Raw genomic sequence first — 72,089 nt, 5'->3', positions numbered from 1 at the left:
GAAAAGCACATTGTGTCGGATTGGAACTAAGATCCGATCGACAAGGACGATGGGTCGGGTAATTTTGTATTTGACTCTTAATCTTAGTTGCAAGTTGAGGAGGACTGTCGTTTGAACAGTCTGATCTGTCTTTAACATTCGACCGACTCTGAAGACTCGCTTAACCATGCCTGATCCGTAGTTCATGATGATCCACCCGATTCTATAAATTTGATCTCCACATCAATTGATGTTCACTACTTTAACCTTTTTATAGAGCTCACGTTTATCACCGTATCAAAATATAAGAATAATAATAAAATGTTTTAAAAGTTAAGAGACTAGTAAGTAAGAATAAAACTGAAAAAGAAAGAAAATATAAAAGTGAATGTTCGGAATTGATTAGGATGAGCAATAGAGTAAAAGAGTACTTATAGGGAATACATGTTTTTTTTTTAAATTTTAAAGATGTTTATAAATTTTTTATAATTAAATAATTATTAAACTATCATAACTTTATTCTTTTAAATTGTTTATAAGAGTCATATTGTTTTTTAAAAATATAATCTAGAGTGTTCGAATGATTTTTGGACCCAATGAAAATTGGGTTGAGTTTTGTAATATTAGTATTGTGACACGGGCTAAGTTTTAGGTTGTGCTTGGCACAACTTAGACGAGTAATGATATACTCAAGGAAAAAAATTTAAGGAAAAGTTTAAGGATAGACACATAAAGTCATGATCCACCATTTCATTTTTTGTGGATTCCATCATTTTATGTGTCTATCCTTAAATTTTTCCTTGAATTTTTTTTTTTTTTTTAGCATATCATTTTTTTCAACTTAGACCATGGGCCTTGGGTAATTAGACTTGTTCACGTAGTCAATTATGTTATCCCAGTTTTAACAATGACTACCTCACATTCAAAAGCTAAAACTTGATTTATGAGAACTTTAAAAAACTCTTTTATCCCATTTTTTTATTTTAAATCTTACTAAATACTGACCGAGAAAGTGATACGTTGGACGGCTCTGATATATATATATATATATATATATATATATATATATATATATATATATATATATATATATATATATATATATATATATATATATATATATATATATATATAGAGTTTTGATCTCCTGCGCGCTCGCACAGTGTGCGACTGTGCGCGCTCAGGAGATCGCTCAGTTTTTTTTTTTTATTTTTTTGATTTTTTTAATATTTTAAATTTAAAAAAACAATTAAAAAATTTAACATTTCCTTATATAAATTTTTAATACCTTAATATATCCCATTAACATATTACAATACTCAATAAAAGCTTAAATAAAAGCTATTTTAATTTTTTTTTAAAACCAAACACTATAACCTAATTGAAAAGCCTAAACCCCAAAGGTAAAATCTAAAAAAAAAATAACTTTAACACTATACCCAAAGCCTGAACCCTAAAAATAAAATTTTTAAAAAATTTTTTAATTATTTTTTTTAATTCAAAAATTAAAAAAAAAAATAAAAAACAAATTAAAATCACTGATATCCTGCGCGCGCGCACAGTCGCGCACTGTGCGGCGCGCAGGATATCAAAACCGTATATATATATATATATATATATATATATATATATATATATATATATATATATATATATATATATATAAAAGAGCATCTCTAATGGGATGATAAATTAATGGATATTATAATGTCCATTTAATATCCCCTCAAATGTCCACTCATAAGAGAGAGGAGAGAAAGTGTTTAAATGTCTGAACACTTTTGAACATCCTCTTTCTCAATTTTTTTTAAAATTTTTTGTAAATTGTAAAATTTTTAATATTATTTTAAAAAAATAGTAAAATTATTTTTTTTTACAAGTAAGATTAATAATAATAATAATTTAAATATTTTAAAATATATTTATTTAATATGATATAATTTTAAGATGAATGAGTGGACGGTGGGACCCATAAATAATGAGTGTTAATGTTAAAAGGAATGTGAGTGAAAGAGATATGTTGTTATAATGAGTATGCGGTAGTGGACCCATACTTTTTGATGAGGTGGTAAGTGTTATAATGACAATGCATTATGGATGCTCTAATAAGATTTTACCTTTAGAATTTAATAGTATTAAACACAAAATAAATTTTAAATTGAAAAAATTTTTAGATGCTATATATATATATTCTAGTGAGGGTCAAAGGTAGAGATAGAAGTCAGCGTGGAAGTCAAAATCAAGACGATCAATGCCAGAGAACCAATTGGCTCACCAAAGGTGGGTCGAGTAGAGGTTTATTGTAGTTGTCGATCGGGCATTAAATATCCGATCGGGGAATGGCTGGTGCAAGCAGAACGCCTATACAACCAAGAGTACTACGGTAAGGACATCAGGTGCTTATCACATAGCGGAGGAACGTTAAAGGCAACCTGAGCACTTGCCCGGTGGGTCGAAAATAATCTACCGAACCAAGTCATTACAGGGAAGCAGTAGAGGTCTACCGAGCGGGGATCCTCGGCTGAACGTCTCTCTCAGTCGGCCAAGCAGTGGGACCCCTCTCATATCCATTGATATATCTTTGGGAGATAATGTAGCTGACAACAATACATGGTCAACAGACGGATCGTACGACGGAATCTTCTATTGTCTTGTTAGGGATTTACGTGCCCTGTTAAAGTACGGTGTTAGAGCCACTTTTCTGACATGCCCTTTCATAGGACAATTTGGAGAGCATGCCCATACCTTGAGGAGTGTGCACGTCACCCATTGGGGTGCTATATAAAGGGGGATCCATGCACCGGCGGAGGTACGCATTATTTACTATTCACACCTGTGCTTACTGTTGCTCCGCTTCCTTCCATTTTTCCGGTGATTGACTTGAGTGTCAGAGGGCCAACGTCGATGACCCCTTCCCTTGCTCGACAGTGACGTTTCTTGTGTTACAGAGTGGAGCGAGGTCTACATGCGGTCAACCCAGAAGCCATATCCCTAGCCATTCTTTTTCACGATTTGTGGATAGGATCATATATGTTACGCTAGGTACTAGCAACTATCCACACCCAGCGTAACATCAGTTATTTTATTTTTTGTAAAAAGTTTTAAGCTCTCGATTATGCCAATCAGATTTTACTTTTAAAGTTTAGGGGTTGGGTTGTAGTATTAAGTAAAAAAAATTAAATAAAATTTTTTTGAGGTGCTCATGGGATGTGCGGTGTAAGGGGTGCGACATATGAAAACTCTCTATCTCTTTCTCTATATAGGAATGATACCCTACTTACCTTACGTCATACATCCCGTGCACACCTAAATTTTTTTTGGATTGAAAATTTGTTCGTGCTTAATATCATAACCTAATCTTTAAATTCTAAAGGCAAAATCCTAAATGACATATTCGCAAGCCTAAAAAAAAAAGGATAAAAAAACACTATCACGATGAAGTTCGCATATATATATATTGTCATTTGTTACCCTGTGTATCGAATGATGTGGGACCGTTAGTGATTGTGCAATGACAGATTTTTTTTTAACTTGCGATTAAGCCATACTCTAGAGTTTAAAGATTGTGTTATAGTATTAAATAAAAAAAATCAAACTAAAAAAAAAATTTAGCTATGCAAGGGGTGTGCAACGCGCGCGCGTGTGTATATATAAGTATTTAAGGAAGAGAATGGAACCGTCTTGTGGTTTAAGCTTGTAAAACCCGTGTTAACTAAGTTGGACAACAAAAGATACTTCAAAAAACTTATTATAAGCCTTAAAAAGTCAGGGTAAAGCTTGATCCATAAAACTTATGATTCTTGTTACTTCCTAATAAGTGAGACTTATTGATGAAAAGTAAATCAGACAAGAACACTCTTCCAAGAATGCCTAGATTTATCCTTAACAAAAAATAATTTACTAGTTACTGTTCACAAGTAAAAATATAGAAAAACTCTAAATATTAACTCCAAACCCAATTTCTACTTCAAAAACACAAAAACAATCCAACTTTTGCAGACTTCTATATGAAGCCAAAAAAATTTGGTATTAGAGCCCTAAGATCTTTTGGACGGCGATATAATGCATGACTTCTAATTTTAAAGACTTTTAGGACTTTCAAAAACTAGACTTCTTAGATTTAGCCTGCCAATCCCTATCTAGAAAAATTATTACTTCAGATCAACATAAACGTAGTTATTATTTTAGAATCATAACGTATACTTGTTGGGACATTTCAGAGCTAGAGGGGAGGGGGTGAATGACTTCTCGTGTTTCATCGATGATGATATTGTAGCGAATAAAGCTCGACGCAAAAGCTCCCCAATGTTAACAAGAGGATTTACTTGGTATCCACCTTAAGAAAAGGTGACTAATCTAAGGATCCAACCCTCATTCACACATCCACTAAGAATACACTCCTTCTTGAAAACACTCCGGAGGTGGAGAAACCTCGTACAAGACTCTCAATACAACAAGAGGAAGAAAGAAGCAAATACAAAGAAAATCTTACAAGATTTACACAAACGAAACCCTTACTATCTTCTTCTTCTTGTTTGGGAACACCTCTTGACCTTGGAAGTGCAGTAACACTTTGCTCGAAGAAGCTTCAAGAACTAGTGAGCTTGATGATGAGAGTGGAGAAGAGAACCATGTGAGCGCCGCTAAGAACCGAGCTTAAAAAACTCTTTCACAGGATTACCGTTGGCGCCTTAATCGATTAAGAATACCCTTAATCGATTATCACATCAGCAACCTGCATAAACGATTATATTTTCAATCTTAATCGACTACCCTAATTGATTAAGCATTGCTAAATCGATTAGCCAGATCGATTCAACAACAGTCTGTTTAATCGCGAGAAATAGCTTAAGTGATCAGCCTTATCGCTTAAGATTCGAACAGAACCATTCTGTTCAAAGCAAAAGTCACTGTAAGCGATTACCCTAATCTATTATGGCGTCCTAATCGATTACACCAATCGATTAAAGGACCTTTCTTGCGATTCCAAGCTTAAACGATTACCTTAGTCGCTTAAGTTATGGTAATCGACTACCTTAGTCGATTACCAAACCTTGACTTCCCAAATTGAAGTTTAGATTTCTTTACTCAACATCTAGTCAACCTTGACCTGTTGAAACTCCTCATTGCCTAGCTTCTGGTCAACATTGACCCACTAGGACTTCTTTATCAAGTGTCCAGTCAACCCTTTGACCCACTTGCACTTTTTTCCTTGTGTCAAATGTCCAGTCAACCTTGAAATACTTGCACTTACCATCTTATGCCAAGTGTCCGATCAACCTTTACCACTTGGACTTCCCAATGTCAGATGCCCGATCAACCTTGACCCACCTGGACCTCCACATGTCTGGCTTCACTAACTAGGACTTTTCTTCTACCTAGCTTCACTTACTAGGACTTTCCTTCTACGTAGTTTCACTCACTAGGGGTTTTCACCTGGCTTCACTCACCAGGATTTTTCATCTGTCTAGCTTCACTCACTAGGACTTTTCATCTGTCTGGCTTCACTTATCAGGACTTTCCTTTTGCCTAGTTTTACTCACTAGGACTTTCCTTCTGCCTAGCCTCAGTCACTAGAGCTTTCACCTGACTTCACTCGCTAGGATTTTTCATCTGCCTAACTTCACTCACTAGGACTTTTCATCTACCTGGCTTCACTCACCAGGACTTTCAACACCAAGTGTCCGATCAACACTGATCCATCTAGATTTTCATCTTTTTGCCAACCTTTTCGTTGGACTTGTCATTGTCTAATCTCTAGTTAAGACTTTTCAATCAAGTATCCAGTCAACCTTGAACTACTTGACCAATCTCTACACATGAACAATTGCAACTGCAATCTCTATATATTGTTAAACATGAAAACCTAAATATCAAGACTTAAACTTGAGTCAACTCAATTTTAGTCAATTTGGTCAACCTTGACCCAGGAGATATTTCACCAATAATACTCACTGTCTACATACTAATAATCCACACTTAAACATCATCACATATCTATTCCTTAGCATTAGAACTACCTTAAATTCTCAGCAAAAATAAACTACACACATATTAGAACAAGTATCTGCCACTTTAATTCAACAATCACAAATAATAAGGGAAAAGTTAGATGTACTATTGATCTAACCTTGTTACTGAGTGCGTAGGGTTGACTAACTTGATGGGTCAAGAGGACCAAACACCAGACAAGAAGTCCAGCTGGGATGTACGATTCCTGATTGGCAAAGTTCAGATATGGGATTATGGCAAGAGGTTGGAATATTCAATTTATGATGGGTTGAAGTCCAAATGTGTGATTCCGATAGGAGGGGAGTGTAAGTATCCCGTGATAGTTTTAATATGATCAACCAAGTCAGAGTTATGTCTTGTTGTCTTTTAATGTCTTGTGTCTAAGTGTGCAGGAACTTAGGAGCACAAGAAGTCGAGCAAAAGATGCAGTTAGCGAGAAGGATGACACGAGAGAGAGTTCGCGGGCTCGGTACGTCCGAGGGACAAGGCGTTGCGGAAGAGTATTCTGGCAGACGAGAAGGAAGGGCGCATCATTTTCAAGGGACGAGTAGCTAGAGCGGAAGATTGCTCGAGAAGGTCGGAAAATGGATTTGGGTGGGTCATATTCTGATGGTCGAAATCACCCAGGCGAGCATAGCCGGAGCAGAAGACCCAGACTAAAAGTCAATTGGAAGTTGATTGTGGGCGCCCAGACCCCGTGGGGCAGTTAGGGCACCCCGTGCTCGAGCCCTAGTTGAGGCTGGTTCAGCTCGGTCTGAGCGCCCGGACTTGGTCCAGACGCTTAGACCAGAAACTTTATCGAGTCGTCAACTGTTACGATCCATTGTGATGTGGATAAAGTTTTATGCACGCCCAGGCGCTTGGAACCCTTCCAAGCGTCCGGATCAGGGTTATAAATATAGCTCTGATCCTAGTTGTTAGTATTAGCCCTGATATCAATTATGAGATGATTGTAAAGGGTTCATTTTGTATCATATATCATTATTAATAAAAGACAAAGTTGGTTATTATATTTATTTCAGTTCAGTGCCGATTGAATAAGTATATAATGTTCTTGGGTAGTAGGTTCTTATCTACAGCATATCAATTGGTTAAATTGATAGTGAGATATTGTAAATATATATAGAACACTACTCTTAACTATTCCTAGTCGAGCATTAATATACAAGGATAATATTAATGTGTTGAGACTAGCATGTAGGTCAACGGATGACTTAATCTCACAAGTCATGGATGTAAAATATCAGGTTGACACATGAGTATATATTGAGAATATATACTGAATGACCCGCCATGAGAATGTTTCATGGATCGTTATATGAGTGTCATAAATATTCTCATGTGACTATTGGTATGAATAGTCCTTAGACCTGAAGTCACTACGGTTTCCTACATAAGGAGTTGTGTACTTTGGTATCGGCAAACGTCACCTATAACAGAGTGAACAATAAAGTCGATCACTAAGTATGCAATGAATTATGCGGAGGGATGTGAGTGATGTAGATGGGATATATCCCTTCCATATGACGGAAGCGATATCTGTAGGCCCCTTGATTAGTAAGACACAAGAAAGCATGGTCATGCGCAAATGAGTCAATATGAGATATTGAACTTATTTGATTGAGTGTGTCTACTTAGAGATCAAGAAATACAAAGGTTGATAAGAGGATGACACGGTCTATACCTCATTGATCAATCTAGATATCAAGGATAGAGGGACAAAATCATACAAGATAATAGTCACGGACAGGTTAGGTCGGATCTTGACTTCTCGTCACTTGGGTAGCAATGATGCCTTACTAGATGTCACTCATTGCTTATGTATCTAAATGTTGATTTGGGTACATTGCCAACGTTACGAGAACTTATTGGGTCACACACAAAGAACAAGTAGATTTAGAGATTGGTTCATATGATGAATCATTGGATTAAGTCTAATATGAATTGGACTTATTGAGTTGGACTCAATTGTATCTAATTGTTCTATTAAGTCCAATTTAAATTAGACTCAAGGAGTCAATTTGAATTAATGAAAGAGTGATCCATTGAATTTGAATTACATGAGGATTAATTGAGTAAGACTCGATTGAATTATACTTGAGTTAGACTCAAGTGAGGATTAATGGTGTTAATCACTGAATTTTGAAATTCAATTATTCATTTCATTCAAATTTTGAAATTAAATTTGAAATGAGGAGTTACACTCATTTGAAATGAGGAGTTACAAGTGTGATCCTTAATGGAGTGTAAATACTCACTAAGGCCATTAATGCTAATTAAGTGTTTTCATTGGATGAAAATACTTAAGTAATTTTCTCTTCATTTTGGGTAGATCTTCATTCTCATTGCTCCTCTCCTCTCTTGGCTGAAATCCACTCCAAAGCTTGCTAGCACAACCTATCTCCATTTTGTGAGTTTGTGAGACAAACGAACGATTGTTCATGTGGATACCGTAGAGGCGCGAACGTGAGATCGTGCTATGATCCAAGCTGTCGGGAGTCCGTGAGCATGCACCAAAGGTATAATCTTTCATGCTATGTTAGAAAACTTAGTACATGCAGGAATTTCTTTTCCCTTCGCATGGATCTTCTGGAGGAACTAGTGTTTTTTTTCGCTGCGCGTTTGCGTGTTTAGCGCATCTAGTTCCTTACACTAGTAGCTAAACACAACACTTGTAAATAATCTTCATTCTGTTTAGCTTCGTGATCTAGTGTTTTAACTGCTGTAAGAGACTTCTTTGCTGGAAGGAGATTTAATAGTGAGCTTTCAACGTCTTGGATTAACAATCCCTTGATTGTAAACCAAGTAAATCTCCGTGCCTCTTTCTTTTTGTTAATTAGTCTCTTAACTTTTTGTTCAAGTGTTTATTTTAATCAAGTCCAAAGATCGAGAAAGGTATTTCTTATTTTTATCGTGCAAGCCAATTCACCCTCCTTTTGCCGGCTGTAAGGGACCAACAGTCGGGATGTTCGATTCTCGATTGGCGAAGTCCGGATGTGCGATTTCGACAGGAAGTGTAGGTGCAGCGGAGACCGGCAAGAGGGGGTGAATTGCTGAAAACAAGAATAAAAATACCCTCCTCGAATTTCAACTCAGAAATAAATGCAGCAATAAAATAATAACAACTGAATTCAAAGAAACAGAAAAAGAAATAGAAACAAAAGAGACTCAGGGATTTAACCTGGTTACAACCAAGGAGGTTGTTAATCCAGGACAGTAGAAAAAGCACAGTAAGAAAAATCTCCTTCTCTGAAGGCGGAGAAGCCTTTTACACTTTTGAAGCTCACTAGTTGCTTAGGAATTGCTTACAGATTGAATGCTTGAGTTGTTGTTGAATTCCTAGTTCCAGGGGCCTTTTTATAGCTCCTAGAAAGTCTATCCCGAGGGTCCAAGGCGTCTCCAACAAGGTTCAAGGCGCCTCCAGCTCGATCAGCGAATAAAACTTTATCCGCACGCAAACAGTCAAAACTGACCTGTTGAGGGCGCCTTTAACAGGGTTGAAGGCGCCTTCAAGGGCGCCTCCAAGCTGGTAGCCTAATTTCCAGCTTGGTTTCTTCAGCTTCCGACGCTCCGTTCTTTTGGGTGATTGCGGCCAACCAGAATAGGGCCCACCCGAACCCAATTCCCGGCCTTCTCCTCGAGCATCCTTCCGTCCCGGCTTAACGTCCCTCGAACGCCGCGCACGCTCTTCACGCCCACCAGAGTACTCTTCCGCAGCTCTCTCGTCCTTCGGACACACCGAGCCCATCGGCTCCCTTCCCGTGCCGTCCTTCTCGCTAGCTGCATCTTCCGCTCGACTTCCTGTGTTCCTAAGCTTCTGAACACTCAGACATAGGGATCAAACACAGTAGGACCTAACCAACTTGGTTGATCACATCAAAACTACCACAGGGTCCAACAGGAAGACCTAGTGGGTCAGATTGGATGTCAAGGAAGTAACTTGACATTTGGTAAGTGAAGGTAAGTCATCGGAGAAGAGTGACTCAGTGAGGATGCACCCCGTTTAAGGGGGCAGTAGGCGTTGGTCCAATTTAGATTCATTTCGGAAACAAAAATTGAGACATTGACTATATCTTGATCTCGAAAAGACAGGATCTAATTCATAAATCTATATAAAGTGTTCGTGCCTATATTTTTCTAACTCTATATTGTAGAGACAAATGTAGACTTTCGAATTCTGCACGCATGACAACTAACAAAGCTTGATTCCGATTCAGAGTCAAAAGATATAGCCTCCAAAAGATTGTTGTGTTAAACCAGCAGTTGGAAGCGCCTTGAGTTTGCTGGAAAGCGCCTTGAGTTTGCTGGAAAGCACCTTGAAGTACTTTAAAGGCACCTTCCAGAGGATAAAAATCGAAGATTATAGATTTTATCATCATCGAAGATAGGAGATAAAATTTACTTGTGGAAGCGCTTCGGAGGAAGTTGAAGGTGCCTTCCATAGCATATATAAACCCTGTTCAAGCAGCATTCAAGCCACAACTCTTCTACAAGCTTCTACGCGTCTGTTTGACATTCCAACTGCTCCAGCTTCCTGTTGTTACTTTGCTATAATGTTGTTGTGTTTGACTACTGTTGAGGATCCATCCAACACCGAGCACAAACCGATCATCCTCGAAAAGTGTTGGGTAATGAAATTTAATCTTGCACTTAATTTCTGCAGAAAAGGAAGTGTAGCGTATTACACTTGTCTTGATTGTTGTTTGTACTCGATCCCCTCTTCTGGCGGTTCTAGAAGAATTTATTAGTGGATTGTCCATCGATACGGTCTGCGAGAATGTGGATCTTGGAGTAGGAGTCGCCGAAGGCTCCGAACCAAGTAACTGCTAGTGTTCTTATGCTTTCCTGTTTCTTTCCTTTTTGCTGCACATATTTCGCTTTTAAAAAAGAATAAAAAGAAAAGTTCTAAAAATCACGTGACTCACCCTCTTCTCATGTGTGTCTCGATCCAACATATTCAACTAACTCAATCTACTTAGTATTCCAACCAAGAAAGAAATCCTAAACCTTTCAAGATTTATTGAAGAAAATAAGCCTAAGAACTTTGAATTTCAGACCAAACATTTTGAACTTAAATTTAAAATGATTTTACTACAAATTAAAAACCTAATTACCACACATAAAACATAGATAGAAGGAGAACTAAAACTTCTCCATACCACACTTGAAGATATCAAGTTTAAATGAACAAACTAAATTTTGAGAATCCATATTACGAGGAAGCCCTAGATACTACCGACTAACTATACTAGAAAATAAACTACTTCAAGTTAAAACACAAATTCAAAAAACAACTAAGGCCACTGAGTAGAGAAAAAGTATAGATAATCTAACAAAAGACAATTAAGCAAATTATCCATTGGAAATATCATCCTTAGACGACAACCCAACTTATTTCCTCTTAACTTATACCACCCAGTTGCAATGAGTCTAACAAGAAATCAAACTAAGCCCTTTACAAGTTCCTCATAAACATTAAGAGGACAAACAAAAACAAACACAACCTCTTGGTTAGATAATGTCATAACTAGAAGATGAAATAATACCTCAACTTTATCATTTAGAAGACATTATAGATGTAGATAAGAACTTAACGATCTTTTCTAATGAACAATTAAACTTACTAAATCCAAGAAGACTATATAACCAAGGGATACTATTTTTTTTACATTACTCTATCGCTATTCTAGGATACAACCTCTCCATCTTCCTGATGAAGGAGAAGAAAGATTGAACCTTATTGTTAGGACCTCTTTGAGAGCTAGGGAAGGGATGAATAGCTCGTCGCGTTTCGATGATATTGGTTTTGCAGCGGATTAAACTTGAACCACACTCACAATGCTAATACTATGGATTTACTCAATATCTACCTCAAGAAGAGGTGACTAATTCAAGGATCTGACCCTCACTCACTCATCCACTATCAAATATCTCCTTCTCAGAAACACTTCATAGGCGGAGAAATCTCGTACAAACCCACACACAAAGAAATACAAGAAGAGAAGGATACAAGATAATACAATGTCAACTCTTACAAGATTTGCAATGAAGAAACCCTAGCTTATTCTTCTTCTTGCCTTGGAACACCTCTTGACCTTCGTAGTGCAACGACACTTATCTCCAAGAAGCTTCAAGAACTGGTGGAAGGCTGTGAGCTCGATGGGAGAGGAGAAGTTGAGAGCGATGCTTGAAATAGTGCGCCGAAACCCTTTTATCGGGCGCACAATGGGTATATTTTCAAGCTTAATCGACTAGCCTAGTCAATTAAGACATGCTGAATCGATTAGCTAGATCGATTAAGCAACATTCTATTCGATCGCGAGAAATAGCTTAAGCGATCAATCTGATCGCTTAAGCTTCGAACAGAAACATTCTGTTCAAAGCAAAAACGCACTGTAAGCGATTAACATAATCACTTATAGTGTCTAATCGATTACACCAATCGATTAGGAAATCTTCCTCGTGATTTTAAGCTTAAGCGATTGGTCTAATCGCTTAAGCTATGGTAATTGACTAGGCTAATCGATTACCACATCCTAACTTCCAAAACCTAAGTCTAGGGTTTCTTGCCCAACATCCGGTCAACCATGACCTATTGGGACTTCACATTGCCTAATATCTGGTCAACCTTGACCTGTTGGAACTTCTTCACCATGTTTCCAGTCAATTCTTTGACTCAAATTTTTTCTCCTTGTATCAAGTATCTGGTCAATCTTTTGACCTACTTAGACTTCCAAACACCAAATGTCCGATCAACTTTGACACACCTGGATTTCTACATGTCTAGCTTCACTCACTAGGGCTTTTCATCACCTAGCTCCACTCATTAGGATTTTCAACTGCCTAGATTCACTCACTATGACTTCCAACTGTCTGACTTCACTTACCAGGACTTTTCAATACCAAGTGCCCCATTAACACTGACCCACTTGGATTTTCATCATCTGCCAACATCTTCGTTGGACTTGCCCTTGCCTAACCTCTAGTTAGGACTTTCCAGTCAGGTATTCGATCAACCTTGACCTACTTGACTTTTCTTCACATAAAACTGGTCAAGTATTTACTAGAGGGAATTGCTCCAACAATCTCCTCAAACAGACGATTGCACCTGCAATCTCCATACATTATCAAACATCAAAACTCAAATATCAAGACTCAAGCTTGAGCCAATTCAAATTTAGTCAACTTGATCAACCTTGACCTAAGAAAATTGCACCGACACTTATGACTGAAGAGTCAGTAAGAATACTTTTACAATGAAAACATAATTATATTCATCTAGGGCTAATTGTATTCAGTCTTGGAGAATTAACTAGGAGAAGCATAGGAGCAAAAGTGTTCCTTGTTCTATATAGCACCAGATTTTCAGACAATGAAAAGGTTATTGATGCGGTGATGATGAAGGGCCCCACCCCCGCTGCCACGGTGTAGGTCAAAGGAGGTCAAAGTCAGAACGGTCAACGCGCATATAGTATTGCCACGGGTCGGTATTTAATGACAGCATGGGAGTGTGCTCAGCCTTAATGTGCAGAGATTTGCACAATTTTCCAGAAATCTGGGTGACATTAACTTAGCTCGCGCTCGCTTAAGACAACCCAAGGAAAGATTTCATAAGTACAAACCTTCGTCGTGTCGATCAGATTAAGGGAGCATACCTACGCCCGAATGACAAGCTTCAACAGGCCAATCTATGAGGATCGGTCTTATCCCAATCAAAAACCACACAGTGTCGAAGGCCGATCGGGAGGAAACCTACTTAGACAATTATCCAGTCAATTAGACTTACAACCTCCTTCGACTAGACTTGAGGGGGAGACTTGTGATGCGGTGATGATGAAGGGCCCTACCTCGCTGCCATGGTGAAGGTCAAAGAAGGTCAAAGTCAGGACGGTTAACGCACAGATAGCATCGGCCGGTCGAGCGAAACATGCCCCGACCCTGGAGGCGGCTTTGACCCGTCGCCACCTTTGATATGGGGAGTAATCAAACAACCGATGCTCAAGGGAGAACGTGCAGAAGCAGAAGCCGAGCGGTTATCCCGCTTGGCCAGACAATAGAGATCGATGTGCAGAATTCAACTTCGACCGAGCGACTATTCCGCTCGGCCTAGCAATAGGCTTCTACCGAGCGACTACCCCGCTCAGCCTGGCATTAGGCTTCGGCAATAACAAAGTGAACCTTCGGTCGAGTAGACACACACTAAGGAACAACAAGGTTTTGGCAGACTAGACGGGGCACCAGGGTGACGGAATTCAGGCCGAGCGCCCAATCCGCTCTGCCTAGCAGTACACTCCTGATGATATCTAGTGATATACTTTGGGAGTTGGTGCCGCTGACACCGAGCATGGGCTGCCAGAAGATCGTACGACGAAAGTTTCCACTGTCATTTCAGATATATGCTCGAATCGTTAAGGTATTGTGTTAGAGACACTTTACTGACACGTCTTTTCATGAAAAGTTTTAAGAGGTGTGCTTGCTTTGGAAAGCGTGCACACACCCTATTGGAACCCTATATAAAGGGGGGTCCAAGCATCGACGGAGGTATGCGATATTCATTATTTGTACTACAGTCTTCTTGTTGCTCCGCTTTCCACTTCATCACCAGTGACTGACTTGAGCGTCGGAGAGCCAACGTTGGGGGACCCCTTCCCTGGCTCGGCACTGATGTAGTTTGTGTTGCAGGTCCGCGCGAAGTCCACAGGAGGTCATCGTGAATGCCACATCCCCAACTTTCCGTCTCCTCGATTTTTGGACAGGATCAGTTATCATCAGACTTATTGAGGTAGATATGAATAGTAAAATAGGCATTACATATTTTTGCCCAAACTTTAATATATTCTGAACTTTATCAAACACATTAAAATTTTGGTCTAAGCTAAAGGACAATGAAACTTTCAAAAACGTAATATCTAAATGGATATAATTTTTTTAAAGAAAAATCATGACACAAATAAATAATAGTTTTAGATACAGATCAACAATATCATTTTAAGCTCTAACATCAAAAGGTAGTTACTGTCTAAAGTCAAAAGAGTTTTCGTCAGAAAATGTAGTAGGACTAGATTGGAATATGAGTCTCGTAACACAAATCCAAACTCTTCAACCTGCAGAGTTAATCATGTATAAAGATAGACATGACAACCTGACTGTTAGGTTTAATGATTATAATTCTTCTACTTCACAAACAGAGGAAAATGAGAAGACATAAAACTTTAACTTAATGCATAATGAAATAGTTTCAGAAAAAGAAACCTTAAAATTGTAAATTAAACATTACAACAACTCGGTAACCAACATCTTCAATTAGTCGACCAACTTAGATATCAACAAATTAATATAAACTATATGTATCAACAAGAACCACAATAAGAATTTTTGATGACTTCACGAATCCATATATATACCCGTTGAAATGATAATATACATAACTTTGGAAGAATTAATAGAACTCGAACAATTTGAAAACAACAACAGAAACTAGAGTATGATTGAGAATTATACTTTGATAGAGATCAAAATATTATTGCTAAAAAATAATTTGAAGAAGTTAACATTATAAATCCAAGAGAATCTATTGTGACATCAACCCCAATACTACCAGGAACAAGTCCTCCATTAGCAATTAGGTATCCTGAAAGTTCAATGGGAATCATGGATTATGGACAAGACTCCAGGAACAAAAATAACTCTTTATACAAATAATAATCCGTTACTTAGAATTATAGGAAAACGAAGACCACATAAACAAGGGTAGCCCAGTGCACGAAGCTCCCGCTATGCGGGGTCCCGGAGAAGGATCCATTATACGCAGTGATCCTGTCCGAGAGCTGAGTCGATGGATGTTAGGGATATGACTCTCCTGTTGACTGGTCGGAGACTTTGAAGGCGTAGATTTCCTGCTGACGTGGACCTGCAAGCACAATGCCGAGCCGGGGGGGGGGGGGGTTCCCCGACGATGACCCTCTGACGCTCAAGTAAGATCTTTGGCGGAAAGAAGTAGAGCAAAGAGGAAACGATAACTATAGCAAAGAAGTGAGCATACCTCCGTCGAAGTCTGGAGGCCCTTATATATGACTCCCCAGAGGCGCGTGCATGCTCCCTGAGGTGTGCACGTTCCTCAAAATATACCTGTAATGGATGTGTCAGAAAAGCGTGCATGATGCCATACCTCAATAGTCTGAGCATATCTCTGACGTGATAGTGGAAACTTCCACCGTATGATTCTCGTCCTGACCACGCCGCCCGCCACGTAGCATGTCGGCGACACTAATCTCTAGGAAGATATTCCCAGCTGCTCCTTTTGTCTGCTATCAGGCCGAGCGGGGTAGCTGCTCGGCCAGTCAATTGCTAGCTATTATCATGGTTGGGCCGAGCGTGATGTCCACTCGGCCGTTCATCCAATTGTCCCGGCTCCGTCTCGCCGAGCGAAGGAGCCATGTCTGCCAGGCCGAGGTTGCGTTCCCCGTTCAGCCGAGCATGGGGCCGCTCGACCCTCATTCTTTCCTGCTAGAGCCATGATTGAGTCTTCTGAGCATCGGAAATTCGGCCTCAGATCGAGCTGTAATGCAAAATCGGACACACACATGTTCGCTCGGCCGGATATTCACGGCGTTGATCGTTGACCGTTGACTTTGGCCTCCCACGTGTCATCGCCCTCACTCGGGGCGGGGGCCCCTTCTTACTACCGAATCATGCAACCTTACCCTGTTTTTTTTCAAAAGGTTGTTTCCAGGATTTGAATCCGTGACATTTTGGTCACAAAGTAATAATTTTACTATTGCGCCAAGACTCCCCTTCTCCATTGCGCCAAGGTTACCACATGAAATTACTTGTTTTGGAAAAAAAATTCTATACTTCTAAGATAGGAGAATGTGATGATCCTCAATTGTATGATACATATATATATATAGTCATTTGATACCTTGCACATCCACTGTTTACACTCACGGTGAGCGACCCTCATATGTCGAGACGCCTTAATTGATTGAAGTATCTCAATGATTTTTATTTTTTTTAAGTTTTCAGTTGTACCAATAAGATTTTACTTTTAAGGTTTAGAGGTTGAGTTATAATATTAAACATAATTTTTTTTTTTTGTACTCGGAGTGTGCGGGATAGCAAAGTTATATATATATATATATACACACATACACACAAGAGTGATATACTCCTTGACTTGCGTCTGCATCGTATTTCTACGACTGAGACGACTCGGGGCACTTGGAATTACTAGGGGTGCCTCAAGTGATTCCAAGCACCCAGTTATTCCAAGCGCCCCAAGTCATCTCAGTCATACAAATGCGATGCGTACGATGAGTGAAACAACATAACACTCCTATAGGGAACTTATTATTTGAGGAGATCCCTAGGAGATCCCTTACAAGCAATGCTCATCCATTATAATAACAGATGATTATATTTATATACGACGCTCCTCATAATCGTCTCTAGATTATATTAAAAGTGATAAATTATAAAATTAAATTATAACTAATTATTAAATTGATTAGAAGATGTGAGAGTTTTTTTTTTTTTTTTTTTTTTTTTTAAGATATACACCTGTAAAAAAAAAAAAACCGTTACCTTATTATAACACGTTTATCATCCTGGACTAATTGTACATCCCACGGAGAACGGAGCAATGTTCATCCTATTGCTACATGCTGCTGCGATTGTCATCAATTAATTGGATCTATCATTATCACACATACCAGTAATATAATTAGTATTAAATACTAATCAACTCCAACCCACTCCCACAAACATATTTTATTTTAAAAAACAAATTGTATTTTATTAATAATATTACGCACTGTGACTCCTCTCGCGGGCCCCATTCCTTACCGTCTTCTCGTTTACCCAACAAACATTTGTTTTTTCCGGCGCGCCTTCTCTTCTTTCCTTTATCATGCGCCAAGTCCGACGGGGTTGTGGGATCCACTCCAATAATTGTAAGATACGAATCGTGCAATCTTATCGACCTACCTGCTTTCCTTCCGCTGTCCACCGGTCCACGGTGGCGACGTGGGAGTCGACTCTTGGACCGAATCCCATCGACATTGCCGACTATTCTCTCACTTGGAAGCATTGAAAAAGCGTCGCCACTTCTCACTCCCGCAAGAAAAGGAAGGAAGGGCCAGCCATAGATCATCCAGATTCCGCTTACTTGGATTGAAGAACACAGAGATCTGAAATCGGCGTTCCAGGAGCTCTAATTTGAGCCCCTATCTCCACTCTTAGTCCTGTAGATAGCCAGGATCTTGTACCGATATCGCATCGGTCTGAATCGTTGTGGCGATGGACGTGGTGGAGAAGCTGAGGCGAGGAGTCTCGCGGCAGCTGTCGCTGGGGTCTCTGACTCTGAGCAGGTTCAGCTTTCGTCGGCAGGCCTCTATGGACCCGCGGCTTGGAAGCTCACGACGGTTCGCCGTTGGGCGTCAATCGTCACTCGACCCCAACCGGAGGAGCCCGGAAAAGGCGGAGTTGGGTATGCCGGAGAATCTGGATGCCACTATGCAGCTTCTATTCATGGCGTGCCAGGGTGACGTGCAGGGAGTCGAGAACCTCCTTAAGGACGGGGTGGATGTAAACAACATCGACCTCGATGGACGGACGGTGCTGCACATTGCTGCGTGCGAAGGTCATGTAGATGTCGTCAGGCTGTTGCTCAGCTGGAGGGCGAACGTCGATGCTAGAGATCGATGGGGAAGCACGGTATGGGGTCTATACACTTTTCCTACTTCTGGTGTTTGAGCTGTGCGATGCTTTCAAATTGGATTGTTTTTTCTTTATATATATATTTTTATCATCAGTGATTGGTAGAAGCCATAAGGCAATTTGTTCTGCCATATTCATTCCTTTATTGGATGCTTGGCTTACCCAAATGCAGGCTGCTGCAGATGCTAAATACTATGGTCATGATGAAGTGTACAATCTCTTGAAATTTAGAGGTGCCAAAACACCGGTGGGATATGAATCAGAAATCTTCGTTTTTGAAACTGAAAAATTCCCTTCTATTCCTGGTTGTATTGTATGCTTCTCAAAACTATGTTAACTGTCCACAGAAAATTAGAAAAGCTCCGATGACTGTGTTTGATCCCAAAGAAGTTCCTGAGTATGAGCTGAATCCAGAAGAGCTTCATTTCCGGCATGGTGCTGAGCTTACTAAGGTCTGTGCTTTTCTTTGAAATGCCCCTGTTCGTTTTTCAGAAGAAAAATATTGCTTTGGAGTTGTGCTAAGGTCTGTAGCAGTATATAACACACAAAAATAGGTATAATTGGCCCATTCAAATTTTGATTCATCAAATGTATCATTGTAAAATTTTAAATTTTGTGTGTACGCATGGTGGACGTATTTTTGTTGGAGTAACTTTGATAGTTATGAAAAACATTTCAATACAATAAATATGATTAAAACGAAATAAAAACCATAGGGGAAGCAGATAAAAATCAAAGAAAGAAGAAACAACTGGTTTCTGAGGGTGATAGTCTGACACAACTAGTTTCTGAACTAGCTATGGTTCATGGTTGTAATAACTTAGTTTTCTAACTTCCAGTTTGTATTATATGCTTGTTCTGTGTAATTGTGAAGGTTTCATTCATTTATTCCTGTTTATTGTCTATTTCGTTTAATTGTCAGAAGTTCTACTCGTTCCTGTTTAGTTTTCTGGGTCTTAATCTGAAAATTTTATTTTAATTAATATTATAATTATTATCTTTCTCTTTTTGACTGTTTTATATTGTCTCGGATGTTAGGAATCATGTCATGTTGCTAAGTGGAATGGAACAAAGGTCACTGTTAAGATGTTAGAGCAGGATGCTTGTTCAGATGCAGAAACAATGTATTATTTCCTCTTTTCTATGACACAAATGTTTGCTGCACCATATTGGTTCATATTCAGGTTTCTTTGGAAGGCATCTTGATGCCATATTGTTTATCCCATAAATGTATATATCCAATTTGAGTAACTGTTTGTTTTTATGGGATTGCTTCCCTGAGTTGAATTTACATTTTACTGGCTACTGAACTTGATTTTCTTTACTGGAATGGAGAACATGTTAGTTTCTCTAAATTAAAGTTTCAATATCATATTGATACTAACTGAGCAGTCTTCAAGTCCAGACAGTAAGATTAGCCCCTTGAGCTAAAAAATGTTTTTTCAGGATGTTGCTCCTTTTTATTACCATTGTTGATCTCTCTTCACCAGAGCTGCAGCCTTAGTTAAGCAAAATTGGCTATGTATCAGGTGTTTGGAGATGTAATTGGTTCTTTATCTTATACAGCATAAGTTTAGAGTGTGAAGTCCTAAACCACAACAAAGAAATAGTAAACTGACTTGTTTGTGTGGGGGAAATAATATTTTATTATAGTTCAAATAAGCTCAAGAATCAAATAAAATAATTTTAGCAACGAAACTGAATTATATTAGTTTTAATCATTTAGGTATATTTAGGTGCCTACTTTAGTGAAGTTATTTGTTAAATTTCATGCTTACAATTTATATTAGTTTAAGTGCAATATAACATCCAGAGCATTAACTCCACTTGTTAGCATGTATGCATAACTATTATACGGAATATTGTAGTGGAGAGCTCCATTCTACATCTTTCTTCTTCTAACTTGCAGTTCTTTGATTTCTTAAATGATTCAATGTACTTGTTATAATTGAATGTCCAGTTTTTGAGGTTCTATGTCCATATTTAGGCTTAATTGAATGATAAACTTAGTGGAGAGATGTAATTCTTAGAAATTTTAAATAGTTAATAATAGACTTGTTAGAATTGAATGATGGGGATATGTTTGTTCATAGTGGTAAAGGTTAGGATATATTTGGTAATTAACCCTTTGTCTTAATGCTCTTGTATCTACACCAAAAAACACTGCAATTGCCAATACCGAATTTCGATTAAAAAGGAGCATAATACCATGTCAACAATCTTGTCAACATGGATCCTAACTCTATTTTCATGTAGCTAACACCAAATAATTAGAACTTAGAACTTACAGCTTTTTTCTTGCTCCTGTACATCTACAGAAATGGTTTCAAGAATGAGCTGACCCTTATGCTGAAGGCTCGACATCCTAACTTGATTCAGTTTGTTGGAGCTGTCACTCAAAATATACCCATGATGATTGTTTCTGAATACCTTCCCAAAGTAAGTTGCATTGAATAACACATGTATAGGTTTTAGCATAAAAATCTCTTCAGTTAATTGCTTCACCAAGAAATCCATGACCTTAGGGTGTTCAAAATATTACCAGTTGTACCTTCTTTCTCTACTAATTAGTAAACCATGTGTTGCTGTTTACATTCCAATTTCTTAAGATACCTGGAATTGTCTTCTCGTCTTTAAAAATGGCTCTGTTATGTGATCCCAATCATGGCTATGACATATCAATCATTCTGTTGTTTTTAAAACTCAGGGCGACTTTGGAAGCTATCTTAGAAAGAAAGGCCGTCTAAAGATTATCAAAGCTCTTCGGTTTGCACTAGACATTGCTAGGTATGTTTTATCTGCTCTTCCCTGGCAATTTACTAGGATAACTGTAAATTTTCTATTGTAATCCATGAATAGTTATTGTGATCCTCCTCAAAAATTTATAACACTGTAAAGGAAGTAGATGCCAAATTGCTTGCATTATTTATTTATATTTGTTGAAAAATTTAAGAGAAAACTCATCTTCATTTTCACGTTTTTATGAGAAAGGTGTTGAGATTGATTGTGTTGAGATGACCAAATACTTGGGGTGGGGGTGGGGGTGAGCTTAGAAAAGTCACACAACTTAGTGTAACAAAAATGAAACAAACATAAGAATTCAAACATACAAATTGCTAGCACTAAGATGTAACCTAATTTGGAGCCTCTATTCCTAAAGGCCACGGGTTCGAATCCTGGAAACAACCTCTTGCAAAAAGCAGGATAAGACTGTATACAATGGATCCTTCCCCAGGACCCCGCATGGTGGGAGCTTCGTGCACCGAGCTGCCCTTTTATTCCTACTCCATAAAACTCTTACAAGATCAACAATTATAAGAAAATAGAAGAGGAAAGGCTAAGAGTACAATAAGAGGCTTCTAATAGGATCTAACCGGTCTCTATTTTTTTAACCTTCAAGCCTACACCTTGGTTCCTTTTTATATCCTTCATCACCTCTTCATTCTTCACTTACTGTTAGATGATAAGTTGACTGGACCTAACCATGAGTTGACTACTTCAACCACTTCGGCCTAGTCTGCTAACAACTACCTAAGTTGATTAGATTCCACCATCAAATAAGTGATGCATTGTAGCTGTGAAGTCATCCCACCATTATAGCGCAACTTTATCCAATTAACAACTGCTTTTGTCTTTGCTGATGTAGCATTAGTCAATTGATCCCAATTGAATCGACTGTGTTGTTATATTGTTGAAGTTTCAATAGGGGCCTACTTGCGATTTCAAAAATAGTCAGACTTTTCAGCAAAGATGCAATATAATAAATAGAACCCTAATCTCTTCTTTCCAACCCCGTGCCTGCCTTATTCTTCTTCTAACCATAACTCCCTTCCCTCATCCTGTTAATGCATACCATCGTCGTTGTTACCACCGCATGTTGTCCCCGTCATTGCACGCCTCCATTGTCGACATCGCCACCACCGCACACTGTCGTCATTGCCGCCATTGCACACTGTTGTTGTCATCATCATCGCGAGTGTTGTTGTTGATGCGTGCCAATGTTGTCCAAGCAATCCCACGACACCGTAACCCTGTGACGTCACTGTCACGCATCGCTTTGTGTTAGAATACCCAGCGAAGGAATCCTCAATTGAGGCCCTCAACAGAAGTAATTTGGACCCTTTGATCGATCAGGTGGATTTTTCCTGCTCGATTCTATATGAAAATTACCTTGTGCATGATTAATTGGATAAAATAGATGTTATAGATTATCTATGATTTTAAGTTTAACAGAAAGGAATTAGTTATGATCATCACTACTCTTGTTGCTTGATAAATTTCTCATAAAGTGCTTGCTATCTTTATATTCTAGTTGTTTAGCTGTCCGATCTATTCCTTGTCGAGACTTACCAATTAGCCTACCACAAAATAACTCTGAATTAGAAAAAAATTTATGGAAGCATAAGGTAGCCCCTTTAAAGAATTAGAATTACCATGGGAATCATGATAAATTGAATTAAATAATCAATTATGCTAAATTAACAAATGATAGATAAATTGTATCAGAGAGAGCTTCAACTCTGTGCTTCAAAGGAATCGTGTGATTTATCAAACTAAGTTAATCATAAAATGAATGCAACTCGAACATCATGGAGCTTCAGCTCAACGCTTTATAAGAGGGCATGACTATTTATGTCAGAATACAAATCTAATAATTCTCATAATTATAGAGCACTGGCTCCGTGCTCAACAAGGACTCTCGAATCCTTTTGCGTGTTTGTAGGCTTTGACCATATTACAGGAGCTCATTGGGTGAATTACGGGTCGTTTGCTCTATCCTTGTGAGGTGTATTTCGGGTGAATTGTGGGGCGTTCACCCTGTATATGTGCATACACACAATGCATTTCGTTATGAGTGGATTGCGGTTCTTCATTCTCATATACAATGCATCCTTCTCAAATGAATTGCTAGTCGTTTACTTGTATTACACACGATTTTGATATGTTGCCTGATCCCCGTGCTTGACTCCCGTGCCGACTTAGTGCGCGGGGAGCCCAGAAGTGATCCGGGAGCCTAGAAGTGTGAGTCAGTCGCGGACGGAGTCACGCACGTGGAGCCAGGCAGCATATCATCTTCCTATATATATATATATGGTTCATCCTACTTATTTACGATACATCTTTATCGGATGGATTTCATGTTGTTCTCACACACACACACACATCCCCGTGCTTGACTCCCGTGCCGACTTAGTGTGCGGGGAGCCCAGAAGTGATCTGGGAGCCCAGAAGTGATCTTGGAGCCCAGAAGTGATCCGAGAGCCTAAAAGTGTGAGTCAGTCGTGGACGGAGTCGCGCACTTGGAGCCAGACAGCTTATCATCTTCCTATATATATATATATATATCGTTCATCCTACTTATTTACGATACATCTTTATCGGATGGATTTCATGTTGTTCACACACACAGAGATGTTTAGAATGCACCTTATTCTGGATGGATTACGGGTCAAATCCATCCGATAAAGATGTATTGTAAATATATAGGATGAACGATATGTATATGTGTGTGTGTATATATATAATGCACCTCATTCTGGATGGATTACGGGTCATTCATTTCTCGATGGGTGTTCAATTGATCAGTAAGATCAAATAATTCTATTAGATGGATGCGCGATATGCTAATGTAGAACCTCACAAACTATCTATCACACATGATGGCTATGTTCATATTGTAAATGACAGTAAAGAGAATCCAAGGCTAACACGAAGTTTGTTGATCAGTGAAAATCATGAAAGCAAATCACTACAGAGAAAGCCCCACTAGTGGTTGTTTCGTTCAATAATTTATTAATACAGTTTGGAAAGAAGGTTTGATTCTAGGTATTAAGATTCCCACACCCTTTCCCTTATCCTTAGGTTGGTGATTGACTCCAGCATGGCTACTTTTCTAATCAATGCCTTGTGCTACTTCTCAACCTGTTAAGGGAATGCACATTTGGTGTTTCTGGCATTTTCAACCCAAGTTGGGAGTTTGAAAATACTCATCAATACCATGCTACCTGAAGAAGAATTGTCTGTCTTCCAGGTTCAATTTGTTTATAGGCCAAAGTCTAGTATTTTCAATTAGAGAGGAAAGAGAGATCCAAATATTTAGTAGGAAAACTCTAAATCAAACATCAGAAATGAATGTTATTTTGTTGTATTGTGGTTCTCGTGTGTAATTTTGGTACTCTAGGAATAGTATAATTATAATCAAGGTTTGAAATCTAATTGCGTTGCTAAGTTTTGGTCAGTTGGAATAAGATTGTTTTGGTGTTGACAATACACCATGTGGCAGAGGCAGTGCTGATTGACATTAGGAGGGGGATGTAGAGAAAGGGAAAAAAAATGAAAATTAAGAGGAAGAAGAAAAGGCAGTTGAAGAAACATACTCATTCCCATTGGCCTGCTAAAGTCTAAATTGATGTTGTGCACTAAGGATGGTGTGGAGAGTAAGGAATAAATTATCTTGTGTATCATTTATGTTAATTTGGTTTGTTCTTTGATTTTTTCCTTTGTGCATGATTGGCTATTATATCTTCAGTAGAGGTCACTGCTTTTCTAACGTTTTTCATATTTCTTCTGCTACAAATTATTCATTCTCTTTCTTATTTCCTGTTCTCTTCTTCAATTCTTCAAGCATACATCTTTATGGGAATCTAGATTATGAAAAACATGCAAACTATGCAATTTTAATAAAAACTTGATCTGACAAACCAATAGAATGTGCAATATTTTCCTGAAAATGGAGGTTTCTTGATAAAATATTGATTGTTTCTTGTTTCAGGGGCATAAACTACCTTCATGAGTGCAAACCAGATCCAATTATTCATTGCAACTTAACTTCAACGTAAGATTAACAAATACCTGAAATTAGTTATGATGACATACATACTCGATGATTTTGATTTATCGCAAGGTGCCAGAAATATTTTGCTAGATGATGGTGGTCAGTTGAAGGTGGCAAGCTTTGGCTTGATTAAAATGTTGAAAGTAACACCTGACAGATACAAGTTAACTAATCCAATGACTCATATTGACAGTAAGTGCCACTCTTTTCATGCTAAAGATATTTACTGTTGAGATTTGAGAATAATTGTACCAATCAGGAGCTAAAGTATTCAATAGTTTTGGAAGATGTAAATCAGTCAGATTAGATTAAAAAGAAAATGATGAAAATCAGATTAAAAAGAAAATGAAACCTATTAAAAATATAAGAATTTAAAAAACATAAAAGAGAAACATTTAAAATTTAAGTTTTTTTAACCATACAAAATTACAAAGATTATTTTACTTACATTTTGATAACAAGTTTATACACATACATCTAGTAAATTGGCATGATAGTGTGATTATATACAGTTGTAGAACTTTGTTTATCCATCACAAACTTAATCTAAAGGCCTTTTATTTGAATAAAAGGGACTTTATGTAAAAGCCTTGAACCAAGTTGTATGAGCATTGGAAATATCTCATGGGATAGACACAAATAGGCATTGTCTAACCTCAAGAGTTGACTACCAGATAGTACCTAGTGGTTCAAAACAATGATCACAAAATAGTTTATCAAACAATTAATTCGCATGTGTCAACTCTATGCATTTGTTCATTTATATCATTGATGTTCTTCCTGCTGTGTTTGTTACCAATTTGATATTGCTTGTTAGGAACAATTCTAACAAGAAATCTTCCATTGGATCAACCTCAATAGGATACATAAGCTAATCCTTTATCTCTAAGTGTTCACAGAATCATCTCAATGCACCTAGAATACAAGTGTCTGTCAACCACAAATCCTTGCTCCAAAAGCTTCATCCCTTGGGAAAGTATGAATACGCTCAAGAAAAAAATAACAATAATGTTATAACATTTATCTGAGCTGTGAGAAACCAATCTTGTATCAGTATGACAGCTAAATATAGAAAATCTAAATAAATCATGGACAAAAAACACCACACCTCTCTGGACTGCCAAGTTTGATGGAGAAAGCAAACAAAAAAATCTTGTCAAACAAGTCTGGACTCACCAAGAGCACTCAGAAGAAGAAAGTCCTCTTTGCTGAGTCAGACCTTCCAATACTTTCTGAATGCTCCTCAAAGCGTAAAATGTGTTCTAGACTAATCCTTCAGCTGCATTGCTGGGCATTCACAATCCCTTGGTTGTCACGCTAGGTTGTGCCACATAGTTGTCTGGCTCTGGCTTCATCTTTTTTCTCTCGTTCTAGTTCCATTTTCCTCCCCCATCCCCCCCTTGGTCGTCACGCGCTGTGTGGCTTTGGCTTCATCTCTTTTCTCTCTTTCTAGTTCCATTTTCCTTCCCTGTCGCATCTTCTCTGTTTTCTTCCTTCAAGCTTTATACTCTCTCTTATTTTCTCATTTTTGATCTTTGATTGAGAGGATTTATGTTACTAATGATATGTGTTGGACCCCGTGGTAGTTTTGATGTGATCAACCAAGTTTAGGTTAGGTCCTGTTTGTCTGATCCCTGTGTCTAAGTGTGCAGGAACTTAGGAGCGCAGGAAGTCGAGCGGAAGACGCAGCTAGCGAGAAGGACAGCACGGGAAGGGAGCCGACGGGCTCGGTGCGTCCGAAGGACGAGAGAGCTGCGGAAGAGTACACCGGTGGGCGTGAAGAACGTGCGCGGCGTTCGAGGGACGTAAAGCCGGGACGTAAGACTGCTCGAGGAGAAGGCCGGGAACTAGGTTCGGGTGAGCCCTATTCCGGATGGCCGAAATCACCCAAGGAAGCCGAACCAGAACAAGTCAACTGGAAGTTGACTTGTCAATGGTTCGGTCGACCGAACACCCTGATCGGTCGATCGAACCCCTTTGCATCAGAGCACAGCCGTTGGTGACACGTCAGCATCACATCAGCCAGCGGTGAAGTGATCGGTCGACCGAACCTCATGATCGGTCGACCGAACCTAAGTTTATCCAGAGACTCAGTCTAGCATTTTGATCGGGCCAACTCAGCTGGAGACCGTTGGCCGATCAATCGACCGAACCCAAGCTCGATCCACAGAGACTGCACCTGGACAGAAGACTGGGCAGGTACAGCAGGTTCGGTCGACCGAACCTGGGGATCGGTCGACCGATGCCTCTCGAGTCAAAACCTGATCCCGAAGATCAGGTCATCCGATAAGCTCTAGAACCCCTATATAAAGGAGGGGCTCGGGCAGCTTTATAGAACAACGAAAACGAACGAAAAAGCAACTCTTGTACTCTCATTCTCTTAGCAACTACTGTGCTGTCAAAGTGTAAAAGGCTTCTCCGCCTTCAGAGAAGGAGACTCTTTTAGTGCGCCTTTCCACCGCCTTGGATTAACAACCGTCTTGGTTGTAACCAAGTCAAATAGCTGAGTTTCATTTCTTTTCTATTATTTTGCTTTGTTATTAAGTGTTGCTTTATTTTAGAGTTGAAAAGCTTTGAGGAGGGTAACTTTTAGTTTCAGGCAATTCACCCCCCTTTTGCCGGTCCACGCTGCGCCTACAATATGCCCTTGCATAATGGTCACAAAGTAGGTACCGAATTCATGTATCCAATTGCAAATATGTTGGGACAAACATGGTTTGATGACAATGATGGTGATGTTGATTAGCAAGAATTTCTAATGAACTTGACTAATAGGAACCCGCGCCCTATCTTGTAGGGAAATAGAGAAAAGGATAGGATGACCACTTAGAGAGGATCCACCTCCAATTATCAGACAAATTTGATGAACCAAATGTATTACTTTGTTGTTTGCCCCAAAATATTACATAATGACTCTATATGAAGCCATACAATAATGCCAAATCAATATAAAAATTACTAATAAGTCTAATAACCTATTCTAATATTTTGAAAAGGTAAATAATAAAAATCTAACGACTTAATATAAATTAATAACAAATCTAATAACTTATTCTAAAGGATACTATTTTGAAGGGGTTATTTAAATATCTATTTGGGGATCGTATCATTCCACCGACCTACAAAACTACCTTGCCCTCAAGGTTGATCTTTTTCTTTTGATGATTTGCATAAAATATCTTCTTATGGTGCACCAATTGAAATCTCCTTGGGATGAAAACAAATGACCTTTTATGATTCTTTCTTAAGTTTGAAAAAAATCCTTTGATAATGAAGTGTATTATTTTGGGTCTTTGTTGAAAGTTTATGAGCATGCCAATACTTTCTCTTCCTTCCCTTAGCCTTGCATTGGATCCTAATCGAGTTATGATGAAAAAATACTCCATGATTTGTTGGATGTTGTTGGAGATGACAAGGTATTATTGCTTTGTTCACTTGAATGATGGAAGTAGAGATTGGTGGAGATGCAATGACTTCAATTATGGCCGTCGCGATGATTATGATAGATAAATTCTTCTTATTGCTATCAAAGTGTATATTATCTCTATAACTATCTTATTGTTGTTCAGCGAATCCTTTTGCCTTTATTATTTGTGGAGGTTGTAATCCTGCTAAGGCATGAATTGATTTTTTGTCATAGTGACATTTTGTATTTCATTGGCACCTTCTTGTATTTCTTCTTTGTTGATATCATCTTCTTTGTTTGAATCTTTTATTGGTTCATCCATCAATAATTACTTTTGCGTACATTGATGACTTCGGTACCACTTATTATTTCTTCGTGCTTCCTCATTGATTTTCTCTTCTTGCAATCGTGCAAAGCACAGTGCATCTTTTACATGCCAGGATAATACGTCTTCACTGCTTTTTGGATGTTAAGATGAAGTCTGTCAATAAAAAGTATTCGCTAATTTTGATTCTAACCAATCACGAGTTTGGTTAAAGAGTCGAAGAAAGCAACTATGATATTTTGCTATTGTTGTAATTGTTGAATTTTGAATAAATTCATATCTGCATTATCATACTCGTGAGGTGTGAAGCGAGTGAGAAGACCATCTACAAACCCCTCCCATACTGCAATCCATGACATGACATAAATAATTGATACCATCGGAGAGCCTCTTAATCTAGAAGCAAAGAAGCTATCTCCACCTTTGAATCATTTGATGTGTTGTGCAGGAGAAAATATCTTTTTGCTTTAGAAATAAATCGGGTAGGATCTCTACTTCTCCGACAAGGGAATTCATATTCCAAGGATCTCCAATTTGTCATAATATGAAATTAACCTCGCTTTGATACCAAGTTGATAGGAACCCACGTCTTATCTCAAAGGAAAATAGAGAAAAGGATGAAAGAAAGGGGATAGAATGATCAGTTCGAGAGGATCAACCTCCAATAATGATTACTTCGAGAGGGTCGACCTCCAATAACCAAAGTAATTTAATTATTTAATTGAATCACTGTATTGCTTTTCTCTAAAAGATTGCATAATGGCTCTGCATATAGTCATACAATAGTGCCAAATCAATATAAAAATTATTAATATTTGGGGATCATATCATTGACTTGAATCAACAATGACTCCTTGAATTTATGTTAGTTTAAAACATCCACTTCATTCTTTTGTTCCTCTTTTCCCTTTTTATTTTCTTCTTTTCTTCTTTCCTGCTGAGTAAGTGTCCGGAATTAACTAACTTTAGTTATGTTCATTGGATTAAAGAAATTTTGATATGTAACTATGTATTTAATAGTTAATACTTAAGGTGACCCAACAATTGTGTAAACTATGGTTCACAAGATTCATTTTAGTTCCATTATTACTATCATAATTTAGGGGGCGTTTGGTTTAGGGGAATGAGAGTGAGGAATAGGAATAACAATCATTGATTGTCATTGTTGATGTTTGGATTATAGGAATGAAAATATAAATAAGGGAATGAATCCTTATAATTGGGTAAGGACTCATTCCCATATCTCCCCCCCTTCAATGAATCATTATTCTATTTTCAACAATCAAAATATTGCCTTATTCCAAAAATACCCTTGACCAAAAACTAAAATTTTCTCCCTTAATATCAAATATCAAAATATATTTATTTAATTTTTCTTTCATATCACTTTCTCTCTCCTTGTTCTCTCTCATCATATTTTCTCTCTCCTCATTTTATCACCCAATTTCTCTCTCATCACACTTTCTCTCTTCTTAATCTCTTCCATCACACTCTTTACCCTTTTTTTTTTTTTCTCATCATACTTCCTCTCTCATCATACTTTCTCTCTCCTTAATCTCTCACATCACACTCTCTTTTCTCTTTTTTCTCATCACACTTTCTCTCTCATCATGCTTTCTATCTCATCACACTTTCTCTCTCCTCAACCTCTCCCATCACACTCTCTTCCTTTTTTCTCAACACACTTTCTCTCTCATTATGCTTTCTCTCTCATCACGCTTTCTCTCTCATCAATCTCTCCTATCACATTCTCTCTCCCCATTTTTTCTAATTACACTTTCTCTCTCTTCATCCTCTCTCATCATATTTTCTCACTCATCATATTTTCTTTCTCATCATATTTTCTCTCTCATCTTCTATCATCATGCTCTCTCCCATCACACTCTCTTTTCTCATTTTCTCTCATCGCACTTTCTCTCTCTTCATTCTTTCCCATCACACTTTCTCTCTCATTATACTTTCTCTCTCATCATATTTTTCTCTCACATCATATTTTTTATTTTATTTTCCTTTTAAGTGTAAAAAAGAAAATTTGGATTTATTCTGATAAAAAATATTCAACTAACCAAACATTACTTTTAAGAGTGATATTCATGCTAATACTCATTCCCATATTCCACAATACTATGATTCCCATTCCCATTCCCATTCCGATTCCTATTCCTATTCCTAGGAAAGAACCAAACGCCCCCTTTTATGTTAACCTAAATATTTGATTCTCAGCGATGCCCTCTTCTTTTCTGGTCAAATAAAAATTAATTACAAAAGTAAAAGAAACTTTAGGCTTGACTGGTGATGATATCTTGCTGCTATATTTCTTATACACTTTTATAACTTTCTAATTGACAATGAAATCTGATTCTCCTATCTTTGAGTACCTATTCACTCCATGCAATCAACCTTGTACAGGAGTATTTATAGAGATTCATGGTAGACATTGACTTTTAAAATATATTTCCATGTCATTATGCTGAGTCATCTTAGCCTAGGCATTATTGGAAGAGCATTGTTGATCAAGCTTCATATGCTTAAATGATTATTTGGTGATCCATTTGGAGTTTCTACTGTTAAATATCTCAAATGCAGTAACTGACCCCCAACAATTAGACAAGAACTGTTGTAGGAACTAGTGAATTGTAGTGCTGGAGAATCATGTTACATACTTCAACATAGTTAATGGAAGCTGATTTTGAAATTGCAGCTATGTTCTCCGTTTTCTTATATTTGATATTTGTAATTCTAAATGATATCTTCTACTTACTGTAGGTCAGTACATAGCACCAGAGCTGTACAACAATGAAACATTTGATAGAAGCGTTGATGCATTCTCCTTCAGTTTCATTCTTTTTGAGGTTTGTTTTAAATCTCTCATTTGATTGAGTCCGTGCAAAAAATAATTTGGCAAAAATGCTTGAGCAATTCCTTTTGGGAAATTTAACCATGCTCTTTATTGAGAGTGATCAAAAGATGCCTTTATGATCATTTTTTACTAAAGAAAAGTGTCCCTCTTCCCATAATCTTCTTGATAATAGAAGCACAAGTTGTTTTATCAAAACAAGTTGTGGTCATGTTTTTCACCGAAATAAATTTTTGGACTTAAGAAATCAAAATCTTTGATTGTCAAGGTGCAAGTTTGAGTTGACAAAGAGTGATTCAAAATCCAATTTACAAAACAACTTAGTCATATTTTTCATCAAAAAAAAACTTTTTGGACACAAGAAATATATTACTCTACTTGTAGAATTTTAGAAGTTCATAATGGCTAGAATCTTTTATTTTAAAGACTTTGCAAATTGACTTGCACTTTGGTAATTTAGACAGTAGGTGCCAATTTTTTTTTATAAAGCATCTTGTGGTTGATTTTTTTTTTTATCAAAATAAACTCTTTTGGGCATTTAAAAAAATCAACATTCTACTAATCAAATGCTGATCCAAACTGATTAGCAAATCATCTTGTGCATATAAAATTGACAAAAATAAATGAGAGTGGATTACAAATTATCTTATCAAATGCTTTTATATTAAAATTGACTTTCAAGAACACAAGGAATCCTAATAAAGTTCTACTTAAGGTGTCTAATTCTTAGTAATGGTTAAATTTCAAACAATTTCTGCATATTTTATGGTATTTTTTGAGTGCAAGCTAATTCACTAATTAGCTTGTACCTTCAAAATCATTGGTTTTGATTATTATGAAATTTTAGACACCCTAAGTAGAACATATTGATTTGACTCTAAGATGAGTTTGGGTTCTATTTTGTATTAATTTTTAAAGTTCAAGTGGATTTGCAAATCTTCATGTGCTTTCTAAAATAAATATTTTGACTATTATCTGCTTGTAGGTACCCTAAGTACAATATTGATATTTTATTATCTTGATGAAAAATTTAATAATTATTTTGTGAAATAACTTTCATCCTGTAATCAAGGATTTCTGGGAAGATAGAGGCTTTTTGGTTAAAGATTATAGAGATTCCTTTTAGTCATTTTCAATTACAAAGGGTGTGGTTTGGTAAACTACAGTTTTAAAAATTGTTTTGAGTTGGTGATGAGACTTATTGTTCTACTTACTAATTGATACGTGGAACAAGATTGAAACTTAAACCTTATTCAAAACTTAAAAACTAAATGCTTGCTGTAGATTTTCATATAAATGTTCCGTGGTACAAATCCTTAGGCTTTTCGTATAAATGTTCTACAATTCAATGAACTTGAATGATGGGTATTGCTGAAGTTGTTTTCGTAATAGAAGTCTGTAGTATTCTATGATCCATCTAAGTTAATTTACTCTTTATTCCCATATAATGAAGTAGGTGAATACTATACTTGGTTGACAACATACTCCCATAGATAATGTTTTAGGGTTATTTTGTTACTTGCACTCAATCTTGTTCGTTAGATAGCACATCTAACTTGTTGGATTACATGACATATTCATCTTCAAAACCCTATAACTTTGATTGCCTCTTTGAGATAACATCTTTTATCAGTTAACTATGTTTTTAGAAAACCCCTACTTGGCTTGCACATGCGTCTGTGCAAGACATAATAGCTTCGGTTGCAAAACCTTATAACTTTGATTGCTTAACAACATCTTGTTAGACTTTGCATCTTTTTGGTAGTTAACCATGGTTTTAGAAAAAATTGCCTTGTCCACATATATGTATTCGCCTAGGCAAAGTTTGAAGGGGAATTGTTAGCTACCACATATATCTGAATAGAATATATGCAGTTAAAATGTGATTCAATTAAACCATTTAAATTTTATCATATTGACTTAAAATTTAAAGTTACCCCACTAATAGCTTGCAGCTTATTTAAGTATTAACTTATTTAAATCATACTAATGCTTTTTGAAACTATGCAGTCATCTTTTTTTGTGTTAATTCCTAAAAAAAACTTTTATCTATTAAAGACTTGTTCTATTAGACCTTTGGGCTTAAATGATGATTAAATAGGATAACTGATAAAGGTCCATCTTCTCTCTCATGGCTCCCCTCTTCCCTTCCGTGCCCCATTGCCATCCTCAACCACCTTCACACCTCCCCTTGCATCATCGCCCTTCTCCTCCCCCACTAACTGGTGTTTGGTTTGGAGAAAGTAGAATATCTTTGGAGTCTGTGTTGAGTTTCATTCCATTCTGGAAGATCAGCAAGTAATTTCACCTTCTTGGTTTGAGCCAATATGTTCTCGAGTGCTCCTAATTTTCACACCCAATTGCTTCCCTAGTTCACTCCTCTTTGTCCTCCACATTTCCATTATTCCCTTCCTCTAAGAGATGTTTGTGTTGAAGATCTGCATTGATTGAATGGTTACACTACTAAGTTTGCAATGTGGGCACCTTGGTTAACATTGTAAGAATATCATGGGTTGTTCCTTAGCCAAGGGCCACAAATACATTGATTGCTAGGTTCTCAAACAATTCACCATTATATCTATCTCAAGATACTTTTGTTTGCTCAAGTATGATATGCATATAGAACCATTGAAACTCATCAATGATATGTGAAATCATTCCTCCAGTCGAAGATATAATTCTAGTATAATGTATAAATGATTGAAAAACATTGATAATACTCAGGATCACTCTAATGTCAGGATATAGTCCTAATATTGTATATAAATGGCAATATCCCACCAGTAACATGTGAGATTACTTGTCTAGCTTTGAGACATAGTCTAAATATTATATATAAACTGTCGAAGCCCATCGATAACATGCAAGATCATTCCTCTGGTGCAACGACATAAATCATAATATAGTCTATAGATTGCCGAAGCCTATTAATAATGCTTGAGATCACTCCTCCAAAGTGTGGACTAAGATCATTATCATCTGCCATGCAACAATAACTAATCTTATAAAATGCACAACTCCAACTAACAATACGGTTGACTATATACCACCTCAGGTATATATAACAACCATGTTCACCACGTTCAAATAGGAATACAAATTTTCAACACTTTGCACCACTTGCAAATTGATTAAATTGTCTAACATACCTAAATGAAATATCATATAATAGAACAATCTCTTCCCCTCTTGATTTTCCATAATGCCTTCCTACTTAGCTTAATTGTGTTAACTTTGGTTTCACCATTCATAAGTTTTCCCCCACCTAATAACTCTGCTCTTTACTTGTAATTCACCTCTTAGCTCCTTTGACCATTTATGACAGCATGCTCCTGCTCAATAAAATTGGGCTGAATCCCAATTAATACATTAGTTACTCCATAATTCAATATCCAATTGTAGGAACATCACCCACCTTGAAAGAGTCTTCCCAAATGCTTGGCCAGTCCTAGGTTTGGCCCAATGTTTGAACATCACACACCTACACGAGAGAATTTAATTTTTGACACTAACAATCTCTAAGGTGAGCCTTGTGGTGGTAGGAAACTTAGTGTGCATGGCCGCCACAACTTTGTGACCTCGCGCAGGCCTTTGCAAGGCTGCTGTGAGGTCATGGTGGCCTCGCATCCATGCGGAGGACATCACGTGGCCATTGTGAGGTCGTGGTGGCCTCGTGATCTCGTTGCCTTGCGGCTCCACTCAGTGCTTGTGCCGAAAAAATTTTGGTGTCGGTTGACGGGCGGAATCCTATATTCTGCTCATGCCGGCCAACATGGCTCAGTATCATGATCCTTGCTCCATGGGAGCTTGTATATCCATTATGATGTGTCTGTGTCTAAGCTCGTTAATCATTTTTTGGTTACCATAAGTGCCTTCAACGTGCTTTCATCTGTTCCATCAGCTATAGTATACATTTTTTATGCATTTATGTATGTGAGCATCTGAATCCATGGAAGCCTAGTATTACTCTGATCAGATAGCTTAGAAAGAAATGCAGCAAACTTTAATTCTTGATATATGACTATGAATAAGTTCTATCTAGTTTCCCCACTTCCCCTTTATGTTGAAATTTAAGAAATATGATGAAGGGGAGATGATCATTTTCATATGAGAGCTAATCATTTTCTACCTCACAACTGTCTATGTTCTGTTGCATGTATCATTCTGAGTCCGATATCTCTTTTTATAGGTTAGCTTATGTAATGCAGATGTAACTTTGATTAAGATGACCAATATTTTATTGTGCAAGCTCAGATGATCGAAGGAATTCCAGCTTTCCACTCCAAGGCTCCCAAAGAAGTCGCTAAAATGATTTGCGTAGATAACTACAGACCATCACCACTAAAGATCAAATCTAAGACTAATCTGTCTGATTTATTTGAGTAAGTCTACTATCTTAATAGAAGAGACTCATGTGCCATATTCAGGTTTCCGCATCTTGGATTTAAGTCAAGATATTAGAATTAAGTAAATTAGCTGCAGTTGAATTTTTCTTGAGATTAGAGCAAAAATAAACAAAACTGTAAATAATTGCATTTTTTTCAACTCTTCTCACATATCTTTATTGACTATGATGGTCAGCATACTTTATGAAGTTTATAAATACTTTATGTTAGCTAACTGTGATTAATAACATTGTGACTGAATTGGCTTTCAAAAAATTATGAAAGCATTGGGGAGTGTAGGAGAGAAGCATCAAGGTTTTTTTTTTTTTAAAGTTAGTCCTTTCTACCTAAATATACTATTTGTAACAATAATATTACATTTTATTGCATGTAATATGATATTTATAAGTGAATCCTTATTATTTATATTTAGGTTGCTAATGCTCCCCTTAGATTAAGATATTATGAAAATGTAATATACTCGATTCTGGTGACTTTGTTAGTAAAACCTCTAATTGATTGTTATAGGTGACAGATTTGACAATTTTATTAAATTGTGCTCTCTCTTTAACAAAGTGACAATCAATTTCTGTATATTGTGTTCTCTTATGAACATATTAGATATTGTCTGCAATGTAGTTTGGTTGTTGCAGTACAATTTTATTAACATTTGGGAGCATGTGCAAATTCAGTAATCAACTACTGATTAATTGCCTCTATGCTCGATTTGACTATTTACTTCTTGTTGTTCTAAGGAATTAGATTAACTCCCAAAAGTACATAATAATCTAACGTTGATCTCTTATTTGTTGGAGAATCTACCCAGTAAACATCAGTATCCTATAATCTAAAGGTTATCACAATCTTAATAAAAGAGACCTTCCTTGGAGCATTCTTCATGTATCTCAGCATTCTCAAGGCTACCTCCAAATGTTCATGACATGAAACTTTAAGAAATAGACTCGTTGATGCAAATGATATGTTAATTATTGCAATTGTAAAGCGGTTTAATTTAGTCCTTCTGGACATTCCTGGATAAGTCAATGTCCCCATGTTCTAGTATCAATTTGCAATTAGAATTCATAGAAGTATCAATTGGCTTAGCTCTTAGCATATTAGTTTCTTTGAATATAACAAGTAGATATTTCTGCTGCAAATATCTAGGCATCTAGCTTTGAGCGGATCATCTTTATGTCAAAAAATATCCTAAATTACCTAATCCTTGATCTGAAAGTGTTAACGAACACAGTATTTTAGCCTTGGTCTCTTTATAATCACATGTATGACAATATTATCTATAATTCCATATATAAATGATAAGAAGAATATGCTTTTCTGATGAAGTACGACGGAATATAGATCTGAGAGACTTTTGATCATCTCAATTTGACGGAATGCCGAACTACATTTACTAACCATGCTCTCAGAGATTTTACATGATTCAAAGGCCTCTTCAATTCGCATATTAAATCTCTTCCCCTAAGCAACAAATCTCATGGTTGTTCTATATATACTTTTTTTGCAATGTCACCCTCGTGAATGAATCTTTTGATATCCAATTAATGAAAGGACGATCAGAATATGGATCTGAAGCAATCTTAGTCATCAAAGGCACTAAAATTGCTTAACCATAGCCTTGTCTTCACCTTGGATTGGAGAGTTCCTTGAACACAATCATAGGAATAGGAATAGAATGTGATGCTAAAGAAGAAATAAAAACATAATAGCTAGGTAATAATGCAACATAGGATAAATAACATCAACTGGAATGTGATGCTAAAGAAGAAACAATAACATAATAGCGAGTAAGGTTTCAAATAAGATGATGGATCTAGGACAAGATGTAGTGCTAATTGAAAAGGTAATAAAATAGACAAATGTGTAAAAAGTGGAAGCACCCAGTTACACACTTAGAAATAAATGAGGAATTTTCTTAGAAAAATAGTGGACTAAAAAAAAGTGATTTATTCATAACGCATGAGAATAACAATAATATCTCATTTACAATCAAGAATAGATGAGAAAGACATACTTTCTTCAGGTGGCACTAGGAGATGCATAAAACAATTATGCCTAAATACCTTATGCAAAAGATAGTATATGAGGGAATAGGATAGTGAAGAACATTTGATTATGGAGATAACATAAATTCGGAACAATATGAGCAGTCTCAATAATGTGGCAATTCATTCTTTCAACTATATTATTCTATTGAGATGTACGAGAACAAGATGGTTGTTAAAGGATTCCTTAAGCAAAAAATATTCTTTAGCATTATCACTTCCTAAAGTGAAAATAGGCAATAGGAAAATTTATCACAGAAAGGAGAAAAAAATAGTAAACTTCAAAAGTTTTTTTATTAATAAAATTCATATTTTTCTTGACTAGGCTGATATAAGTAACCAATTATTTAAAAGCAATTATTGAATAAGCTCAACTAGGACCATAAATATCATATTGAACTAAAACATGTTCACAGAACTATTAGGAAATATAGACTAAATATGTTTTCCCAACTATTCTACTCGAACTCAAGAATTTTAATATCAGTCAAAATTGAAACTATCTTTCTAAAGATTAGAATGACTCAAATGTCTGAGGTGATTGTGGATTTCTAGAGGAAACTGAGGGTGTTCAACCACAAGAGCAAATAATAATGGCACATCTAGTTGGTAAAGATTTCAAGTCTTATGTTTGATGCCAATTGGCTTTCATGTCCCTAAATCCTAATTGATAACATAGCTACTAGGGAATATTTTATCAGTAAATAATGTAGTGAAGTTTAAAGATTTAGTAAGATTGCTAATTGATAATAAATTCAAAGTGAAATTGGTAACATAATGACAGAGGAATGTGATACAGATAGATCAGCAAAAGCTTGCCTAGTGCCTTTTGCCCATGTGAAAGAACTAATAGCGAGCATGATATTAAGAGTAGAAAGGAGTAAATGCTATTAGATGTGTGATCAACATGAGTTTAGGATTTAGTTAAAAGATGAAGTGGAATGTGTTATAAATGCAGTGAAAGTTTTTCTGTTGAGATTGTCATACATCTGGAGGGGTGAATAGACGCAACCTATAAATTTAAATTCTTTTTCTTCTTGATGCAAAGCTTTAGTCAAATTTTTTTAATAGTTAGATGTAAGAGATAATGCATCGGAAATAATTGAAAAATAAAAAGTTGCTAACACAGGTATTAAATGTATTTTGAATCCCCATGCTCAAATAGTGTTGTGTCAACTATCCTTGGCACATAAATTAGTACATTGCAACCCATGAAGCATTATTCTTCTAATTCAATTTCTCAATGGTGACTGGTGACATGAGGTTAGAATAACACAAGCACACAAAGAAAGACTAGGTTAACATGGTTCAGTTTAAGTCTCTATCTGAGTTATATGATGAGAGCAAAAGTAGACAAAGTCACCGTCTGCACTTTCTACAAGTGATCTTTTAATATTTCCTGGACTTCTCTCTTAACATGGATGAAGAAAAGTGAAAACTTTGATTTCTAGCATTAATAAACACCATAAAAAAAATCAAAATCTTTCTATATAGGTCTTTTGGTTTTTCATAGTCTTCAAATGCACCTCACAACATCCTTATGTTTTGGAATGCTCTATTGGTGAAAATTTTGCACTCATAAAATTCCAGCCCTCATGGTGCTAAATTATGCAAAACAACGCCATGGTATGGTTTATTTGACACGACTGTGCTAGCTACACCTGACATTATATTGTTCGCCCATATGGTGTTCCAAGGTAATCCTCTAGTGAGGTATTGACCCTCTTAGCTTGCTCTACCACTGCACCCACCAAACTCATTTGAACCTCAACCTTAACTACACCTTGGTCGAACCCATATGCAACACTATTCAACCATGGAGGATCCCTGGATCCTTCAACCTGTAAAAAAACTAACAAATTTGCTATTTTGTCATTTTTCACATTTTTAGAACACAAGTCATTTTCCCCTTGATATGTTGTGTTCCTTTAAGTAAACACTATACTAACACCTTGGAGCTCCAAGATTGAGTGATCTTCTAAGGTCATGATCTTGATCTTAGGCACCTGCATCAAGAGATGGAAACAACTTTCTTGGAAACATAGATCACACAAGTTGAATGCAAATACCAAGCTATAGAAGGTGTATTCTTTTCATCTGAGATGATAAGAGCAATGTTTTGCATCTTTGCTTTTGTTACTTGATAATCTCTTTGGATGTGATTATATGCCTTACATCTATAATGTTGCACATTTTGCAAAAGTCTAGGTTTGAACTTATCCCCTTTTTTTCCTCGCTCTATGTAATTTGTGCACTTTCACTTGAATTAAAATGTCAACTTTTTTTCTCTCATTATCTCCTGTAGCAGTACCTTCCTCTGCCTTCCATTTACAAGAATTTTCACCAAAAAATCATTAAGTTAGATACTGAAGGAATATTTGTGTTATTGCCATTGAGATCTCTGCAAGCTTAGCCAACTCATCGATAACACTTTGGAATATGTTTAGATGCTCATTAAAACCTCACATTTGTATTTGATTAATGATGCTACTCGTCATGTATGAAAGCATAATCTGGTGGGTTCTAATTGCTTTTTCTCCATTTTTTAATTTCTCCGATGCATGGTTTGCCCTACTCTGCTAACTAGACTACCACATACACACTATTGCATCAATATATTTGATAATATTTACAAAGAAAAATTAGATTTTCTATTAAATCTGAGTAAAGGACCTTTAATGCTTGCTAAATTTTCTTCCATCAGATAACCGTTGGTACATGTGCTTGTTGTTCACCCACTATGAAGTTTAGATGTATTACTCTAAGATCTGACAACCTCGGCTCTAATACCATTTATAGGATAGTGAACACCTCTAATCACTAAACAAGGCAACTTTACCACTGCTTGCTAGATTCTATTGCCTTAAATTTCACAAACTCAAATCTTGTCATTTTGTTTTCTTCCTGTAACTTTTCAAGTCTCTTGATCTCCCTCTCCCTCCAAATGCACCTTAATGAAATCTTGCGAAAGTTCCACTGGGTTAGAAACTCGTAGTTTGTCTTAAAATTCTAACTAAAATTATATAAAAAAAGATCGGCCTTAACTAAAATGATATCTTATGACGTTCTTATTTTTGGTTATTCAAATTCCTAATCTGCTTCTATGGTTTTCTTTCATGTTTTGGAACAAATTAAAGCAGGAATTATTTTTTGGCATGAAACAAGTTACATTTTGTTTTATGACCTCGCTGCAGGCTAATTGAAGAATGCTGGGATGTGCAACCAGCAATCCGACCAAAATTCTCAGAGATTATTCTGCGGCTCGAAAAGATGTACGAGAAACTTGCAAAGAAGAGCAGATGGAGAGAGAACTTCAAACTACCTTGGTATATCTGTTATCCACCTATCACCCTCCAGTTAACCTTAGAACATCAAATAATGCTTCTCTTCTCCTTTTGCTATGTGAAATTTGGCTGAATCATGCCGTTGTTACTTCCCAAGTTTCTAATCCCAAGTTTCTCACATTTGGCGTTTGCTAAATCTTTAAATTTCAATACTTAAAAGTCAAAATGTGTTTGGTAATTAGCATATTGATTGTCTGAAAAAAAAATGTTGATCCGTAGTTCCTTCATTTGCAGGAAATAATCCAAGAAGGCTCCCACTACTGGCCCTTTGTAACTTGTATGTCATATTTGCCTCTCTCTATATATGATTCTTAGTAATAAAAGATCAGTTTTCTTGGTAAAGAGCTGAGACTGATTGTGATCGGAAAATCCGAAAAAGTACAATAAACTTGTTACCATTAAACTTTTAAGCTGTAAGGAATTCAGCAAAAGGCTTTTGTTGGTACGTGTGTCTTGCAATAAATTCAAATCAAGAGATGAAAAAGCTAACGAAAATATGGAACAGTTTACAATGCTGTGGAATCTAAGGCTGTAAATCAACTGAACATTTAGCATTGGATTGTGTGGTTATCGAAATAAATTTAAACATTCCAAAATTAGACTCGATTTGTTCACAGCCAGGGATCTATACAAAAGCTTCCAATGGGACATTCAGTTGTTTTTTTAAGGCGGCATTAGAAAATTAAGTGATTTAATTAATTGAATTACTGTAAAAGGTACTACAGAATTTTATTGGTAATAAATAATTCAAAGAAATTATACAGTTTCTGGTCTATATAATGCAGTCAGTGAGTACAATATACATTCTGTCTGATAAATTTTGGTCAGCCAATTATCTTATTATTATCTACTGAATTTCATTTAAAGAATTTATAATTGTAGAACCGAGTGAGTTTGTATGCTGGAAGACCGTTATGGATTAAAATTCAATCCCTTTATGAATTAGGGTTTTATCTTTAATAAGTTTTTTTTATTTCAACAATATTTTTCTATATCACGAAGTTAATGGATATTTCATTTTGTCCTCCAATATCACATATTCATTTTATGTTTTCATTTTTAAAATTTAAGCATTTTAAATAATTTAAATTTATATAACAAATTTAGATAAAACTAATATATGGATTGCATATGTAGCAAAATTATTTAAAATCATAAACAAGCACACTATTGTACTCTAGATTGTTACATAAACTTAAACCGTCAATATCAACAAATGAACACAGACTCAATAAATTTCAAAGAACACAATGTGTGCTAGCTTGTAATTTTAAAGCAATAAAGATCAAGGTCTGATGTAATAATATTAATTAAAATTGTTATATGGAATTACTATAGTTAAAAATTAAAAATGAAGGCATGAAATAACTCAATATTTTCTAAACAGAACAATGATGTTCTCATTAATGAATTTTAAATAGTTTTGGTACTTATAATAGTTTTAGCAAAATTCATATTATAGGAATTTAAATTAATTAAAAATCACAAACGAATACATATACAACTCCTTAGTTGAATTAAAGAGTCATTCTATATGCTATTAGTTTAGCTATAAGAGTCAAGGAGGTCATCTAATAATTTTGATAACTGTCCTCACTCATTTAGTTTAAAAAGACTTACAATGAAATATCTTTAAATTGTAAAAAGTATATGTTAAATAATAAAAATCATTTTAGCAAATGTTAAACTAAAGCACATAAAATAGTAGATTTTTTTCTTTATCAAACAAAATTAATATGTATTTGATGAAACTACCAATCTTATTATAAAGAAGGCATAATTTAAAATAGTCAGCCCTATTTTTTTTAAAAAAATAAATCATCCTTTATCTCATGTTTTCCTGTTTTTATTTTCTTAAATTTATTTATTTTCTCATTTTAGGGTACGTAGACCTTAATCTCGCCTTTTCTTCCTCGTAGGGCAAATTTCATTTCAAAACATCAAATTTCTCCTTTATCGTATAGATAATCATGCAATTAGACTTTGCCATCATCAAAATCAAGATGCAAAAACCAAGTACAAATCACGGTATAGATTTCTTACATGAAAACAAATTTAACACAAAGAAAATTCGAAACAAATCGATCATAACAAGCGAAAATAGCAGATCACCAAAAAAAAAAAAATCCTTTCTTTAAAAAAAATAGATAAACGGGTAGTTAGATTATATTCATCATCAAAATCAAGATGAAATAACGGAGTAATGAAGTACAGTATCACGGCACAGATGTTCCTTACATGAAAACGAATTTAACACAAAGGAAATTTGAAACAAATCGATCGGAACAAGAGAAAATGGCAGATCGCCAAAAAAGAACCAGAAAAAACCTTATTTAAAAAAAAAAAAGCAGATAAAGTACCAAGGAGATGATTTAGGGACAAAAAGGATTCCATGAGATCCAGCATAAGATGAAAGAAAACCATAAGAAAATAGAAATGTAGCAGCTTGTTCGAGGCCATCATCAAAAAGGGGCATTTGAGTGGCACGGAGAACTGCCATCAGCTCGATCTCGCCAACCTTCAATGCAGAAATCGCCATCAGGAACAAGGCGCTTCCGCTCTGCAAATTGGCTTTTCTAATCTTCCCATCAATAACCACTCAAAGATCACAAGCGATGAATACAAACGAAAACAAATAAAAATAAACCTTTATGGATGGAGATGATCAGAAATAGAAGACAAAACGAACAGTAGCAAACACGATAAAAGGGAGAATGAAAGGAGGCGTGCAATCCTTTGCGAGTATATGCGTGTTTATATAGACCCGATGTCGGACATAGAAACCGTAACCCTAATTTAAATATTATGGGCCGGATGACAAATAAATTGGGCTGAATTGGCTGGCCCAAAACAATTTCAGATTCTTTTCCTCTCTAATTGTTCCGATAAAAAGTTAAAATAAAAAAAATAAAAAATTATACATTTTATTTTTAAATTATTAAATCATACGCTAATTTTTCAAAATACTCTTCCGCCCATATGTTTTCACCTTCCTTTCAGCTTCAAAAATAAGTATTTAATTTAGTAATTTTAAATACAAGATAGCTAATTTAAATATTGGGAAATTTAGGGAGATTTTTTTTTATCACAGAAACAGAAAAAATATAATAACTATCGTTTGTCTTTTCAAACTCATTTCCTACTTAATCTCAACCTCTTGAAATCATTCTTCAAGCTCTTGCAAAATCTTTTTTTAACATTTTTTAGTGAGAGTGAATCCTCAGCTAAAAGTTTTAAGATTCTTCATTAAAAATCTTTAGCAATTGCGATTATGTATCATTTTTCAACTTCTAAAATTTAGACTGGAAAATTGTTACATAAATCTAGGAGTGTACAACTATTCAATTAAATTAAAAAAAAAAATCAACCGAACCAATTTATTTTGAAAGTTCAATTCAATCAATTCAGAAATTTAGTTTTCATTTTTAAAAATATCAGTTAATTGAGTTTGGTTTTGATTTTCGTATTAAAAATTTCAGTTAACCAAATTATTAAAAAAATAAATTTTGAATTTTATTTATTAGACTTTATATATAATTTATAATATTTATTTAATGTTTTATATTTATTATTATTTGTAATTTTTATTATTTTAAGAATAAAAACATATCAGATTTCAATTATTAATTTTGTATATATTTTGTATTGATTTTTTAAATAAATTTTGATTTTTAATTTGGTTCCGTTAATTTAGTTTTAACAATACTTCGATTTGGTTTGGTTAATCAAAATCAAATCGGTTAAATCAATTTTTAATTAATTCGATTCGTTATTTACTGAATGATTGCCCCTACCTAACTCTGCTTAGTTAAATGGTATCATATGGTGAAATTGCAATCTGTATAAAATAGAAAAGGAATTACTAGAAATATCATATGAGCCATTTTAGAGTTCTCTTTTAATGCAAAATTAAAAGTTTCCATGATCTTTATAAAAAGAAGGGTTGTTTTAATTTTTGTCCATTTGTCTTTCTAATACATGTAGATATAAATACTAAAGAAATTGTTATTTAGAAAAAGCATAGACAGATCTTATTTGAGAAGTTTCATTTTGTTTTGTATGGACATGGTTAAACTTGTTTGCTCCCATTATATAAAATGGAGTCTGATGCACAAAATTTTTATTAATATGGGATCCAAAAAAAGATGTATTGTATGCATCCTTGTCATTCATGTCAATAACTTTTATCGTTACATTTCACATTATATAAAAGAAATAAAAAAATCACCAATGAATGCATCTAATGTATAAAAACTATAAAAAAAAAACAAAAATGCATCAAAGTTTTGTGTTTATTTTTTTTGGAAATAAAGCTCATCCACGCTTTTAAATGTGCAAAAGATGTATCTTCTTTAGTCTTTTTATTACTCACAATTGTTTAGTAAACCAAATAAACTTAAATCAGGCAGTATGTATATTCTTGAGAATAAGGAGTTGCCACAGGACATAGGGTAGATGATGAACACATGATATTTTTAACATAATAATAAAGATGTTTGACACAACAAACTTCGACTAAGTCATTGGTGCCAAACAAATCATTTAACTAGAAATTGTACCCGAACTTGTTAAAGGTCACATGATTTTCCTCCTCCAATGTTAGGGCACAGTCATGATGTTGTCTTAGACCTATAAACTAAAACTAAAGATATTGAATCGTAAAGGTTGTTTATACAGAAATTTGTAGCAAATGAGGGAAATTGAAATTGGAAGAGCTAACAGGAATTTAATGTGGTAAAGCTGTTTCTTGGAGGAATGAACTCCTAGATTAGAGAGACCATCAGATCGATTTCTTTTGACCAAATAATAGATTCCAACTGTAAGCACTTTTCTTGTTTGCAGCAGCGTCCAGACGCTTTGCACCAATCTACAAACACATTGATTCAGGCAAAACTCAGAACTCATATTCACAGTGATAACCATATGAAGAATAAGAACATAACTAATTTCCTTAATTGCTATATTTATACATGTAGCGAAATTTAGTTCTAATCATATCATTATTCGTTGATATGCAAATTGGATCCTTCTCAAACTGGTACACTGTCTCTAGTTACATTGGAAAGTGCAAAAATAAACAACATTGTTTCCTACTGCAAAAATAATGCAGGAGGTTTAGCTTAATATTAAACAACAAATATGAAGAAAAAATAAGAAAAGGAATTATCAAGTTATTCTAGATTTTTCTTTTCCTGAAATTTTGACTTTCACAGTTGTTTAGCTTATCAACCTGAACGACAAGGATTTGATGTACTAACCATGAACTTAGCCTATCAACCTGAACAACAAGGATTTGATGTCCTAATGTCCCTCATCAGACAGACCTAGGATAAATTTTTTGGGGGTTGATTATTGAGTTTTCTGAGTTTAAGGAGAGTTTATGACCCTTATAGCTGTTGTACTGGTGCAGAGAGTTGTTTAGCATCTGAATGATGCCCGTTAGGCCCCATAACCTTCTATTTACATATTACAGTAAATTCTATGCGTTGCAACTGAATTTTGACGTATCCGTAGGGAAATTGGAGTGTTAGTCAGATTTTGCTTGTGAGTGGTGGTAGTGGTTAAGCACATACAAATTGTTAGGGGTCATGGTTGAAAATCCAAATTCTACAAGGAAGAACTTTTTGACATTCTCTACTCTTAATGCTTGCATTACTTTCAAAACTATTGATACTTATGATATTTCCATTATTCATATGCATGCCCTATTTATTTTATGCTTAATACTTGCTTAAGTTATATTCACTTGCATAGTATTATAATCAGGCTTGATGTTATTGATGTTAATGCTTTCTTTGGTACTATCAAATCATTGCTACTAGTACATAAAATGACATATATACCTTCTGTTACAAGCTAAATTGAAGAAACACATTTGGAAGCTTGTGTAATTATTTTAACTCTCTTACTAGCTAGTAGGGGAGTAAATGAGCCGAGTAAAGCTTAGCTATGTTCAAACTAGTTTATTTATTTATCAAACTTGTTCAAACTTGTTTATTAAAAAATATTATCGAGCTCGAACTCAACTATCAACGTTGTTATTCTTATAAATTATGTTAAATTTTTATCTATTGATGAAATTTATACTATTTCTTTATTTTTAACATATTACGAATACTATATTTAGAAGAACACAACAAAAAATCTACAAAATTATTCACGAACATTTTGCATACATACTATTTTTGGCAATTAAATTTTATATAAGTCAATAAGTAAATTTTGTTCATAAATTATTCACAAACATAGTTCATGGACGTTAACGAACCCAAGCTCACTCGTGTTCAAGATTGTTTATTTTTTATATATATTTTTTGCAATTGAACGAATATAAACGAGCTTTATTGAACCGAACACCAAACTTGTCCGCTTCATTTACAACCCTATTAGCTCGTTGATCGCGTCATAGGTACTTGATTGTTATTATCATCAATATTTTGCACTCAATCAACCATTGATGAATTTATGGATTATGTGTTAGTATAGGTACCCGTATGAGCATACACAGAGTAACTCTCCTTTGAAAAGCAAAGGGGAAACACAAGTGTCATGCTCAATCTCGCTTATAAAACATAAAGCTAACTGACCATGGTGCCATTAGTTTGAAACATTAAAGCTCCCTACTATACTTGTTACGCTTCTATTAAAATTGCATGTTATGCTATCGCTCACTTTATTTATACATAACAACATTATGTTGTATTAGTTTGACATGTACTGCTGTTGGACTCTCCTAGAGATTTATTTGCTGCACATTAGGACTTATCATTTGTTTTATTCTTTACTTTTGCTAGCTAAGTTATTTAGATGTTTCTCTAAGTAGTTATTTGCTTGTATTTATTTATTTTTTATTTGTACTCGCAAACCCCTCATATTGAAAATACATTTAAGTCATTCAATTACTTAATTATGAAGATTACACTTGCTATTATATGGTCAGCATAGATGGTTGACTTTAGGTCGTGTTGTATGCATGCATTCTATAATGCCTTTTCACATGGACCATTGTCTAACATAGGTGATGATGATGGAATTATCATGGTTGACAAATAGTACCAAGAGCCATTTGTGTCACGACAGTTCAATTGGAATCATTGCTTAGGTTTAATGTTTTCAGTTGTTCTCTATTGACGAGTTGTTATTATCTTACGCTTCTCAAGTTTTTTGGTTTTTTGGATGTCATGATCCCAGACATGCAGCAATATGTCTCAGAGTATAAGTGGGGGTTTCACTATTTTACAATTAGTATAATTGTTGCTTCCTTTCCTGTGTCATTATCTTATTCCCTTCCACCTATACAATTCCAGGTAATGTCCAACGTAAAGGTTGGCCCTGTCAATGGAGCCTGTGGGAGTGGTCGTGAAGCAGCAAGATTCATGCAGTTCAAGTGTTTTTCCAAACAAGTTTAGTTCAATCAAAGGAGGATTCAATCCCTTAGCAATCCATGACTTGCTTGATAATATAGGAGAGTTCAGAGAACTTGGTTGCTGAGAGTAGGTGTTTTTGCCACTTATTATTGCGTGGAAGCTACCTTAACCTAATGGGAAATCATGAAGAACGCCATGAGAGTAGGATGGGTGCCCATTGCATCAGTAGCCTACTGTGAAGCCTTCCAAGAGAAGTTCCATCTTGAAATGTTTATGGATTCTCAGAGAGGAATTCTTGCACATCATGCAAGTCTCACAATATGGTAGAGTATGCAGTTGAATTTGCAAGCTTGGAGGAATTATTTTCAGAGCTAGTAACCACCAAACACTCAAAGCAACTATAGAGGGCTTGAGTTTTACTATTGATGTCATTTATCATTCACAAATAGCACTATCTACTGGCAGACAGTATGCTTGTCTATGGAAATTGAGGCTATCAAAATACAGATTTTGAAGGCAAATTCAATCAGCATTATCACAATCAGTGCAGGACAGGCATTAATCTATGCCTCCCGACAGATTAAGGAGCACTAGCATAATTACCCTATTCATGACTTCAAGCTAGCTATTATTGTTTTCACCCTAAAGATCTGATTTAGGACTTGTTCAGTGAAGTATTCTATGCATAGACTTTTCAGATGAACTCATTTTTCAAGAATGACAAAATAAAAACATGAAATAAAGCACAAACTTAGGGAATGGCAAAGTAAATGGATATATGAAATTTAGATGAGTAAAAGATGATACCCGATCCATTAACCAATATCCCAAGGTTGGCATGTACTGCACCAAGTACATTACAAAAAGCACAGGCTGTATAATAGAACATAAATTGGTCAAAACACATCACAGAGAACTAACGAGAAGGACAAAGATGAGATGATATTTTTCTAACGTTCATCTAAAAATTAATTTCAAGAAAAAAAGTTTGAACAACACAGAGTACATCATTTATTGGTCTTATGAGTTAACTGTTGGTTCAAGGAAATTAAAAGGAAATACTCTACCACAGAAAAAAAAACAAAAAAAAAAAACCTGATATGATATCCAGGCTTCCCTAAGCCCATGTGTTGCAGCAATAATTGTCAGCTCAGCACATCTTTCCGATGACACACGCTTCTGTCAAATATAGAAATGCCAGATGCAAGATTATACGCCCATGAAAATTTAAAGAACCTATAAATTTCATACTGAACCCCTCCATTTTTCTTTTTGATTTGTTGACAAAAAGTTCCATAAACAATTAGACAAATAAAGATCCACCAGAAGTTTAAGAAAACGCTTTAGTGGGTGACTGTTCCAAATGACATCCAGAGACATCTCTTTTTTACTCCAACCTCGAAATAAGTTGGTAGTTTATAGGGAAGCCAATGCTTCACTCAGCAAAAAAAATCTAATTAAAGATATAAAAAGTTGTGTGTTTTATTTATATTATAAGAAAGTTATAATGGTCATTGCATACTCTGGGAAAGGACAAACCTCCTTGAGTCCACCTTCTGCTGATGAACTTACGTTAGAAGATTTTGATGTTTCAATTGGCCCAGGACAGACAACTGTTACCTTAATCCCTTTGTCATACAGCTGCCATATTAAAGAGAAAAAAGGGGGTAAAGGCAGGGGAAACTCAAGGGCAGATGCAATGGTACAATACAGCATACAGTATTTCTATAATTATGTGGATAAGAGAAGCAATCATAACGCATAATAAGTGGATAAATGTTGAACAAGCAAGATGGCATCAGAAAGAAAAGACAAGAAAAACAGGTACTGTCTAAATAAAACTAGTGAGCAGCATTACTTTGCCACAAGGGGACAGCATAGATCATGTGGAGAACAAGGGTCAGCAAATAGCAAGATTAGATCTCAACCAGAAATGTATAATTTGAACCATACCTCAGAACGCAGACTATGAAAATATCCATTTAGAGCATGCTTGGAAGCAGAATATAGAGCCTGGCCTGGTGCAGGACACTTTCCAGCTGCGCTACTCATCTACAAATGAACAATTGTAAGTAATCAAGGAAGAATAAAAGAAATAAGACTTGAAGTCTGATTAGATACACCATTCAGCATACCACTACAAAATGGCCTCTTCCTCTTTCAAGCATATAAGGTGCAAGAAGGCTAGTGAGAGTTATTGTCCCCAAAACATTTATGTTCATGGTGGCCTAAAAGAACACAAAGTGCATTCAGTGACAGTACATGGCGACATCAGAAAAATTAGCAAAATAAGGTGGGAAGTTCCTACTCGAAGTCCTTCTTCAGTTTCATCCAGAGCTTTTCTTTTCTGCCATTATATCCATAAAACAATTAGAATTGGAATATCAATGCTAATTTGCAAGCATTAGCATAGTGCATCCAATAACTCAAACAGGTTTTCATTTAGGAGGATTTCACCAAAATCAAATATGAATTTATGGAAAAAGGAATTCACTCACAGGACGCTCAAAGGCTGCATTGTGAACCATAAAATCAACACCAGCATTGGAAAACAAGGATTCTGCCCTCTTTACTACTTCTTTGATGGATTCCTCACCCGATGCCAAATCCAAAGGCAATACTTCAATGCTACTAGCTGGGTATTTACCTTTGAGAAAGGATAAAACATGAGGCTAAGCTAAAATACAACTATGTGGGCCTGCCAATCTTTAGATATTCTTAGTATTGTTCAAGAGAGATCCAAATGTTAGGTTACAGGCACAAGATATCAACAAATGCACTTACTGATGATTTCAGATTTCACCCGCTCAAGCTCGGATGCATTTCGAGCAGAGAGTATCACCTTTGCACCTAAACCAGCAAATTGATTTGCAAGAATTTCCCCTAAAATTTTTAAACAAAAACATCTTAGACCTAGTGGCTTTCGAAATACAAAAAATTATGAATTCAGACTGCAAGGCAAATAAGGAAGAACTTGAGCATCCCTTGACAATAACAAAGCCACAGTTCATATTGTAAAATTCTTCAAGTTGCATATAAGCTCACAATCATAGGAATGGTAAATCCAATTTATGAAGAGTGAGAAGCTGCAACAACATTCTGGGTCAAAACAATGGAATCAGTTGTTTCTGATATTTGTGGTTTTAGATGTACAAATATGTGAACCAGGTTGGTGAAACGTCGCAATTGCTAGTACGGAAAAGAGGCATCTCAAAATGGAGTTGTATGCTTCTTTAGCCGTAATGAAGGATGAAAGCTCCCTAGATTTTCTTAAGCAAGACCTTGTTCTGTGATTAAGGTCAACAAGGGGTATGAGCATGACACTTTTTTACAGTGATGGAATGGTATTCAATGGAACACTTTATTCCACAAAGCTTCACATGTTTCATAATTGCTGCGTAGTTTTTATTTATTTAAATCGTTCAGCACCCTCAAACAGAAGGACAATAAGCTGTCAATAGGAGCTTTGAAATATGTTGCCATGTATTGATTTGCTATCAAAGCACTTGATAAACCAGTCAGCTAATAGCCCAACCAAAAGAAATATACCTATTCCTCTGAAAGTAAACAAGGATAGTGGCGACTACTAAGTCGCCTAACTCACAGTGGAAAACAAATTAGCATGATAAGGAAAAGGTTACATCGCTGAATCGACATATGAAACTGAACGCGAGCAATCCATTAACAGAAATAAAAAAAAAACCTTAAAATAAGGGGGGAATAGGTAAAATATAATGAAATAGAACAATCCGCTTACCAATCCCACGGCTTGCGCCTGTAATCCACACAACCTACAAAAGCAACAGAATAGCACACAGTCATGTGTCAATCAGACAATAAATTAGTAGCTATTGATATGATTACTTACCTTGCCTTCCACTTCTTCTCGCTTTGGCGGACCCCTCGACGTCACCGTAAAATCTCCTGAAGAAATCGCGGAAAATTAAACAAATTCCTAAATTTAAAAAATGAAGATGGAAACATGGGATCGAGGCAGCGGATCAACCATCTGCCTTGGCGAATTTAACGATCAAGGTCGCTAAGCCTACGAAGCTTAAGGCGACTGCGACGAGACAAAGCATTCCTTTCCTGTTCGTGCTCGCGGCGAGGAAAAACGATGGAAACCTGCGAAGGAACGATGATGTCTCATCTCACATTTCGACGACGGAGAAAATCAGAATAAACGGCTGGACGTTCTCCAGTTTGTCTTTTCGACCGTCCGATCAAGATCAGCCGCCCCTTGTAATCGGTATGCCCTATTAAGCGAATCGGATGGAGTTTCTTGTGGTGTCCGTCGAGGATAGACGTGAAAAGTCAAGCTGTTCACGGGGCGCAGTTAGTAGTTCGGTCAAAACTCAACTCGAATTTAAAGTTGATCGAGCTCGAGTCCACTTAATTAAAAATTGAGCTGAGCTTGAATCTCATTATTATTGGATGGGTGGCTTTTCGAGCCAAACGAATTAATAAATAATATATAATTTTTTATAATATATTATATATTAATTTATTTAGTAAAAAATAATAATAAAATAAAAAAATTTAAGCTTAAACCTATAATTAAATATCAAACTCGAGTTCAACTCTACGTACTCGAACAAACTTTAGCTTGAGTTGCATAAATATATCGTGTTGAGCTTAGATTGACTTGAGCTCATGTAAATTTATTTACCGTCCTAATTCAGGTTTGACTCGACTCTACTCAATCCGACCGAGACTCATAATTTGATGCTTGTTTACTTGCAGGTAAAGGGAGCACACCGATAGATAGAGGGAGGGGGGCATCCCATGAATTAAGGAGGAGATGAATTCAAGTGTCGTAGGATCGCAGATGAGATCCTCTGTTCCGTCTATCTTGATCTCTCTTTAGACCAAGGGTAATGATTGGAGAGATTCAATGGTCCTTATATGTTTAGTATGTGAAGATCATTGAATCTCTCTAATCATTACAATGAATCAATGTCTGATTTACTAAATACGAACTAGAAAATCTATACTCATAATATTAAAGTTATGATTTGAGCATGTCCACCTAAATTAACATGAGATTAGTGCCCTGTTTACTTAAGAGAGTTGATTTGTAGAGGGCCACCAAAGGGAATAGATGAAGTGTGGAAGGAAATAAAAGTGATGGATTATCAAAAATAAAAAATAATAACTTATTCCAATGCTCTCATACAGTCAGTGACAGAGCCCAGTCGATCAGTCATATAATTAGGGTTCGAAACCGACTAGAAATAATTCATCCATTAAAATAATTTTAAAAATTAAGAATGATTTAATAGAGAATTTTTTTTATAAAATAATAATTTAATTTTATTAATTTCGGATAAGACTTATTATTGTTGTTTATTTAAAAAATAAATAAAGCGAGGAGGCACTCCTGGCCACAAGTTCGATGGCCGTCCTCGTCCACAACTTGGAAGCTCGAGCATGACCCACAACTTCGCCGCACTGCTTCTCAGTGTTCCATCGACTTCGATTCAATTGCTTCAGTCTTATCTCCTCCCGCTGATAGGTAAGCACCACGCGTTTCTCGCTAATCCCTTCATCTTCTGCAATTTCTTTGTTGTTTTCTGTGTTGGGGATCGTGGTCTTGGAGACTGATTTGAAAGAGGTTTCGTCAAGGAAAGGGGGAACACATTTTGGATAGTGAGCCAGGGAGATGAAGATCCAGTGTGATGTGTGCGAGAAGGCGCAAGCAGCGGTTATATGCTGCGCCGACGAGGCAGCACTCTGCGTCGCCTGTGACGTGGAGATTCACGCAGCCAACAAGCTGGCAAGCAAGCATCAAAGGCTTCGACTGGACTGCCTCTCCACCAAGCTCCCTCGCTGTGACATCTGCCAGGTATTCCATGCATCTTCTCATGTTAGATTTAGATTTATTTTTTTTCCCTTTTCATTCTATAATAATCGGGCTAGGTTATTGCTTCTTTTATAATTTATACATTAGGTTTGATCTCATTTTCTCTGTAAAACAAAAAGGATAAGGTCCTGACGTCCCTTGTTCCTTTGCCTTTCCCAATATAAATTGGGAAGTAAAGCCCCAATTTTCTACAATTTGTTCAGAAGCATCCTTTCTCAGGATTCAGGAATACACTCAAGCACCTTCTTTTATAGGAGAACTAACTAATTACTCACACCAATGTTGAGGTTCTTTGTTGATTAGTTTTCTAATTTTGTATTTTTTTTTTTTTTAAAATAAAAATGGTTTTACAATAAATCTAAAAGTCAAATTTAACAACCCTGTAGAATACTATCAATTTCACTTATATGTTAATCTAATAATTTGGGTGTAGATTAGTTGTTGAATATTTAAAAAATTTGTACATCCTAAAAAAGTTACTAACTTTAAAATTTCTCTTAAAGTATTAAAACTTCTAGAATATATACTATAGAGTGATTGTGGAGACTAGCATTCGTACTGTTTAAAAGAATTTTGACAATTAGAACTTATTTCTAAAATTTAGTTTTATTCAAATATAATAATTCCAAAAAAAATTGGTTTCAATAATTTTAACAATTAGAACTTATTTTGCACGCATGGTTTCTACAATTATTTAAAGAATTTTGTATTGTTAAAACTATATAATTAAAAAATGACTTTTAAGTTATAGAACCGACTCTATTTATTCTTGAGAAAATAGTCTTGGAAATCAAGTTAGAATGATAATTTTAAATTTAATTAAAAATATTAATGTTTCTTAAAGTCATTAATTTGTTTGTCTATAAATATTAGGAGCTTTGAAAATTATACTTAGAAATAAATTTAGAATATATTCACAATTTATAAAAAAAATTAAGTTTTAGTTGTAGATTTATTCGATTGCCAAGCTACAAGTGAATCCCCAAGAATGCAATAATTGAGAGTAGAACAAAGCATGTCTCTACATCCAATGTATCGATAATCTTGAATCCCCTCAACTCTTAGGGTGCGTTTGGTTTAGGTTATCACGCATAGTAATTAGGGGTGAGCAGTCAACCCGCCAAACCGATCAACCCGCTTATACCGACCCGAACCGAACCGAAAAAACAAAATCCGCCGGATATAGGGCCGGATGTAGGGTCATGATATTACATTATCCGATCTAGTAGGGCCGGATAGTTTTTTATCCCAATAACCGAACCAACCCGATCCGCGATCACCCCTACATGTAGCAACTACTGTCGATAAGTTGTTACACGTTATAGTAGTTACTGCGGATAAACTGCTACACGTTGTAGTAGCTACTGCCGATAAGTTGTTACACGTTGTAGCAGCTATTGACGATTAGCTACTACAACGTGTAATGAGTAATGTCTATTATCATTTTAAAATATTTTATTTTTTATTATTTTATATTTATATTTTATATTTCATTGGATATAGGGTCGGATATCCAAATAACTGACAACCCATCGGATATTTAATACATAATAACCGCCGGATATAGGGTCGGATGTAGGGTCATGATATTACATTATTCGATCTAGTAGGGCCGGATAGTTTTTTATCCCAATAACCGAACCAACCCGATCCGCGATCACCCCTAATAGTAATCACATAACTAAGGTTATGGGGAAAGAAACATAACTAGAGGTTGTTTAGTTCAATTTTGGTAATACAATAAAACCTCGTTTGTTTGGAAGTTTTAGTACATAATCTAGTGTGATATTTTACCGTGTTATCCATGATTTAATAATGATAATATTATTATTAATAGTGATATATATATATATAAATAAATAAAATTAGATATTTTTTTATAATTTAGAATTTTTTATAGATAGTTTTAATCAAATACCTAATTAAAAAAAACAAAAAATTCCTCTGCCCTCTCGTCATCTTCTCCTACTGTCACCCACTTGCCACTCGCCCACAGCTTGCCGCTGTCGCCCGCTGCTGCCATCTCCTGCCGCGGCGTTGCCGCTGCTGCCCATCGCTCGCCGCTGCTAACCACCACCGCCTGCTACTGCCACCTTTGTCGCCCACTACCACTGCTGCTACCTCCTGCCTTCTTCTTTAGTATGTACAATGAGGAGTTCGTACAGGGAGGATGGGTCTAGCTTGACTAACTCTTTATCCCAAGAACTGAGCACGGGGTCTGAGACAGGCTTCGATGAGATGCAATAAGAGGAGAAGGAGTTGTCTGAGGAGGCAGTGCCAGAGGAGGAGGCGGCAAAGGAGAAGGAGGAGGAGAAGGAATCGTTGGAGGAGGCGGCGGCAAAGGTGGAGGAGGAGGAGGAGGAGAAGGAATCGTCGGAGGAGGCGGTGGGCGACAAGAGAGAAGAATTGCCAGTGGCGTGCTTCCGATAGTGCTCGAGGATCTGGCTAAGCACCTTGGAGTGGACGAGGGAGAGGGGAATGGCGCCGTCAACATGTCGAGCATGTCCTCAATGGCCGTCGATTGGAGGGCCACCTCCTCCTCCACCTCGATCCCTTGACCGTCGCTAGAAACGAGCTTGATCATCTTCGACATTAGGGATTTGACTCTCCAATCCTTCCAAGGGTAATTTTGAAAAAAAAATGCTTAACCTCCGAAATTGAGAAAAACCTTTGGTGACCCATGGTTTTCTGATTCCGGGTTCGATGCCGAGATTGATGACGTTTGCTGACATTTCAGAATCTCGAAAAATTTTGAAATCTAGAAAAACCTTGAACCAAACACGGTTATTCTGGATTACCATAGGCGGATAACCTTGGTCATCTGCGATACCCCTGAACCAAACACACTCTTAGGGTATTTATAGTAGAAGAGTTCTATGGTACCCAAGTAAAGATGACATATAATGAGATGAAGGTTGTTAGGATAGTACACTAGGATTTGAGTGAAATTGATTAACAATATATACCACATGGTTATACCTAGATGATTGACAATGAGATCTAATGGTGCAATCATATCCAGTGGTTTTATGTATTTGGCAAACACTTAAAAGTCATGTCCATATTGTATTATTCATATTCTAGGTCAAGTGCATGTTACTTACATTTTCGTTGCAGGAGCAAAGGTTCAAGTTGGCAAAACACAAGTCCCGTAGTTGTTGGTAATTTTAGAAGTTCAACTGGAGTTAAGTTAGTAGATGAGGAGGACTCAGAAGCAATGCCTTTTGCAAATAAGAAATCCTACTAAGTCAATCACATAACAAGGAACACCTAGAAGTGAGGTCTTTTAAAAGTCGAGAAGTCTTGATAGGTCAAGGTTGATCAAATGTGTGGTAGATGAGGAAGACTCTAAATTTGACCTTTTGGAAGACAAGAAGTCCTGAAGGTGAACTTTTGGCATGTGAGTCATGAGAAACTATGAGTGACTTACATTTTCGGGTGCAGGTAGTTTTCTCACTTAGGCATTACAAACATGTGTTTTAGGGTCAAAGTCAATGACTCAGTCGAATAGCCATATTCTATAGACTGATATAGTTAGTCGACCATGGAGTTTATTTAAGGCAAAAAAAAATTGCAAATAGAAATTTTTATTTTGGCTTCAGTTGATTGATTTTAGTTCAATTGACTTAAGCATATTGTTAAACATGATGTTACCTAAGAAGTTGACAATTATCATAAGGAATCGACTAATGATGTTCAAACAATCAAGTGATGAAATAATAGTTGTAAAAAATTCCACAAATAGAAGATTTGGTGACAAATAGATTTGGATCAATTGACTAATAATGAAACTACAAATTACCGAACTGTGTAGGTAAGTTTCCAAAATACCTAAATCTTGTACTCTAATTTCAGAATTATCAAATATGTACCCAATACCATCTTTACCCCTGCTATTGTTCCCTATCAATTGTTACAGTATAGCAATCGATTTGGGATAATGTTCATCAACGCAATAAAATTGATTAAAAATCCTGTTTTGTGTTCAAAAAATTAGTGTTATTAATATAGTCGACCAAATTGATGTTTGAGGCATGAATATAATCAAGAAAACTAGATGAATGCATAGAACTTGATTGCATGTTATTTCGAGCTCTCTAGGTCCATCGACCCGGCCAAATCGGCTGATGAACCTAGAGAGCTCGAAATGACATGAAATCAGATCCTATGTGTTCATCTTGTTCTCTTGATTATATTCATGCTCTCAAATATCAATTTGACACACTATATTGAGAATAATGATTTTTTGAATATGAATCGATTTGATTCGTGTTAAAAAATCACTACTCTCAATATAATATCCCAAATTGATGTTTGAAGGCATGAATATAATCAGGAGAACTAGATGAACGCATAGGACCTGATTTCATGTCTTTCCGAGCTCTCTAGGTCCATCAATCGGTTTTGGCACAGATTTCGCTGAAACTGACAGATTATCTAGAGAGCTTGGAATGACATGAGTCCTATGTGTTTGTCTAGTTCTCCTGATTATATTCATGCTCTCAAACATCAATTTTGCACACTATTTAAGAGTAGTGATTTTTTTTTATACGAATCAGATTTTTTTAATCATCATCCATCAGTTTCGACTAAATCAAAGCCAAAACCAGCTGATGGACCTAGAGGACACGGAATGATATGAAATCAAGTCCTATGTGTTCATCTAGTTTTCTTGATTATATTCATGCCCTCAAACATCAATTTGGGACACTATATTGAGAGTAATGATTTTTTCAACACGAATCAAACCGATTCGTATTCAAAAAATCAATGTTCTCAATATAATATGTCAAATTTATGTTTGAGGGCATGGATATAATCAGAAGAACAAGATGAATATATTGGATCTGATTTCATGTCATTTCGAGCTATCTAGGTCCATCAGTCTATGTGTTCATCTAATTTTTCTGATTATATTCATGCCCTCAAATGTCTATTTGACCCATTAGTGATTTTTTGAGCACAAAATGGATTTTTTAATCGATTGCTAGCAATCGATTAGGGACTTTAATGCGTCGATGAATAGTATCCGAATCGATTGCTATATTGTAGCGATCGATTGGGACTAGTAACACGATTGGGAATAGTAAAGGGGAAAAAATGGTATTAGTACGTGATTTGGGTATTTTGAAAACTTACCTACGTGGTTCGTTAATTTGCCAATAAGGAGTTCACTAATGACATAATCGTTAGAGGAAATGGTCATCATTGAAGGGAATTTGTCATGTATTTGAAGACCACAATGAATGTTGATCAAGAGTTGACCGGAAGGTAGTTCAATCAATTAAGGGCTCAAACAAATGATTGACAACTGTTTAAGTCAATTGAATAAAGTAATATTCGAACAACAGTCGTTGTGGTTAGGGATTCAACAACAGTGGATCAATCAATTGTTAAGGTTGAATCAGTTGACTAATATTGACCAACTTACTCTATTAATATCTAACAAAGACGCTTTGAATGTCATAACTACTACAGCGGTATATTATGACCCACAATTCTTGAATAACCATTCTTTCATCAATGTCTGAGCTTTGAAGTGTCCTTTATTGTTAACTTTGTTGACTTTCTTTTTTATTTAAGGTCTTTACCTACAGACTTCATATTTTTACAAGTCTTTTACTACATTTTATTATCATTTGCAAATGTCTCCACCTCTAGAAGGCTTATGAGTCCATAGGCCACGGAGAACCAGGGTCTGAAGCACATAAATCTTTTTGTTTTTCTTTATTGCTTTTTTTCTTTACCACACTTATTTTTTTCCATTAACAATATAAAAGCATTTAATATATTTGTTGTGCTTATTATTTTGATCACTCAAATTTATTTTTGTTGCGCTATTCACCTCCTAGTGGCACATACAATCTCACCAGGTCGACTAAACTTCTCATAATGAAATGACGTAGTGAAATTAGAAATTACATCTATATTTGATAGTTAGTTCAAGAGAAGTATCATGACATTTGTCATGTACAAGGCTTTAGAGAAATAATTTCTTTTGCAATAGAACTTTAAGATATCTCTTGATAGGAAATTATGTTGTTGACCTAAGGTCTTTCGCTTGACATGATTATTAAATTTTACTTAAAAGACTTTAATACCACTATAAAAGTTCACACTAAAAAAGTCTTTATAGCTGTTAAATATATGAAGATGGACAGATAAAAAAATGAGAAGATTAGAGGAAAAGTTGGAATTGCACCTATTAAGGAAAAACTCCGAGAGATGTATTTTAAGATGGTATGAATATGACGATCAATAAATATCTCAATTAGGTGATGTGAGACGATTACAAATATGCACATTAATCAAGAATGAGGGAGACCACAGAAGACTTAGTTAGTAACGATAAAATAAGATAAAATTTATTTAAATATAGATGATGATATAGTAGGAGATCCAATAGCGTAGGAGGATCCATATAGCCGACTCCACTTAATGGGATAAAAGATTGGTTGTTGTTGTTTTTTAAATTGTTTTTTTATAGATTCTAGTTAATCTAAGTTAAACTGATATTTTAAATTTTAAGGTTGAGATGAATTTGAATTATGTTAAGTGGAAATCTATCAAGTAGACATGGTGATGCTAATTAAATTTGAATTTATTTTGGCCAATTTAAAGCTGAACTAAATTTATATATAAAATATTCTGATTCAATCATATTTAATTAGATTAGTGTTATGTTTTAAAAAATACGAAATATTATTTAACTCCTTTTCTCTTATTATGTGTTTTTTTTCCTCTTAATATGTGATTTTGTTTCCTATTCCTTGAATATCCTCGAACAGAGGTTAGGTTTTTACAAGAAAAATCAAGAATAACAAAGTATTAATGTGATAACCTTTGTTATTATGTTGTGTGTTTTGTGGCCTCTTGAACCCGTAAAATAGTTTGCTTCATGAAATGGAACTTTAACTCAATCTTTACTGAGTTAGCACCCATTTATTGATTAGTTGATGGAATCAACCAACTAATTAACAAAACTTTATTTGCTTGTTTCATTATGATATCGTTGAACTTGTCTCCTATAGCGTCAGTTAACTTCTCTTCCAAACTTTTACTTCTCTTCTAAACGTTTACTGATCCCCTGGACCATGATTGATTTATGCTAGCGACTGCTTCATCCAATTTGCAACTTGCATCAATCAACTACTTATAGACAATAGCAGATTGGCCAACAGAAAACACGATTCTATTAGTTTTTGAATCGACTTGTATGTTGGCTACGACCCACCTAATGATAAGTTCACCTAAGTTGAGATCTACTCATAGTTGAGTGCATTTTCACTCAATTCTCAACTCACCGTGTAGTTGTCCTACACACGAGGTCATCTTCCATCAAGTTTGGCTCTCTTCTCGTGCCATCCTTCTTGCCTTGCTTATGAAGTCCATCTCTACCTATCTTTTGTCAAGCTTCTTGTCCTTCGAATGCACTGAACTCTCAACTATCTCCCCATGCCATCCTTCATGCTCACTTACGTAGTCTTCTTCCTAGACACAATTGCCTTTTGATGCTCCTCATCCTATAATCCGTCATGTGTCTCATACCACTCTTCTCCGATCTACATGAACCTGAGCCATCGGATAAATACGACTTTGGCAACGCCAAGTTGTCTCTACATGTGTATCCACTAAGTTTCTATAGATTCAAACACACATCAAATAATAAATCAAGACCTAATTTAAATATTTTGCCTAAATATCAAAATTTATGATCGCAATTGACCACTTAGGGCATGATTGCACCAACAGGAAAAGCTTTGGGGAATTAAATATCTTGTTAGAGAGAATGATTTCCTTTTGGGGAGACCATTTGGTGTTTTGGAAGTGCATAAGATAAGATTTTATCTTTTTTCTCCATTGGTGTAAAGAGGCATAAGTTGGTCATTTTACATTGTTTAGGCAACAGATTCTCTAAATTATTGTGTACCTTTGCTATCCTATTTATATTCTTTACATGGAGTAGACTTATGCTGAACCACATTATTGCTTTTGTTCCTTTCATTGTATGTTAGCGTTTTCTATTTTATTGTATTGGAAGTGGTTGCTCTCAACTGCTTATTCAGTTATATTTCTTTTACCATGGGTGACAAAAAATTTACTACAGCTTCTTAGCAATGTGATTTGACATTCTCAGAGCATTGGTTTCCATCTATTTTGGTGGTTTCCATCTATTTGACTCCGAGTTTCCATGTTGTTGGGGTCGATCTTGTTAGTGATCTTTTGATATTATTACTATCAATCCATGATGCTAGGGTTGCCTCACCCACTACAGTTACATAGTTTAAAGGCTATGTAGTGAACAATCTACTCAAGGTTCACAATTTCATTCCATCCTTCCTAATGTTCAGTGCAAGAAGGTTTTGATTTGATCTACAACTTGTCCGCTGATATGCACCGGTGGTCAGTCAATACCAGCCTGAAGATAGAGAGGTAGCGAAAGGAGAAAGGAGGATAGGAAGATGGAGGGGAAGAAGGTCATTGTCGCTTTTTGAAGCCTTGCAGTGTGAAGTGGTTCCATAATGCTTCGAGGAAAAATGGTCTTTGATCTATGAATACATTACACCTCTAAATGAGTATATGAGTTGAGGAGAGATGCTAGCTCTAAGAAAGATGGAAGTTAAGAAAGTAACAAAGGGAGAACATACGCCTTAGCTTCTTGATTCATATAGAAATTTACTCAATAGAGAATATTTTAAATTGAGTTTAGCACTTTGTTGATGCCACGATGAAGTGGAAAGTTTTTAGATGGACACAGGAAATGGAAATGAAAAAAATGATAACTTCATGACCTATATCAAATCAGTAAGTTATTGTGTGCAGGTGGGTTTATTGTTTTTTTCCATTTTCTGAAAACAAGATGAAATTAATTTTTATTATATGCAGATAGAATTGATTAGTAGAAGATTATCTGTATAATAATATGCTTGTGGCACCTTCCTTGCGCAAAAACTAACTCTTTAAGTCATAACTAGAACTCACATGCATCTAAGTGTGCTGTAGTGGTAAATCACATAGAGGAGTAGGGTTTGAATCCCACCAGGGACGAATAGGTTGGCCTCTAAGTGTGCATATGTTGTGCTCCGGATTTGCTTGATAAGCGAAGGTAGAGTCCGGACACCTAAATTATATATAAAAAAAAAGACATGGGGGAAATGCAGACTCAAGCTATCAAACCTAAGATGAGACAATGACTTGTACAGCTCAAGAAATTTTGAAGTCTAGTCCATGGAAAACATCATATCACCAAAAGCTTTTACTACGAATGAGATACTATACATTTTTTATGGCAATACCAAAGGAAAATCATAGTGAAATACTTTGTATGAACTGTTTGTAGCTGAACTTCCCTTATTTTGAAAAATAATTCACAATCGCCATAAATCCACAAACAAATCTTTTCTTTAACAGAAATAATTTCGTTTTGGAAGACTGAACTTGATTTTCCTCAAGATACTTGAAAAATAGTTTTCAGGAAATCTCTTAAGATAAAGCTTAGGCTTGCGCTTGTTTTGCTTGACAATTATTTGAAATACATGAAATGTCAACAGAAGATAAATTGTCCACTTGGCTAAATTTCCAAGATCATGAAAACACTATGATGTTTCAATTTTTCTATGTTTGAAATGGATTTGATATAGGAGAAGGTGGCTTTCATTTTCTGTGTCGAGGACAGAGCCCTCTTTTGTCAGGACTGTGATGAATCCATCCATGTTGACGGTACCCGTTCTGCAAACCATCAGCGTTACTTAGCTACTGGAATCCGTGTAGCTCTGAGCACAATCTGTAACAAAGACTCCAATGATAACAATGAACCACCCAGTGAAGCGCCGGCTGTAGCAGCTGCCAGTGCCACAAAAGTTCCTGCAACACAAGTCATTTCATCATTCATGAACTCAGCATGGGATGTGGATGAGTTCCTCCAACTGTCAGACCATGAAACCAGCCACAAGGTACTGTTTACCTTATTGACATTCCTACGATTTGTCTACTTGGTTATTGTTCAAATAGGGTATCGCTCCATTCAAACAAACCCATCGCAGGGTTCGCCTGTTGGATTTGGGGAGTTGGACTGGTTTGCAGACATTGATATCTTTCATGGCCAGATGCCTAAGGGAATCCAAACAGCAGCTCAAGTTCCTGAACTCCCTGCTCCACAAGCAAGCAACATAGGTGTCTTCAGAACCAACAAATTTACCAATTCAAAGGCAAGCAACAATACAGGTTCTTACAGAGCCAACAAATATGGCATGGTGGCCTCCAAGAAGCCAAGACTCGAGTTTATGGATGACGAGGAGTTCTTCACTGTCCCTGATCTTGGATAAAACACAAGGCTTTGGGCCTCTCGCATATGTACTGACGGTGAGACAAGTTTTTAGGTGAGGCAAAATCATGCAAGTCTAGCTATATCTGTGCAATAGACTCACTTCCATCAGCTAAAGATCTATAGAAAGTGCATTTAAATTTAAACACTTGATTATCAATGTTGGAAGGGATATATTTGCTCTTTTATATCAGCAAATATGGTAATGACTTGCCAAATAATATGCTTGTGTGGATATTATCTATGATGTTAGTGCCAACGTTTGATATTTATCAAAGAACGTACCATAAATTTAAATTTAACTTGCAACGTTTCTTATTCCTAAAATATCTCTATAGTATAGATGTGTTTAACGTCTTTAAAAAATTTATTATTTTTTTTAAAAAAATCTTATAGTGGTCAAAATCAACATGGAGCTGAGCATGTCCTTATTTCTTGAGAGTACCAATAATATATTAGTGATGCTATTTTATCACTTTCAGTATTAAAAGATTAATTTGTCAAAACACCTTGATGCCTTTAAGTGGCTAAAACACTGACTTTTTAGTGGTTAAAAATGGACTCTTAGGTATTATTTTAATTATTGAAAGACCATTAAAAATTTTTAGTCAAATAGTGCTCAAAATATCTTTTCATGACCTTCTACGTGATAATATCAAACTTATTGTATTGTTCCTTCGAGATATATAATTGGCTAGCGTAAGGTAGTATTACTATCATAAAGTATGAGGTTAAATCTTGACTAGTAGTTTGGTGTCTGTCTTTTCTCATGTTATCATGCGTTGTTTAACTATTCAGGGTTAATAGTCACCCGTGATTTATCTTTTCTGTGTTGACTTGGGGATGGACTGACGAAGACATTGGGAGTGAGCTAATTGTTTTGTATCATTGTCAGACTAGTAGTTGGGTATTTACCCTCCCCTATATCGTCATGTATTATTCAACTGTCTAAGATTAATAGTCATTAGTGATTTACTTCTTCTGTGTTAATTTAGGGACAGATTGACGAAGATATTAGGAGCATTTTTGCCACTGTCAGGTTTATTGTGTTTCATTAAAAATTTAGTTGAGTGAAACTCAACCTTGTACTAGGCATTACATAGTTGGTTTACACCTAACAAATTAAATTTCATGTCTTCTGGATAACAATACTTTCTTAATAATTTATTTCGACGTTAACTTAATATTATCTGTATCAATTATCTCGACATCCTCACTATTACCCAAAGAGATATTTTTATTGTCTTTATGCTCAAATGTGGCGAACTTCCTCAAATCTCTATGAAACATGAACAATTTGTCCAAGTGTTTTTCTTTGCCACAAACAAATAAAACATGAAAATTTGAAATTTTGGTACCCCTATTTTGGGTCCGGATGAGTTGACTACAGATTGCTTAGGAACTCAAGCCTTATCTGTTATAGTTTTGCCAATTTCCTTTAGTGGCGGTCGTAGGCATGATACAGGTGTTTGAATCAGCAAGAGATATATAAGCCACATCCTTTTGTTTTTGCCAATGTACCCTATAACAATCTTACTATATACGGTTCGTTGGCTTTTGAATATCATGTCAACTTGGAACCAGAACCATTTCAAGGTGGTCTTCATCTCATCCGCTTTTAGTTTCAAGGATGCATTTTTCTCTTCAAGTTTTTCAACTTTGTAGGAGAATATTATTGATCTCTACATGTGGAGGATGAGCCCTTTTTCTTCCTTTAAGGTGGCCTTGAGCTCCCAGAGCACCTTTACTCTTTCCCTTAGACTTAGCTAGAGCGTTAGTCAGAGATGCAATAGTTTCATAAAATTTATCGATCTAATATGGAAGAGTTTATTGTTGGACCCGGTAGATATTTTGATGTGATCAACTAAATTGGTTAGGTCCTGCTTTATGTTTGATCCCTGTGTCTGAGTGTGCAGGATCTTAGGAGTACAAGAAGTCGAGTGAAAGACGCAGCTAGCGAGAAGAACGGCACGGGAAGGGAGCCGACGGGCTCAGTGCGTTCGAAAGACGAGAGAGCTGCGGAAGAGTACACCGGTGAACGAGAAGAATGTGCGCGACATTCGAGGGATGTTAAGCCGGGGAGGAAGGCTGCTCGAGGAGAATGCCGGAAATTGAGTTCGGGTGAGCCCTATTTCGGTTGGCCGAATCACCCAAACTATCGAAGCATCGGAAGCCAACACAATGGAGCTGGAAAAGAAGCACAAGTTGGAAAACCAGCTTGAAGGTGCCTTCATGAAGCATGAAGGCGCCTCAACATGAAGGCACCTTAAAGCTTGATGAAGGCGCCTTCAACAGGTCAGTTTTGACCGTTTGCGCTGTGGATAAAATTTTATCCGTTGACCGAGTTGGAGGCGCCTTGAACCTTGTTGGAGGCGCCTTGGACCCTCGGTATAGACTTTTCGCGAGCTATATAAAGGCCCCTGGAGCTAGGAATTATTCATTCAACTCTGTATTAGATTTCCTAGCAACTGTTGAGCTTTCTAAGTGTGTAAAAGGCTTCTCCGCCTTCAGAGAAGGAGTTTTCTTACTGCGCTTTTCATCGCCTTGGATTAACAACCGGCTTGGTTGTAACCAAGTTAATTTCGGGTCTTCTCTATTTCTTTTTGCTTAATTGTTTTATTTTAGTGTTACTATTTTTGAGTTGAAAGTTTGAGGAGGGTATAATTTTTATTTGCAGGCAATTCATCCTCCTCTTGCCCGCCTCCGCTGCACCTACAATTGGTATCAGAGCCAGACCCCCTCAGAAGGACTAACCGCCGACTGAAGCACAACGATCAAGACGATGGCCGGAGCAAATATTCATCTTCCAAAGTTCGACGGAGATTTCGCCACATGGAAGTGAAAAATGGAGGTATTTTTTAAAACTGAATTTGATATACTTTTAATAATGAAATATGGATATGCAACGTCGAAATATAAAGAAGAAAACACGTGGAGCAAGAAGGAGCAAGCCGATTTTGTCGCCAACGGAAAGGCTGAGTTCCACCTGCTCAGCGTTCTGCCACCTCAAGAGGTAAATCGGATCGGAAGCTACGACTCCGCTAAAGATCTCTGGGAAAAATTCCTGGAGCTTTACGAAGGTACCTCCGAAGTAAAGCTAGCGAGGCGCGACATCCTCCGGACCCAGTTGACGAACCTCCGGATGAACCAAGGTGAGAAGGTAGTGCAACTCAAAGCTACGCGCTCAACGCCTTCCCCAGAACTCCAGAGTGGACCTCCTTAGTAGATGCATACTACATCTCTAAGGACTTCGAGGTAAGTACTCTAGAACAATTATTTTCTACTTTTGAACTTCACGAATCTCGAGTTGCAGAGCCCAATGAAGTAGAGAAGACTAGTCAGAACATTGCCTTAAAGGCAAGAATAAACGGTTTTGACTTCGAAGCCTCGGTCGACGAATCCGAAGTGGCACTACTGGTAAGGTCGGGCTTGCACCTTTCGTGTGCTTCCCTAGGAATATCGAGTGGGAGATAATCTCTACAAGATCCATAGGTCATTCAAACAATCAATCTAGAATGAGAATTAGGTTCACATCACAACAATTCATTCAAGATTGAATTGATACAAACAAGACAATATCATAGAAACAAGAAAAATGGTAAATCCACAAGAGTTTACATCAATTCATCGTACAAATACTCCCTCCATCCTAGAACAAAGAGATCTACTCCATGAATCGAAGAGAGAAACCCGAAAACATAAAGATTACAAGCATTCTTTGATCCCCAATCCAAGAAAAAGGGAAGAAAGAAAACTTATCTACGATGAAGCTTGGTCTTCGGATCCAATCCATGCTCCCGGAGTTGAATCCGTGAATATCCTCCCTTAGATCGCCCAGAAATCCTCCCAAGATTGGAAGGAAACACCCAAATCTTGCTTTCTCTCAAAGGGGAGAAGATCCCCTTTCAAATCTTGAAGAAGGCTTTATATAGAGGAGAGTTTTGGGCGCCACACAGCCCCGTGGCACGGTCGTGTGAGATTCACACGGCCAGAGCCACTCTCCTCTCTGCCAACCTCACAGGCCGTGTGTGAGGCACGACCATGGCAAGCTTCTTCAAAAGCTCCCTTGCATGGCCGTGTAGATCTACACGGCCTGAACTGCTTCTACATCTGAAAACCTAGCACGACCGTGTGGTGCACACGGCCAGAGTCTTCTTGGCAGTTGGAAACTTTACACGGTTGTGTAGTGCACATGGCCTAAGACCCCTTTGGCTCTGGAAACTTTACACGGCCGTGTAAGGTTACACGACCATGTTCCTCTTCAGCTCTGGATGGTTTCAAATCCTAGCACGGCCGTGTGAGGTTCACACGGCCAGGACCATTTCCCTTCCTACTACAGTTATATGGCCTGTGATCTCCACACGGCCTAGGCAACCCCCCATGGCAGGGTCGTGTGTAGTTCAAGTAAAGTGCCTTCTTCCCTTGCTTCGCTCACAGATTTGGCCTCGAAAATGAAATCTTCACCAAATTCGACTCCTGCGTACAGAAAATGCACAAAAACATATTTCCAAACAAAAAGAGTAAATATGCTAAAGGGAAAGCTAGAAGTACAAAAATACGTAGACAAAGCATGTATAAAGTATGTGAATGTACGTCAAAACATGCCAAACAAAGGTATATAATCTACGCACGTCATGAGGCTATATATCGGTTATTATTACCCACCACATCAGGGCCATAACTTGTCATATCTTATCATATTTTCAAAAATTTCCTTTACCATATCTAACTTGAGTCATAACAGTGCACCTTAGAATAAAAAAAAATGAATTTACAATATAAAATGATGAAATGTAAACATATTCCACAGCTATACTTGAAACAAAAATCCCACTTACCTAGTTAGCAACTTCTTTGGCTTTAGAGAGAAACTTTACGGGACTTGAACTTGCACTTGTTAATCCAAACTTGGGCTCGGAACTTGGGTAGAAACTTGCACAAAGGTTTAAGTATTCATTTGGAAGACAATGCATTGACTATTTATAGGTATGAAGGGGTGACCAAGGCATATGAAGAGATGGATAGATAGAGAGTCATTCATTAAAAAGGCTAGGTGAAAGGTCATGACTAGATGGAAGTTACAAGAGATGGAGGGTCATTCATTAAAAAGGCTAGGTGAAAGGTCATGGTTAGATGAAAGTTATAAGTAGATGGAGGGTCATTCATTAAAAAGGCTAAGTGGAAGGTCATGGCTAGATGAAAGCTACAAATAGATGGAGGGTCATTCATTAAAAAGGCTAGAACATGTTCAAATTTTATAAACGGATTAACACATGACTCATTATGTTATCACGATGAAACCAAAAGAAATATAGGCATAAAAGTCTAAATTACATAAAAGGATTAACACATGACTCATTATGTTATCATGATAAATCCAAAAGAAACACAGACATCAAATTTTAACATAAGACTCACTAAGTCATCTTGTTAGAAAGCAAGGAAAAAACATAGATATAATTAGAATAAAAATTTAAAACACATAAAATTAATATGTGACTCATTAAATTATCATGATGAAGAGCATAGAAGAAACATATGAGTAATTAGACCCAACATCCGAAATCCCTAAGATCCAAACCTACACATGACACAAAGTAATCATAAACTTGGGTTCAATTTTATGGTATTAAGATTTTTAGGAGTCAAACCTAACTTAACCTTCAAAGGTATGTCCACTATTGTCCATCAGTATATCCAAAATTGGGTCTTCACATCTCACCCTCCTTATTGGAAGTTTCGTCCTTGAAACTTGAGCTCACTTGATCTTTGAAGAGATATGGGTAATGCTTATGCATCTTTTCCTCGGGTTCCCAGGTAGCTTCCCTTTCAGTGTGATTGGACCATTGTACTTTGACGTACAGGATGGTTCTTCGTCTAAGTACTTGATCCTTGGTGTAAATAATTCCAATGGGAACTTCTTCATACTTCAATTCTTCATTCAAGTTCCCTTCGACTAGGAGTGGTCCAGTTTCTAGAATATGGCTCGGGTCTGCAATGTATCTTCTTAGTTGGGAGACATGAAAAACATTATGAATCCTTGACATATTCGGTGGTAATGCTAGTCTGTAAGCTAGTGATCCCACTTCCTCCAGAATTTTGAAAGGCCCTACATATTAGGATTCAGTTTCCTAGCTTTATTGAATCGAACCACTCCCTTCATTGGAAAAATCTTTATATAGGTCTTATCACCTGTTTCAAATTTCACTCATCTTCTTTTTAAATCAGCCCAACTTTTCTGTCAATCTTGAGCAGCCTTGAGTCGTTCCTTGATGACAGTCACTTTTTCTACTGTGGTTTGGATAAGCTCAGGTCCAGTGATAGCTTTTTCTCCTACTTCATCCCAATATAGAGGTGACCGACACTTGCGCCCATATAGAGCCTTGTATGGGGTCATTCCAATGCTGCTATGATAACTGTTATTATAGGCAAACTCGATTAAGGTCAGGTGCCCACTCCAATTATTGTTGAAGTCCAAAGCATATGCTCTTAGCATGCCTTCAAGTGTCTGTATTATCCTCTTAGTTTGACCATCAGTCTGAGGGTGATAGGTCATGCTGAGAGTGACCTTAGTCCCCATAAGCTTTTTGAAAACTTTGCCAAAAATAGGAC

General features: G+C 36.3%; 3 protein-coding genes, 1 long non-coding RNA gene and 1 other non-coding gene across 7 annotated transcripts; 2 read left to right on the top strand and 3 right to left on the bottom strand.

The window, feature by feature from the left end:
• Nucleotides 1-18,010: 18,010 nt before the first annotated feature.
• On the top strand, nt 18,011-42,368 carry LOC121986081 (integrin-linked protein kinase 1-like). Of its 2 annotated transcripts, XM_042539882.1 has the most exons (12): nt 18,013-18,705; nt 18,881-18,955; nt 19,056-19,160; nt 19,747-19,832; nt 21,027-21,147; nt 21,416-21,495; nt 25,481-25,543; nt 25,620-25,735; nt 32,041-32,126; nt 36,386-36,513; nt 41,774-41,905; nt 42,158-42,368. In XM_042539882.1, the coding sequence occupies exons 1-12, from the start codon at nt 18,289-18,291 to the stop codon at nt 42,162-42,164; spliced, it is 1,416 nt and encodes a 471-aa protein (XP_042395816.1). In that variant the 5' UTR covers nt 18,013-18,288; the 3' UTR covers nt 42,165-42,368. The 2 variants fall into 2 exon arrangements, 1 of the variants encoding a protein (XP_042395816.1); XR_006113339.1 differs by lacking the exon at nt 36,386-36,513 and having other exon boundaries at nt 18,011-18,705.
• Nucleotides 42,369-44,330: 1,962 nt separating this feature from the next.
• LOC121987894 lies at nt 44,331-44,638 on the bottom strand. Its single transcript, XR_006113760.1, has 2 exons — nt 44,571-44,638; nt 44,331-44,499 (listed from the first exon to the last, which is right to left on the bottom strand). It is a non-coding gene; the product is annotated as an uncharacterized LOC121987894 (long non-coding RNA).
• Nucleotides 44,359-44,484, bottom strand: LOC121988222. Its single transcript, XR_006113957.1, has one exon. It is a non-coding gene; the product is annotated as a small nucleolar RNA snoR86 (small nucleolar RNA).
• Nucleotides 44,639-46,379: 1,741 nt separating the features above from the next.
• LOC121986080 (dehydrogenase/reductase SDR family member 7-like) lies at nt 46,380-53,506 on the bottom strand. The gene is made up of 12 exons (XM_042539881.1): nt 53,297-53,506; nt 53,159-53,214; nt 53,048-53,081; nt 52,075-52,173; nt 51,789-51,937; nt 51,599-51,637; nt 51,426-51,518; nt 51,244-51,342; nt 50,830-50,931; nt 50,386-50,469; nt 50,098-50,163; nt 46,380-46,790 (listed from the first exon to the last, which is right to left on the bottom strand). Exons 1-12 carry the CDS (start codon nt 53,370-53,372, stop codon nt 46,704-46,706), a joined length of 984 nt encoding a protein of 327 aa, XP_042395815.1. The 5' UTR covers nt 53,373-53,506; the 3' UTR covers nt 46,380-46,703.
• A 1,161-nt stretch (nt 53,507-54,667) lies between these two features.
• Nucleotides 54,668-65,721, top strand: LOC121986079 (B-box zinc finger protein 24-like). 2 transcript variants are annotated; one of them, XM_042539880.1, is made up of 4 exons: nt 54,668-54,805; nt 54,921-55,135; nt 64,795-65,106; nt 65,197-65,721. In XM_042539880.1, exons 2-4 carry the CDS (start codon nt 54,953-54,955, stop codon nt 65,476-65,478), a joined length of 777 nt encoding a protein of 258 aa, XP_042395814.1. In that variant the 5' UTR covers nt 54,668-54,805; nt 54,921-54,952; the 3' UTR covers nt 65,479-65,721. The 2 variants fall into 2 exon arrangements, with proteins under 2 accessions (XP_042395814.1, XP_042395812.1); XM_042539878.1 differs by having other exon boundaries at nt 54,670-54,805; nt 54,916-55,135.
• Nucleotides 65,722-72,089: the final 6,368 nt, after the last annotated feature.

Source organism: Zingiber officinale, chromosome 5B (genome assembly GCF_018446385.1).
Source record: "Zingiber officinale cultivar Zhangliang chromosome 5B, Zo_v1.1, whole genome shotgun sequence".
Taxonomy (NCBI): Eukaryota; Viridiplantae; Streptophyta; class Magnoliopsida; order Zingiberales; family Zingiberaceae; genus Zingiber; species Zingiber officinale.
Note: the sequence above shows the minus strand (reverse complement) of the source record. Positions and strands in the feature narration are given on the sequence as shown.

Bases quoted from the DNA above. Each gene is read 5' to 3' on its own strand.
- LOC121986081 (XM_042539882.1), top strand. From the start codon at position 18,289: ATGGACGTGGTGGAGAAGCTGAGGCGAGGAGTCTCGCGGCAGCTGTCG. The intron at 18,956-19,055 runs GTGGGATATGAA...AACTGTCCACAG, and splicing joins TTAGAGGTGCCAAAACACCG to AAAATTAGAAAAGCTCCGAT. The intron at 21,496-25,480 runs GTATGTTTTATC...TTCTTGTTTCAG, and splicing joins TTTGCACTAGACATTGCTAG to GGGCATAAACTACCTTCATG.
- LOC121986080 (XM_042539881.1), bottom strand. From the start codon at position 53,372: ATGCTTTGTCTCGTCGCAGTCGCCTTAAGCTTCGTAGGCTTAGCGACC. The intron at 51,938-52,074 runs GTAAGTGCATTT...CCTTTCTCAAAG, and splicing joins GGTGAAATCTGAAATCATCA to GTAAATACCCAGCTAGTAGC. The intron at 50,470-50,829 runs GTTTGTCCTTTC...TATATTTGACAG, and splicing joins CAGAAGGTGGACTCAAGGAG to AAGCGTGTGTCATCGGAAAG.
- LOC121986079 (XM_042539880.1), top strand. From the start codon at position 54,953: ATGAAGATCCAGTGTGATGTGTGCGAGAAGGCGCAAGCAGCGGTTATA. The intron at 55,136-64,794 runs GTATTCCATGCA...GATTTGATATAG, and splicing joins CTCGCTGTGACATCTGCCAG to GAGAAGGTGGCTTTCATTTT. The intron at 65,107-65,196 runs GTACTGTTTACC...AACCCATCGCAG, and splicing joins ACCATGAAACCAGCCACAAG to GGTTCGCCTGTTGGATTTGG.